A 72,089-nucleotide genomic window follows, 5' to 3' on the forward strand; every position below is an offset into this window, starting at 1 on the left:
GATGATGTCATGATTTCAAGATCAAATATATGTATTGTTGCTCTCGTGAGCCAGTGAAATCATTGCACTTAAACACCCAACGCTCAAATAGATCACTTAGCGTTAAATAATAAGGGGGAGCAACGTTGGTGCTCCAGATCATGTCATGAACAATAAACAGGGTGGAGACGTTGGTGTTCAGCACAAGACTCCCCAAGAACTCATTAAAGCCAAATCATGTCATGAACTCACATGCAAGCACGCATGATATGCAGTCGAGTAAATAATACAAGAAACATTTCAAAAGTACTTGGGAAATAGTTGAGGGTCACTCACCTCCACGGCTCAGAAACCATCCATCATATATCATTACCTTGCCCGAGTCCAAGCCCTAAATCACAAACTCAAAGCAATAATACATTCTCAAAGTTCGGACAGCATTTCCCCATGAATGCTTTATTTCCAACCTACAATATATCACCAATCACACATACGGTTAATAAGCAATAAAATGCATCCAATTAGGCCACAATATCCCTCAATCAAAGCTAATTAGAAGCTTAAGAGCCACCATTAGAAAAACCCCCAATTAAACCCTAGAAACCGGAATTCATTCCCTCAAGCGTAAATTTCGCAACGATCGCAATTAACGTATAAAAGTTCCGTTTAACACCTTTCGGTACAATATCCATAACTGAAGCTACCCTTATCGGATTGAAACGAATCTTATGGAGTTTCGAAGCCAAGACATAAACCTACATTTATTATGAAGACCTCCAAATCCAAATCATGCAATTTCATGGTCAACAATGGGAAACTCCACGAAAATAGAAATCTAGGCGCGAAACAGGGTTCATGGACAGTCAAGGGTATATCGGTCATTTCACATGATACAGTACTCGGATTAAGCTAAAATTTTGTAGGCTACTAGTTAACACCATTTAATAGAACTTTCATGTTTTAACCTAAGCCTGATTCGGCCTCTAACATGCCCAAATAAATCCGGCCAGAACAGGGCAAATGTAAACCCTAAACCTGGAATTTCCGCACAAAACTGAAATTTTCCGCAAATAACCGCAATTAACGCACAAGAGAGCTATTTAACACCATTTAGAACCATCAATTCAAGGCTAACCATATCCATCGTAGGAAAACAAAAAAATCCCAAAAAAAATAGAAATTTAACTAACTTCACTTTCATCCAAGAAATCTTCCATAAAATCACCTCTTAAACCAACACAAGTCACTAATAAACCATTGTTAAGAACAAAGAATTGATTGCTAGACATGATACCTTGAAATCTCAAGAAAGGTGATGGCTTAGAGTTCTTCTTCCCAAATTAGCTCCACAAACACCTTGGAATCTCCTTAGTAAACAATTTTTATGGAGTAATTTGCAATTCTATCGGTTAGAACTCAAGATTGGAGTAAGAAATTGGAGTGAAAGATGAAGATTTTTCTCTCTCTATTGCTCTCAAAGTTTCTGCCATAAGAAGGAGAAAATGGCTTGATTTTTGGTCAAATTTTGGTTTTAGTAAAGTTGAGGTAAGGTGGTCAAAAGTCCAACTTGAATCACAAAGTGACACTTGTCACCTTTTAGCTTAAAGCTTATCTCTTTGTCTCTCTAATACTAATCCATGCCGGTAACTTCTAATTATCTCTTAGCACCTTGTAAAATAATATCACTTAATACAAAACTCCAACAAGTTGTCAAAAATATATTGCATTTACCGCACTAGCGGGTCCCACGTCCATAATACACTTCAAACTCAACGTGGACTAACTTGAATCAAGGAAATGATTTGAAAACTATATTCCCTTATAAAAATGTATAGGAAATTAATATCTTGAAGAAAGGTACAAAATTATAAACAAGGAAACAAAATAATGTCTAGAAAATATATAAAAATTTTCGGGTTCTCACACTCATTCTTTCGGGGCGTCACAAACTCCCCTCCTTAAAAGAATGTCGTCCTCGACATTCCATCTTGTACCAATCAAGTCAAGACATCCCGCAAGAATCACTCAAGCATTCCAAGCAAACACTAAGAGTCAAATAACACCTACTTGTCCGCCTTTCAGTCCTACAAGAATCACTGATATTTCAAATCAAACCCACAGTCCGGCATCCTAAACTTCAAGCCTAGGATACACTACAGAGATCTGAAGCCTAAGCTCTGATACCAACTGTGACAGCCCCGCTTCTCCCAAGGGCGAACCCTAGGGTATCGGCGGCACGCCTGCCCAGCTCTCGCCGGGACTCAGTCGTTCACTACAGTCCTCAATTCAATTACAAGATATATCTCAAATTTACATCAAATTCTCCAAGAATTACATATCACAAACGCAGCGGAAGCTAATTCTAGGCGTGGAATGTACACGTACATCCATTCAAGTCCAAACATTCATACAAACCCAACTATTACACAAGAGAAATCTAAAACTCAAACAATACAGGAGATAATCCATCCAGCCACATGAATAAGTACTACAAGCCTTCTTTCGCCACGAGCCCTGTGGAGGGGAATAAAATATTTTTGGGGTGAGCTAGAAGCTCAGTGAGTAACCAATAAAATCAGTAATCAAATATATTTCACAATAATGCATTTCGATGATGTCATGATTTCAAGATCAAATATATGTATTGTTGCTCTCGTGAGCCAGTGAAATCATTGCACTTAAACACCCAACGCTCAAATAGATCACTTAGAGTTAAATAATAAGGGGGTGCAACGTTGGTGCTCCAGATCATGTCATGAACAATAAACAGGGTGGAGACGTTGGTGTTCAGCACAAGACTCCCCAAGAATTCATTAAAGCCAAATCATGTCATGAACTCACATGCAAGCACGCATGATATGCAGTCGAGTAAATAATACAAGAAACATTTCAAAAGTACTTGGGAAATAGTTGAGGGTCACTCACCTCCACGGCTCAGAAACCATCCATCATATATCATTACCTTGCCCGAGTCCAAGCCCTAAATCACAAACTCAAAGCAATAATACATTCTCAAAGTTCGGACAGCATTTCCCCATGAATGCTTTATTTCCAACCTACAATATATCACCAATCACACATACGGTTAATAAGCAATAAAATGCATCCAATTAGGCCACAATATCCCTCAATCAAAGCTAATTAGAAGCTTAAGAGCCACCATTAGAAAAACCCCCAATTAAACCCTAGAAACCGGAATTCATTCCCTCAAGCGTAAATTTCGCAACGATCGCAATTAACGTATAAAAGTTCCGTTTAACACCTTTCGGTACAATATCCATAACTGAAGCTACCCTTATCGGATTGAAACGAATCTTATGGAGTTTCGAAGCCAAGACATAAACCTACATTTATTATGAAGACCTCCAAATCCAAATCATGCAATTTCATGGTCAACAATGGGAAACTCCACGAAAATAGAAATCTAGGCGCGAAACAGGGTTCATGGACAGTCAAGGGTATATCGGTCATTTCACATGATACAGTACTCGGATTAAGCTAAAATTTTGTAGGCTACTAGTTAACACCATTTAATAGAACTTTCATGTTTTAACCTAAGCCTGATTCGGCCTCTAACATGCCCAAATAAATCCGGCCAGAACAGGGCAAATGTAAACCCTAAACCTGGAATTTCCGCACAAAACTGAAATTTTCCGCAAATAACCGCAATTAACGCACAAGAGAGCTATTTAACACCATTTAGAACCATCAATTCAAGGCTAACCATATCCATCGTAGGAAAACAAAAAAATCCCAAAAAAAATAGAAATTTAACTAACTTCACTTTCATCCAAGAAATCTTCCATAAAATCACCTCTTAAACCAACACAAGTCACTAATAAACCATTGTTAAGAACAAAGAATTGATTGCTAGACATGATACCTTGAAATCTCAAGAAAGGTGATGGCTTAGAGTTCTTCTTCCCAAATTAGCTCCACAAACACCTTGGAATCTCCTTAGTAAACAATTTTTATGGAGTAATTTGCAATTCTATCGGTTAGAACTCAAGATTGGAGTAAGAAATTGGAGTGAAAGATGAAGATTTTTCTCTCTCTATTGCTCTCAAAGTTTCTGCCATAAGAAGGAGAAAATGGCTTGATTTTTGGTCAAATTTTGGTTTTAGTAAAGTTGAGGTAAGGTGGTCAAAAGTCCAACTTGAATCACAAAGTGACACTTGTCACCTTTTAGCTTAAAGCTTATCTCTTTGTCTCTCTAATACTAATCCATGCCGGTAACTTCTAATTATCTCTTAGCACCTTGTAAAATAATATCACTTAATACAAAACTCCAACAAGTTGTCAAAAATATATTGCATTTACCGCACTAGCGGGTCCCACGTCCATAATACACTTCAAACTCAACGTGGACTAACTTGAATCAAGGAAATGATTTGAAAACTATATTCCCTTATAAAAATGTGTAGGAAATTAATATCTTGAAGAAAGGTACAAAATTATAAACAAGGAAATAAAATAATGTCTAGAAAATATATAAAAATTTTCGGGTTCTCACACTCATTCTTTCGGGGCGTCACAAACTCCCCTCCTTAAAAGAATGTCGTCCTCGACATTCCATCTTGTACCAATCAAGTCAAGACATCCCGCAAGAATCACTCAAGCATTCCAAGCAAACACTAAGAGTCAAATAACACCTACTTGTCCGCCTTTCAGTCCTACAAGAATCACTGATATTTCAAATCAAACCCACAGTCCGGCATCCTAAACTTCAAGCCTAGGATACACTACAGAGATCTGAAGCCTAAGCTCTGATACCAACTGTGACAGCCCCGCTTCTCCCAAGGGCGAACCCTAGGGTATCGGCGGCACGCCTGCCCAGCTCTCGCCGGGACTCAGTCGTTCACTACAGTCCTCAATTCAATTACAAGATATATCTCAAATTTACATCAAATTCTCCAAGAATTACATATCACAAACGCAGCGGAAGCTAATTCTAGGCGTGGAATGTACACGTACATCCATTCAAGTCCAAACATTCATACAAACCCAACTATTACACAAGAGAAATCTAAAACTCAAACAATACAGGAGATAATCCATCCAGCCACATGAATAAGTACTACAAGCCTTCCTTCGCCACGAGCCCTGTGGAGGGGAATAAAATATTTTTGGGGTGAGCTAGAAGCTCAGTGAGTAACCAATAAAATCAGTAATCAAATATATTTCACAATAATGCATTTCGATGATGTCATGATTTCAAGATCAAATATATGTATTGTTGCTCTCGTGAGCCAGTGAAATCATTGCACTTAAACACCCAACGCTCAAATAGATCACTTAGCGTTAAATAATAAGGGGGAGCAACGTTGGTGCTCCAGATCATGTCATGAACAATAAACAGGGTGGAGACGTTGGTGTTCAGCACAAGACTCCCCAAGAACTCATTAAAGCCAAATCATGTCATGAACTCACATGCAAGCACGCATGATATGCAGTCGAGTAAATAATACAAGAAACATTTCAAAAGTACTTGGGAAATAGTTGAGGGTCACTCACCACCACGGCTCAGAAACCATCCATCATATATCATTACCTTGCCCGAGTCCAAGCCCTAAATCACAAACTCAAAGCAATAATACATTCTCAAAGTTCGGACAGCATTTCCCCATAAATGCTTTATTTCCAACCTACAATATATCACCAATCACACATACGGTTAATAAGCAATAAAATGCATCCAATTAGGCCACAATATCCCTCAATCAAAGCTAATTAGAAGCTTAAGAGCCACCATTAGAAAAACCCCCAATTAAACCCTAGAAACCGGAATTCATTCCCTCAAGCGTAAATTTCGCAACGATCGCAATTAACGTATAAAAGTTCCGTTTAACACCTTTCGGTACAATATCCATAACTGAAACTACCCTTATCGGATTGAAACGAATCTTATGGAGTTTCGAAGCCAAGACATAAACCTACATTTATTATGAAGACCTCCAAATCCAAATCATGCAATTTCATGGTCAACAATGGGAAACTCCACGAAAATAGAAATCTAGGCGCGAAACAGGGTTCATGGACAGTCAAGGGTATATCGGTCATTTCACATGATACAGTACTCGGATTAAGCTAAAATTTTGTAGGCTACTAGTTAACACCATTTAATAGAACTTTCATGTTTTAACCTAAGCCTGATTCGGCCTCTAACATGCCCAAATAAATCCGGCCAGAACAGGGCAAATGTAAACCCTAAACCTGGAATTTCCGCACAAAACTGAAATTTTCCGCAAATAACCGCAATTAACGCACAAGAGAGCTATTTAACACCATTTAGAACCATCAATTCAAGGCTAACCATATCCATCGTAGGAAAACAAAAAAATCCCAAAAAAAATAGAAATTTAACTAACTTCACTTCATCCAAGAAATCTTCCATAAAATCACCTCTTAAACCAACACAAGTCACTAATAAACCATTGTTAAGAACAAAGAATTGATTGCTAGACATGATACCTTGAAATCTCAAGAAAGGTGATGGCTTAGAGTTCTTCTTCCCAAATTAGCTCCACAAACACCTTGGAATCTCCTTAGTAAACAATTTTTATGGAGTAATTTGCAATTCTATCGGTTAGAACTCAAGATTGGAGTAAGAAATTGGAGTGAAAGATGAAGATTTTTCTCTCTCTATTGCTCTCAAAGTTTCTGCCATAAGAAGGAGAAAATGGCTTGATTTTTGGTCAAATTTTGGTTTTAGTAAAGTTGAGGTAAGGTGGTCAAAAGTCCAACTTGAATCACAAAGTGACACTTGTCACCTTTTAGCTTAAAGCTTATCTCTTTGTCTCTCTAATACTAATCCATGCCGGTAACTTCTAATTATCTCTTAGCACCTTGTAAAATAATATCACTTAATACAAAACTCCAACAAGTTGTCAAAAATATATTGCATTTACCGCACTAGCGGGTCCCACGTCCATAATACACTTCAAACTCAACGTGGACTAACTTGAATCAAGGAAATGATTTGAAAACTATATTCCCTTATAAAAATGTATAGGAAATTAATATCTTGAAGAAAGGTACAAAATTATAAACAAGGAAACAAAATAATGTCTAGAAAATATATAAAAATTTTCGGGTTCTCACACTCATTCTTTCGGGGCGTCACAAACTCCCCTCCTTAAAAGAATGTCGTCCTCGACATTCCATCTTGTACCAATCAAGTCAAGACATCCCGCAAGAATCACTCAAGCATTCCAAGCAAACACTAAGAGTCAAATAACACCTACTTGTCCGCCTTTCAGTCCTACAAGAATCACTGATATTTCAAATCAAACCCACAGTCCGGCATCCTAAACTTCAAGCCTAGGATACACTACAGAGATCTGAAGCCTAAGCTCTGATACCAACTGTGACAGCCCCGCTTCTCCCAAGGGCGAACCCTAGGGTATCGGCGGCACGCCTGCCCAGCTCTCGCCGGGACTCAGTCGTTCACTACAGTCCTCAATTCAATTACAAGATATATCTCAAATTTACATCAAATTCTCCAAGAATTACATATCACAAACGCAGCGGAAGCTAATTCTAGGCGTGGAATGTACACGTACATCCATTCAAGTCCAAACATTCATACAAACCCAACTATTACACAAGAGAAATCTAAAACTCAAACAATACAGGAGATAATCCATCCAGCCACATGAATAAGTACTACAAGCCTTCTTTCGCCACGAGCCCTGTGGAGGGGAATAAAATATTTTTGGGGTGAGCTAGAAGCTCAGTGAGTAACCAATAAAATCAGTAATCAAATATATTTCACAATAATGCATTTCGATGATGTCATGATTTCAAGATCAAATATATGTATTGTTGCTCTCGTGAGCCAGTGAAATCATTGCACTTAAACACCCAACGCTCAAATAGATCACTTAGAGTTAAATAATAAGGGGGTGCAACGTTGGTGCTCCAGATCATGTCATGAACAATAAACAGGGTGGAGACGTTGGTGTTCAGCACAAGACTCCCCAAGAATTCATTAAAGCCAAATCATGTCATGAACTCACATGCAAGCACGCATGATATGCAGTCGAGTAAATAATACAAGAAACATTTCAAAAGTACTTGGGAAATAGTTGAGGGTCACTCACCTCCACGGCTCAGAAACCATCCATCATATATCATTACCTTGCCCGAGTCCAAGCCCTAAATCACAAACTCAAAGCAATAATACATTCTCAAAGTTCGGACAGCATTTCCCCATGAATGCTTTATTTCCAACCTACAATATATCACCAATCACACATACGGTTAATAAGCAATAAAATGCATCCAATTAGGCCACAATATCCCTCAATCAAAGCTAATTAGAAGCTTAAGAGCCACCATTAGAAAAACCCCCAATTAAACCCTAGAAACCGGAATTCATTCCCTCAAGCGTAAATTTCGCAACGATCGCAATTAACGTATAAAAGTTCCGTTTAACACCTTTCGGTACAATATCCATAACTGAAGCTACCCTTATCGGATTGAAACGAATCTTATGGAGTTTCGAAGCCAAGACATAAACCTACATTTATTATGAAGACCTCCAAATCCAAATCATGCAATTTCATGGTCAACAATGGGAAACTCCACGAAAATAGAAATCTAGGCGCGAAACAGGGTTCATGGACAGTCAAGGGTATATCGGTCATTTCACATGATACAGTACTCGGATTAAGCTAAAATTTTGTAGGCTACTAGTTAACACCATTTAATAGAACTTTCATGTTTTAACCTAAGCCTGATTCGGCCTCTAACATGCCCAAATAAATCCGGCCAGAACAGGGCAAATGTAAACCCTAAACCTGGAATTTCCGCACAAAACTGAAATTTTCCGCAAATAACCGCAATTAACGCACAAGAGAGCTATTTAACACCATTTAGAACCATCAATTCAAGGCTAACCATATCCATCGTAGGAAAACAAAAAAATCCCAAAAAAAATAGAAATTTAACTAACTTCACTTTCATCCAAGAAATCTTCCATAAAATCACCTCTTAAACCAACACAAGTCACTAATAAACCATTGTTAAGAACAAAGAATTGATTGCTAGACATGATACCTTGAAATCTCAAGAAAGGTGATGGCTTAGAGTTCTTCTTCCCAAATTAGCTCCACAAACACCTTGGAATCTCCTTAGTAAACAATTTTTATGGAGTAATTTGCAATTCTATCGGTTAGAACTCAAGATTGGAGTAAGAAATTGGAGTGAAAGATGAAGATTTTTCTCTCTCTATTGCTCTCAAAGTTTCTGCCATAAGAAGGAGAAAATGGCTTGATTTTTGGTCAAATTTTGGTTTTAGTAAAGTTGAGGTAAGGTGGTCAAAAGTCCAACTTGAATCACAAAGTGACACTTGTCACCTTTTAGCTTAAAGCTTATCTCTTTGTCTCTCTAATACTAATCCATGCCGGTAACTTCTAATTATCTCTTAGCACCTTGTAAAATAATATCACTTAATACAAAACTCCAACAAGTTGTCAAAAATATATTGCATTTACCGCACTAGCGGGTCCCACGTCCATAATACACTTCAAACTCAACGTGGACTAACTTGAATCAAGGAAATGATTTGAAAACTATATTCCCTTATAAAAATGTGTAGGAAATTAATATCTTGAAGAAAGGTACAAAATTATAAACAAGGAAATAAAATAATGTCTAGAAAATATATAAAAATTTTCGGGTTCTCACACTCATTCTTTCGGGGCGTCACAAACTCCCCTCCTTAAAAGAATGTCGTCCTCGACATTCCATCTTGTACCAATCAAGTCAAGACATCCCGCAAGAATCACTCAAGCATTCCAAGCAAACACTAAGAGTCAAATAACACCTACTTGTCCGCCTTTCAGTCCTACAAGAATCACTGATATTTCAAATCAAACCCACAGTCCGGCATCCTAAACTTCAAGCCTAGGATACACTACAGAGATCTGAAGCCTAAGCTCTGATACCAACTGTGACAGCCCCGCTTCTCCCAAGGGCGAACCCTAGGGTATCGGCGGCACGCCTGCCCAGCTCTCGCCGGGACTCAGTCGTTCACTACAGTCCTCAATTCAATTACAAGATATATCTCAAATTTACATCAAATTCTCCAAGAATTACATATCACAAACGCAGCGGAAGCTAATTCTAGGCGTGGAATGTACACGTACATCCATTCAAGTCCAAACATTCATACAAACCCAACTATTACACAAGAGAAATCTAAAACTCAAACAATACAGGAGATAATCCATCCAGCCACATGAATAAGTACTACAAGCCTTCCTTCGCCACGAGCCCTGTGGAGGGGAATAAAATATTTTTGGGGTGAGCTAGAAGCTCAGTGAGTAACCAATAAAATCAGTAATCAAATATATTTCACAATAATGCATTTCGATGATGTCATGATTTCAAGATCAAATATATGTATTGTTGCTCTCGTGAGCCAGTGAAATCATTGCACTTAAACACCCAACGCTCAAATAGATCACTTAGCGTTAAATAATAAGGGGGAGCAACGTTGGTGCTCCAGATCATGTCATGAACAATAAACAGGGTGGAGACGTTGGTGTTCAGCACAAGACTCCCCAAGAACTCATTAAAGCCAAATCATGTCATGAACTCACATGCAAGCACGCATGATATGCAGTCGAGTAAATAATACAAGAAACATTTCAAAAGTACTTGGGAAATAGTTGAGGGTCACTCACCACCACGGCTCAGAAACCATCCATCATATATCATTACCTTGCCCGAGTCCAAGCCCTAAATCACAAACTCAAAGCAATAATACATTCTCAAAGTTCGGACAGCATTTCCCCATAAATGCTTTATTTCCAACCTACAATATATCACCAATCACACATACGGTTAATAAGCAATAAAATGCATCCAATTAGGCCACAATATCCCTCAATCAAAGCTAATTAGAAGCTTAAGAGCCACCATTAGAAAAACCCCCAATTAAACCCTAGAAACCGGAATTCATTCCCTCAAGCGTAAATTTCGCAACGATCGCAATTAACGTATAAAAGTTCCGTTTAACACCTTTCGGTACAATATCCATAACTGAAACTACCCTTATCGGATTGAAACGAATCTTATGGAGTTTCGAAGCCAAGACATAAACCTACATTTATTATGAAGACCTCCAAATCCAAATCATGCAATTTCATGGTCAACAATGGGAAACTCCACGAAAATAGAAATCTAGGCGCGAAACAGGGTTCATGGACAGTCAAGGGTATATCGGTCATTTCACATGATACAGTACTCGGATTAAGCTAAAATTTTGTAGGCTACTAGTTAACACCATTTAATAGAACTTTCATGTTTTAACCTAAGCCTGATTCGGCCTCTAACATGCCCAAATAAATCCGGCCAGAACAGGGCAAATGTAAACCCTAAACCTGGAATTTCCGCACAAAACTGAAATTTTCCGCAAATAACCGCAATTAACGCACAAGAGAGCTATTTAACACCATTTAGAACCATCAATTCAAGGCTAACCATATCCATCGTAGGAAAACAAAAAAATCCCAAAAAAAATAGAAATTTAACTAACTTCACTTCATCCAAGAAATCTTCCATAAAATCACCTCTTAAACCAACACAAGTCACTAATAAACCATTGTTAAGAACAAAGAATTGATTGCTAGACATGATACCTTGAAATCTCAAGAAAGGTGATGGCTTAGAGTTCTTCTTCCCAAATTAGCTCCACAAACACCTTGGAATCTCCTTAGTAAACAATTTTTATGGAGTAATTTGCAATTCTATCGGTTAGAACTCAAGATTGGAGTAAGAAATTGGAGTGAAAGATGAAGATTTTTCTCTCTCTATTGCTCTCAAAGTTTCTGCCATAAGAAGGAGAAAATGGCTTGATTTTTGGTCAAATTTTGGTTTTAGTAAAGTTGAGGTAAGGTGGTCAAAAGTCCAACTTGAATCACAAAGTGACACTTGTCACCTTTTAGCTTAAAGCTTATCTCTTTGTCTCTCTAATACTAATCCATGCCGGTAACTTCTAATTATCTCTTAGCACCTTGTAAAATAATATCACTTAATACAAAACTCCAACAAGTTGTCAAAAATATATTGCATTTACCGCACTAGCGGGTCCCACGTCCATAATACACTTCAAACTCAACGTGGACTAACTTGAATCAAGGAAATGATTTGAAAACTATATTCCCTTATAAAAATGTATAGGAAATTAATATCTTGAAGAAAGGTACAAAATTATAAACAAGGAAACAAAATAATGTCTAGAAAATATATAAAAATTTTCGGGTTCTCACACTCATTCTTTCGGGGCGTCACAAACTCCCCTCCTTAAAAGAATGTCGTCCTCGACATTCCATCTTGTACCAATCAAGTCAAGACATCCCGCAAGAATCACTCAAGCATTCCAAGCAAACACTAAGAGTCAAATAACACCTACTTGTCCGCCTTTCAGTCCTACAAGAATCACTGATATTTCAAATCAAACCCACAGTCCGGCATCCTAAACTTCAAGCCTAGGATACACTACAGAGATCTGAAGCCTAAGCTCTGATACCAACTGTGACAGCCCCGCTTCTCCCAAGGGCGAACCCTAGGGTATCGGCGGCACGCCTGCCCAGCTCTCGCCGGGACTCAGTCGTTCACTACAGTCCTCAATTCAATTACAAGATATATCTCAAATTTACATCAAATTCTCCAAGAATTACATATCACAAACGCAGCGGAAGCTAATTCTAGGCGTGGAATGTACACGTACATCCATTCAAGTCCAAACATTCATACAAACCCAACTATTACACAAGAGAAATCTAAAACTCAAACAATACAGGAGATAATCCATCCAGCCACATGAATAAGTACTACAAGCCTTCTTTCGCCACGAGCCCTGTGGAGGGGAATAAAATATTTTTGGGGTGAGCTAGAAGCTCAGTGAGTAACCAATAAAATCAGTAATCAAATATATTTCACAATAATGCATTTCGATGATGTCATGATTTCAAGATCAAATATATGTATTGTTGCTCTCGTGAGCCAGTGAAATCATTGCACTTAAACACCCAACGCTCAAATAGATCACTTAGAGTTAAATAATAAGGGGGTGCAACGTTGGTGCTCCAGATCATGTCATGAACAATAAACAGGGTGGAGACGTTGGTGTTCAGCACAAGACTCCCCAAGAATTCATTAAAGCCAAATCATGTCATGAACTCACATGCAAGCACGCATGATATGCAGTCGAGTAAATAATACAAGAAACATTTCAAAAGTACTTGGGAAATAGTTGAGGGTCACTCACCTCCACGGCTCAGAAACCATCCATCATATATCATTACCTTGCCCGAGTCCAAGCCCTAAATCACAAACTCAAAGCAATAATACATTCTCAAAGTTCGGACAGCATTTCCCCATGAATGCTTTATTTCCAACCTACAATATATCACCAATCACACATACGGTTAATAAGCAATAAAATGCATCCAATTAGGCCACAATATCCCTCAATCAAAGCTAATTAGAAGCTTAAGAGCCACCATTAGAAAAACCCCCAATTAAACCCTAGAAACCGGAATTCATTCCCTCAAGCGTAAATTTCGCAACGATCGCAATTAACGTATAAAAGTTCCGTTTAACACCTTTCGGTACAATATCCATAACTGAAGCTACCCTTATCGGATTGAAACGAATCTTATGGAGTTTCGAAGCCAAGACATAAACCTACATTTATTATGAAGACCTCCAAATCCAAATCATGCAATTTCATGGTCAACAATGGGAAACTCCACGAAAATAGAAATCTAGGCGCGAAACAGGGTTCATGGACAGTCAAGGGTATATCGGTCATTTCACATGATACAGTACTCGGATTAAGCTAAAATTTTGTAGGCTACTAGTTAACACCATTTAATAGAACTTTCATGTTTTAACCTAAGCCTGATTCGGCCTCTAACATGCCCAAATAAATCCGGCCAGAACAGGGCAAATGTAAACCCTAAACCTGGAATTTCCGCACAAAACTGAAATTTTCCGCAAATAACCGCAATTAACGCACAAGAGAGCTATTTAACACCATTTAGAACCATCAATTCAAGGCTAACCATATCCATCGTAGGAAAACAAAAAAATCCCAAAAAAAATAGAAATTTAACTAACTTCACTTTCATCCAAGAAATCTTCCATAAAATCACCTCTTAAACCAACACAAGTCACTAATAAACCATTGTTAAGAACAAAGAATTGATTGCTAGACATGATACCTTGAAATCTCAAGAAAGGTGATGGCTTAGAGTTCTTCTTCCCAAATTAGCTCCACAAACACCTTGGAATCTCCTTAGTAAACAATTTTTATGGAGTAATTTGCAATTCTATCGGTTAGAACTCAAGATTGGAGTAAGAAATTGGAGTGAAAGATGAAGATTTTTCTCTCTCTATTGCTCTCAAAGTTTCTGCCATAAGAAGGAGAAAATGGCTTGATTTTTGGTCAAATTTTGGTTTTAGTAAAGTTGAGGTAAGGTGGTCAAAAGTCCAACTTGAATCACAAAGTGACACTTGTCACCTTTTAGCTTAAAGCTTATCTCTTTGTCTCTCTAATACTAATCCATGCCGGTAACTTCTAATTATCTCTTAGCACCTTGTAAAATAATATCACTTAATACAAAACTCCAACAAGTTGTCAAAAATATATTGCATTTACCGCACTAGCGGGTCCCACGTCCATAATACACTTCAAACTCAACGTGGACTAACTTGAATCAAGGAAATGATTTGAAAACTATATTCCCTTATAAAAATGTGTAGGAAATTAATATCTTGAAGAAAGGTACAAAATTATAAACAAGGAAATAAAATAATGTCTAGAAAATATATAAAAATTTTCGGGTTCTCACACTCATTCTTTCGGGGCGTCACAAACTCCCCTCCTTAAAAGAATGTCGTCCTCGACATTCCATCTTGTACCAATCAAGTCAAGACATCCCGCAAGAATCACTCAAGCATTCCAAGCAAACACTAAGAGTCAAATAACACCTACTTGTCCGCCTTTCAGTCCTACAAGAATCACTGATATTTCAAATCAAACCCACAGTCCGGCATCCTAAACTTCAAGCCTAGGATACACTACAGAGATCTGAAGCCTAAGCTCTGATACCAACTGTGACAGCCCCGCTTCTCCCAAGGGCGAACCCTAGGGTATCGGCGGCACGCCTGCCCAGCTCTCGCCGGGACTCAGTCGTTCACTACAGTCCTCAATTCAATTACAAGATATATCTCAAATTTACATCAAATTCTCCAAGAATTACATATCACAAACGCAGCGGAAGCTAATTCTAGGCGTGGAATGTACACGTACATCCATTCAAGTCCAAACATTCATACAAACCCAACTATTACACAAGAGAAATCTAAAACTCAAACAATACAGGAGATAATCCATCCAGCCACATGAATAAGTACTACAAGCCTTCCTTCGCCACGAGCCCTGTGGAGGGGAATAAAATATTTTTGGGGTGAGCTAGAAGCTCAGTGAGTAACCAATAAAATCAGTAATCAAATATATTTCACAATAATGCATTTCGATGATGTCATGATTTCAAGATCAAATATATGTATTGTTGCTCTCGTGAGCCAGTGAAATCATTGCACTTAAACACCCAACGCTCAAATAGATCACTTAGCGTTAAATAATAAGGGGGAGCAACGTTGGTGCTCCAGATCATGTCATGAACAATAAACAGGGTGGAGACGTTGGTGTTCAGCACAAGACTCCCCAAGAACTCATTAAAGCCAAATCATGTCATGAACTCACATGCAAGCACGCATGATATGCAGTCGAGTAAATAATACAAGAAACATTTCAAAAGTACTTGGGAAATAGTTGAGGGTCACTCACCTCCACGGCTCAGAAACCATCCATCATATATCATTACCTTGCCCGAGTCCAAGCCCTAAATCACAAACTCAAAGCAATAATACATTCTCAAAGTTCGGACAGCATTTCCCCATGAATGCTTTATTTCCAACCTACAATATATCACCAATCACACATACGGTTAATAAGCAATAAAATGCATCCAATTAGGCCACAATATCCCTCAATCAAAGCTAATTAGAAGCTTAAGAGCCACCATTAGAAAAACCCCCAATTAAACCCTAGAAACCGGAATTCATTCCCTCAAGCGTAAATTTCGCAACGATCGCAATTAACGTATAAAAGTTCCGTTTAACACCTTTCGGTACAATATCCATAACTGAAGCTACCCTTATCGGATTGAAACGAATCTTATGGAGTTTCGAAGCCAAGACATAAACCTACATTTATTATGAAGACCTCCAAATCCAAATCATGCAATTTCATGGTCAACAATGGGAAACTCCACGAAAATAGAAATCTAGGCGCGAAACAGGGTTCATGGACAGTCAAGGGTATATCGGTCATTTCACATGATACAGTACTCGGATTAAGCTAAAATTTTGTAGGCTACTAGTTAACACCATTTAATAGAACTTTCATGTTTTAACCTAAGCCTGATTCGGCCTCTAACATGCCCAAATAAATCCGGCCAGAACAGGGCAAATGTAAACCCTAAACCTGGAATTTCCGCACAAAACTGAAATTTTCCGCAAATAACCGCAATTAACGCACAAGAGAGCTATTTAACACCATTTAGAACCATCAATTCAAGGCTAACCATATCCATCGTAGGAAAACAAAAAAATCCCAAAAAAAATAGAAATTTAACTAACTTCACTTTCATCCAAGAAATCTTCCATAAAATCACCTCTTAAACCAACACAAGTCACTAATAAACCATTGTTAAGAACAAAGAATTGATTGCTAGACATGATACCTTGAAATCTCAAGAAAGGTGATGGCTTAGAGTTCTTCTTCCCAAATTAGCTCCACAAACACCTTGGAATCTCCTTAGTAAACAATTTTTATGGAGTAATTTGCAATTCTATCGGTTAGAACTCAAGATTGGAGTAAGAAATTGGAGTGAAAGATGAAGATTTTTCTCTCTCTATTGCTCTCAAAGTTTCTGCCATAAGAAGGAGAAAATGGCTTGATTTTTGGTCAAATTTTGGTTTTAGTAAAGTTGAGGTAAGGTGGTCAAAAGTCCAACTTGAATCACAAAGTGACACTTGTCACCTTTTAGCTTAAAGCTTATCTCTTTGTCTCTCTAATACTAATCCATGCCGGTAACTTCTAATTATCTCTTAGCACCTTGTAAAATAATATCACTTAATACAAAACTCCAACAAGTTGTCAAAAATATATTGCATTTACCGCACTAGCGGGTCCCACGTCCATAATACACTTCAAACTCAACGTGGACTAACTTGAATCAAGGAAATGATTTGAAAACTATATTCCCTTATAAAAATGTGTAGGAAATTAATATCTTGAAGAAAGGTACAAAATTATAAACAAGGAAATAAAATAATGTCTAGAAAATATATAAAAATTTTCGGGTTCTCACACTCATTCTTTCGGGGCGTCACAAACTCCCCTCCTTAAAAGAATGTCGTCCTCGACATTCCATCTTGTACCAATCAAGTCAAGACATCCCGCAAGAATCACTCAAGCATTCCAAGCAAACACTAAGAGTCAAATAACACCTACTTGTCCGCCTTTCAGTCCTACAAGAATCACTGATATTTCAAATCAAACCCACAGTCCGGCATCCTAAACTTCAAGCCTAGGATACACTACAGAGATCTGAAGCCTAAGCTCTGATACCAACTGTGACAGCCCCGCTTCTCCCAAGGGCGAACCCTAGGGTATCGGCGGCACGCCTGCCCAGCTCTCGCCGGGACTCAGTCGTTCACTACAGTCCTCAATTCAATTACAAGATATATCTCAAATTTACATCAAATTCTCCAAGAATTACATATCACAAACGCAGCGGAAGCTAATTCTAGGCGTGGAATGTACACGTACATCCATTCAAGTCCAAACATTCATACAAACCCAACTATTACACAAGAGAAATCTAAAACTCAAACAATACAGGAGATAATCCATCCAGCCACATGAATAAGTACTACAAGCCTTCCTTCGCCACGAGCCCTGTGGAGGGGAATAAAATATTTTTGGGGTGAGCTAGAAGCTCAGTGAGTAACCAATAAAATCAGTAATCAAATATATTTCACAATAATGCATTTCGATGATGTCATGATTTCAAGATCAAATATATGTATTGTTGCTCTCGTGAGCCAGTGAAATCATTGCACTTAAACACCCAACGCTCAAATAGATCACTTAGCGTTAAATAATAAGGGGGAGCAACGTTGGTGCTCCAGATCATGTCATGAACAATAAACAGGGTGGAGACGTTGGTGTTCAGCACAAGACTCCCCAAGAACTCATTAAAGCCAAATCATGTCATGAACTCACATGCAAGCACGCATGATATGCAGTCGAGTAAATAATACAAGAAACATTTCAAAAGTACTTGGGAAATAGTTGAGGGTCACTCACCACCACGGCTCAGAAACCATCCATCATATATCATTACCTTGCCCGAGTCCAAGCCCTAAATCACAAACTCAAAGCAATAATACATTCTCAAAGTTCGGACAGCATTTCCCCATAAATGCTTTATTTCCAACCTACAATATATCACCAATCACACATACGGTTAATAAGCAATAAAATGCATCCAATTAGGCCACAATATCCCTCAATCAAAGCTAATTAGAAGCTTAAGAGCCACCATTAGAAAAACCCCCAATTAAACCCTAGAAACCGGAATTCATTCCCTCAAGCGTAAATTTCGCAACGATCGCAATTAACGTATAAAAGTTCCGTTTAACACCTTTCGGTACAATATCCATAACTGAAACTACCCTTATCGGATTGAAACGAATCTTATGGAGTTTCGAAGCCAAGACATAAACCTACATTTATTATGAAGACCTCCAAATCCAAATCATGCAATTTCATGGTCAACAATGGGAAACTCCACGAAAATAGAAATCTAGGCGCGAAACAGGGTTCATGGACAGTCAAGGGTATATCGGTCATTTCACATGATACAGTACTCGGATTAAGCTAAAATTTTGTAGGCTACTAGTTAACACCATTTAATAGAACTTTCATGTTTTAACCTAAGCCTGATTCGGCCTCTAACATGCCCAAATAAATCCGGCCAGAACAGGGCAAATGTAAACCCTAAACCTGGAATTTCCGCACAAAACTGAAATTTTCCGCAAATAACCGCAATTAACGCACAAGAGAGCTATTTAACACCATTTAGAACCATCAATTCAAGGCTAACCATATCCATCGTAGGAAAACAAAAAAATCCCAAAAAAAATAGAAATTTAACTAACTTCACTTCATCCAAGAAATCTTCCATAAAATCACCTCTTAAACCAACACAAGTCACTAATAAACCATTGTTAAGAACAAAGAATTGATTGCTAGACATGATACCTTGAAATCTCAAGAAAGGTGATGGCTTAGAGTTCTTCTTCCCAAATTAGCTCCACAAACACCTTGGAATCTCCTTAGTAAACAATTTTTATGGAGTAATTTGCAATTCTATCGGTTAGAACTCAAGATTGGAGTAAGAAATTGGAGTGAAAGATGAAGATTTTTCTCTCTCTATTGCTCTCAAAGTTTCTGCCATAAGAAGGAGAAAATGGCTTGATTTTTGGTCAAATTTTGGTTTTAGTAAAGTTGAGGTAAGGTGGTCAAAAGTCCAACTTGAATCACAAAGTGACACTTGTCACCTTTTGGCTTAAAGCTTATCTCTTTGTCTCTCTAATACTAATCCATGCCGGTAACTTCTAATTATCTCTTAGCACCTTGTAAAATAATATCACTTAATACAAAACTCCAACAAGTTGTCAAAAATATATTGCATTTACCGCACTAGCGGGTCCCACGTCCATAATACACTTCAAACTCAACGTGGACTAACTTGAATCAAGGAAATGATTTGAAAACTATATTCCCTTATAAAAATGTATAGGAAATTAATATCTTGAAGAAAGGTACAAAATTATAAACAAGGAAACAAAATAATGTCTAGAAAATATATAAAAATTTTCGGGTTCTCACACTCATTCTTTCGGGGCGTCACAAACTCCCCTCCTTAAAAGAATGTCGTCCTCGACATTCCATCTTGTACCAATCAAGTCAAGACATCCCGCAAGAATCACTCAAGCATTCCAAGCAAACACTAAGAGTCAAATAACACCTACTTGTCCGCCTTTCAGTCCTACAAGAATCACTGATATTTCAAATCAAACCCACAGTCCGGCATCCTAAACTTCAAGCCTAGGATACACTACAGAGATCTGAAGCCTAAGCTCTGATACCAACTGTGACAGCCCCGCTTCTCCCAAGGGCGAACCCTAGGGTATCGGCGGCACGCCTGCCCAGCTCTCGCCGGGACTCAGTCGTTCACTACAGTCCTCAATTCAATTACAAGATATATCTCAAATTTACATCAAATTCTCCAAGAATTACATATCACAAACGCAGCGGAAGCTAATTCTAGGCGTGGAATGTACACGTACATCCATTCAAGTCCAAACATTCATACAAACCCAACTATTACACAAGAGAAATCTAAAACTCAAACAATACAGGAGATAATCCATCCAGCCACATGAATAAGTACTACAAGCCTTCTTTCGCCACGAGCCCTGTGGAGGGGAATAAAATATTTTTGGGGTGAGCTAGAAGCTCAGTGAGTAACCAATAAAATCAGTAATCAAATATATTTCACAATAATGCATTTCGATGATGTCATGATTTCAAGATCAAATATATGTATTGTTGCTCTCGTGAGCCAGTGAAATCATTGCACTTAAACACCCAACGCTCAAATAGATCACTTAGAGTTAAATAATAAGGGGGAGCAACGTTGGTGCTCCAGATCATGTCATGAACAATAAACAGGGTGGAGACGTTGGTGTTCAGCACAAGACTCCCCAAGAATTCATTAAAGCCAAATCATGTCATGAACTCACATGCAAGCACGCATGATATGCAGTCGAGTAAATAATACAAGAAACATTTCAAAAGTACTTGGGAAATAGTTGAGGGTCACTCACCTCCACGGCTCAGAAACCATCCATCATATATCATTACCTTGCCCGAGTCCAAGCCCTAAATCACAAACTCAAAGCAATAATACATTCTCAAAGTTCGGACAGCATTTCCCCATAAATGCTTTATTTCCAACCTACAATATATCACCAATCACACATACGGTTAATAAGCAATAAAATGCATCCAATTAGGCCACAATATCCCTCAATCAAAGCTAATTAGAAGCTTAAGAGCCACCATTAGAAAAACCCCCAATTAAACCCTAGAAACCGGAATTCATTCCCTCAAGCGTAAATTTCGCAACGATCGCAATTAACGTATAAAAGTTCCGTTTAACACCTTTCGGTACAATATCCATAACTGAAGCTACCCTTATCGGATTGAAATGAATCTTATGGAGTTTCGAAGCCAAGACATAAACCTACATTTATTATGAAGACCTCCAAATCCAAATCATGCAATTTCATGGTCAACAATGGGAAACTCCACGAAAATAGAAATCTAGGCGCGAAACAGGGTTCATGGACAGTCAAGGGTATATCGGTCATTTCACATGATACAGTACTCGGATTAAGCTAAACTTTTGTAGGCTACTAGTTAACACCATTTAGTAGAACTTTCATGTTTTAACCTAAGCCTGATTCGGCCTCTAACATGCCCAAATAAATCCGGCCAGAACAGGGCAAATGTAAACCGTAAACCTGGAATTTCCGCACAAAACTGAAATTTTCCGCAAATAACCGCAATTAACGCACAAGAGAGCTATTTAACACCATTTAGAACCATAAATTCAAGGCTAACCATATCCATCATAGGAAAACAAAAAAATCCCAAAAAAAATAGAAATTTAACTAACTTCACTTTCATCCAAGAAATCTTCCATAAAATCACCTCTTAAACCAACACAAGTCACTAATAAACCATTGTTAAGAACAAAGAATTGATTGCTAGACATGATACCTTGAAATCTCAAGAAAGGTGATGGCTTAGAGTTCTTCTTCCCAAATTAGCTCCACAAACACCTTGGAATCTCCTTAGTAAACAATTTTTATGGAGTAATTTGCAATTCTATCGGTTAGAACTCAAGATTGGAGTAAGAAATTGGAGTGAAAGATGAAGATTTTTCTCTCTCTATTGCTCTCAAAGTTTCTGCCATAAGAAGGAGAAAATGGCTTGATTTTTGGTCAAATTTTGGTTTTAGTAAAGTTGAGGTAAGATGGTCAAAAGTCCAACTTGAATCACAAAGTGACACTTGTCACCTTTTAGCTTAAAGCTTATCTCCTTGTCTCTCTAATACTAATCCATGTCGGTAACTTCTAATTATCTCTTAGCACCTTATAAAATAATATCACTTAATACAAAACTCCAACAAGTTGTCAAAAATATATTGCATTTACCGCACTAGCAGGTCCCACGTGCATAATACACTTCAAACTCAACGTGGACTAACTTGGATCATGGAAATGATTTGAAAACTATATTCCCTTATTAAAATGTATAGGAAATTAATATCTTGAAGAAAGGTACAAAATTATAAACAAGGAAACAAAATAATGTCTAGAAATATATAAAAATTTTCGGGTTCTCACACTCATTCTTTCGGGGCGTCACAATCTAGTTGGGCATTATACTTAGCTAACCAGTCCATGCCTAGAATCACATCATACCCCTTGATGGACAGGCTAATCAAGTCTCCTAACAACTTCCTCTCTCCTACCCAAGCCTCGCAATCCCTATAAACCAGACTAGTAACCAAACGATGATCCCCCGTAGGCGTACTAACTTCTAGGTCGTAAGGTAAACTAGTAGGTTTCATGTCAATGCCACACATAAAATCAGGATTAACAAAGGAATGGGTGGCACCAGGATCTACTAAAACTTTGGCAAAGCGGTGGAATACAGGGATCGTACCTTCTACGACCTCAGAGGAATCTGGGACCTGCTGGGGCTCTAACGAGTACACGCGAGCCGCGACCTTAGGTTTCGTCCCATCTCCCTTAGCTGGTCCCGCATTGGTCTTTGGCGTTGGTTGGGCTCCCTTTCCGTCTTGCTTTAGGACTGGGCAGGTGACAAGCCGGTGGTCCGCACTTCCACAGCGCAGACATTTCCCTTCTTTCTTCCAACAATTATTCTCGGAGTGGTTCGGCTTTCCGCAGTACCCACAAGGCCCACGGGACTCCGAACTTGAACCCTTCTGGAAGTTTCCACTTTGGCCTCTCCCAGTTGGGCCACCCCTGGACTGAGCCCCTCTGCCGAGCCCCGTCTGTCGTCCACCTCCAGCTCCTCGTCCGAACTTGGAGGGTGTACCTTTATCCCCTTGCCCCGAACTGCTTCCAGGAAAGCCTTGCTTCTTTGCCTGGAAGTTCCGGACTTGTACCCTAGCACTCTCTACCCGTTGAGCCTTCTCCATGGCCTCGCTAAAAGCGTTAATCTGGGCCACCGCGAGATCCTTCTGAATTTCCACGTTCAGGCCCTGGATAAAACGCCTTATCCGTCGTTGCTCGGTCATGATCAGCTCAGGAGCAAATTTGGAGAGGGGGGTGAACTGACTCTCGTACTCCGCTACCGACTGGGCCCCTTGACGAAGTCGGATAAACTCATAAAATTCGCGTTGAACTCTCTCATAAAATTCACCCAAGTTCTGGGCGTTTGTTCCCGCTCCCATTTTTGCCGAATGACGTTCCACCAGGAACGGGCCATCCCTTCTAGTTGAAAGACGGCGAAAGACACCTGCCGTTCCTCGGTATAGTGCAAGGCGGCAAAAATATCTACCATTTTCTCGAGCCACCTTTCGACGACATCCGGGTCGGGCCCCCCAATAAACTTCGGTGGGGTGAACTTCTGGAATCTCTCAAGAGCCCTATCATCGCCCTCGACGTGATTGCCAGGGTTCCCAGGATTAGGGTTCGGATTTTGGCCCTGTTGCTGCACCACTTGTGCTAGCAGGTTGGTCATTTGCTGCATGGCGGCAGCTATTTAAATGTTGGGGTCAACCCTCGGTTCAGGATTTGGTCCAGATGAGGTTTCACCAGCACCCCTGTCCGGCGTGGGTTGCCTATTCCCGCGCGCATGTCCCCATCCACTACGCGTACCTTCCATGAAAAGAGTTACGCGGATAATCGAAGAAAAGACTTGGAGTTTGAAGTTGGAGACCACGTATTTCTCAAAATCACACCCTTACGAAGTCTTACAACGGGTAAAGGAAAGAAACTTCAACCGCGGTACGTCGGAGCCTACAAGATCCTTCAGAGGGTTGGAGCGGTCGCGTATCGATTGGAACTGCCATCCAGTCTATCTCGAATCCATGATGTATTTCACGTCTCGATGCTAAAGAAGTATCATTCAGACCCATCCCATATATTGCAACCGGAGGAGATTGAAGTGGACGAATCACTGGCCTATGAAGAGAAACCGGTTCAAGTACTCGATCGAAAAGTCAAAGAGCTCCGAAACAAGAAGATTCCGCTAGTGAAAGTGCTATGGAGAAACCACGGAGTTGAGGAAGCTACCTGGGAAGTGGAAGATGAAATGCGAAAGAAATACCCAAACCTTTTCGGGAGTTAAGGTGAGAAATTTCGAGGACGAAATTCTTTTAAGGGGGAGAGAGTGTGAGAACCCGTAAAACCCTAATTATTTTCCTAGGGTTTATTTTCCCTTAAATGCATGTTTTCTGCATTTTCTGGCTTAGACATATTTTCTTAGTGGATTTTATGAGCAATTATAGTTTTTAGATGATTTTTCTAGTATTGGCGAGTTTTTAGAAAATTAAGAGTAAATAGTAGACGTGGGACCCACTAGTGTGAAAAGTTCGGAAAAATTCGGCCAATAAGGTTAAGTTTCGGATACTGTGAAAAATTTATCGGGTGTTAAGAGATAAGTAGTGTGTGTGAAGTGATTGATGTGAGAGAGAAAAGAAAGATAAGAATGCCTTTAATGAGGTGACAAGTGTCATCTTCTCATTTGTTGGACTTTAAGAAACACTATTCACTTTCTTGACTTTTTTGACCAAAGGATTAAATATCAAAAAAATTGCACAAAATTCACCATTTTTCTCTCCTTGTGGCCGGTTCTCCTTGAGCTAAGAAGAAAGGAATTTCCACCAACTTTCAAGCTTCCATATGCTTCAATCTTCTACAAACAAAAGCCTAGATTAGATTCTACTCCATAAAAACCTTTCTTCTAGTGATAGTAAGTGGATTAGTGAAGTTTGTTTGAAGGTCTAAGGTGGTCAACCTCTCTACATCTCTTGATATCTGGGTAAGTGATGCTTGAACACCCTACTACACCTAATGATGGTTATATTATGCTTAGAAGTGGCTTGAGTGTTGGAATATGTGTTTTATCTCTTGATTTGACTTGATTTGGTGAAGTTTTCAATTTTATGAGGAATTTTCTGGTTTCATATGATCTTGATGGTGTGGTTGTTTTTGATGGTTGGTAATAAGGGGCTTTGACTCTAGTAGGTGTGAATTGATGATAAATGCAATCAATTTTGGATTTGGAATGAAATGTGAAAAGTTAGGGTTCATGAACCCCTAATCTGTCCGAAATTTTAGGTCATAGATAGAGGCCGAATTGGACTTTTCTCAAAACATGAAAGTTGTAGGTATTGATGAGTATGAAGTGCCTGTAAAATTTCAGGGCATTTGGAGTAGTATAGAGTGAGTTATGCCGTTTTTACTGTTGCTGTTTTTGGTGAACAGAATGTCCGAACTGCGATAGGAATTGTCTGTTTTGACTGGAATTGGTTTGGATTCTGTTGTTGGTGTCTTCTGATGAAATGTATCTGGATAGCTTAGCTATCATATACCTTTGGAATTTCGACATTTGGACCTGTATAGACTGAGTTGTGTTCATTACAGTTTTGTGTGTTTTGCAAACCTGTTTTGGTAATGCTGGCTTAGTTTTTGTCACATTTGACCTAGTTGTACTAGGAACTGGACTGAGTGGCCTTCTACATTGTTGTAGCCCTGTTTCATAGCTTCGAAATGGTGGGTCTTACACCCCCATCCTATAACCGTAGTGAATTTGACGCCATTACCGCATAATAAGGGCAAAACAGTTTTTCTATTTGGGGCCAAGACTAATGCTACTTCTAATTTCTGGTTTGCTATCATGCTTAGTTATGTATATGAAACTCTATTGGGTTGTGATTGGCGTTGTTTTATGACTCGTTATCGAGTCTCATTGTATGTGTTACATGTTTTAGGACGTGACGGTAGCTCACGACGTCTTGGTGACCACGGTGTATGAAACACCACTTTCTTGCTTGGTGAGTATACTACTCACTTACTTGTTATAATGTGGCTTTGTGCTATGTGTATTTGATGCCTTGAAGGCTTAATTGGTTGTTGGAAGTGGTTGAGGTGAGGGTGTACTTGACCGCCCTCACCCCTTGTGATTTCCTTCATAGCTATTTACCGTTTTACTGAAATACTGCACTTGTTATATGAGATACTGAATTCCATTCATGGAAACTGATTTGGTGTCATTGGGGTGCATGTCCAATGGCTTTACTGTATCACTGAGCTCAACCCCGTTTGGCAGTCAATTGGATCGAGCCGGCGAGGGCTTGGTCGTGAAAATTGTCATGCCACGGGGACTGTACTGTGGAATCTTATGGTAATGAGACCTTTGGTTCCGGTATACTCGAGTATTACCAAAATGACTGAATGGAGTGCGGGCCCGGTTGGGGTATGATAGTTGGACGGTTGGATGTAAGTGATGTCTACGGATGGTTACTCTTAGCATTGACGGAGGGTCAATGAGGTTGGATCAAGAAATAAGCGTGGAAATGGGCTCTTGAGAGCCGTCCGTATCTTTTCACTGATTTGATTTACTTCTTATTGGCATACTTGCATTGAACGGTTGTTCTTATGTGATTTTAGATGCTTTGGTGGTGGTAACTCACTGAGCTTTAGCTCACTCTGTTCCATTTGTTTTCCTTACAGGAAAATGAACCCTTTTGGAAGTTGGTTGCCAAATTGAGCCATGTATATGCCATTTTGAATCGCTCTTGCATGAAACCCTAATGTATAGTGGGTTTATCTGTTGAATGGCAAACCAAACATGTATATCCATGATACATAGCTTTTGACATGCCAAGGTGGTTGTAAATATTGAATTTCAATGTATATATGCTTGGTTGATGTTTGGTTGACTTTCGGAATGATTTGGCTATCAAACGGCAAAAGGAAATTTTGAACGAAAAGGCTCTGGACTGAATCCGGATTCTGACGTGTCCTGCACTATTCATTTTGGCTTCAATTTTCGTTTTTTTTATTTTGTGTTTTTGACTTGTTTGCGCGCAATGGGATGTTCCGGAACGTTATAGAACGACGTAAACTGTACCGTAGTCCTGGCGAGAGCTGGGCAGGCAGTCCGCTAACCCCTTTGGTTCGCCTTAGGGGTAGGTGGGGCTGTCACATAGACCACCTTAGCTCTTCCAACAAGCTTCACTAAACCACTCACTAGCATCAAAGGGATAGAGTTTATGGAGTAGAAACTTGATCAAGCACTTGGTTGGATGATTTGAGCTAGGTAGTTACCAAGATTTTGAAGAGTTTTCTCTTCCTTTTTAGCTCAAGAGGGCCGGCCATGGAGAAGTAAAAATGAGTGAATTTTGAGCAATTTTTTAAGATATTTAACCTTTTGGTCAAAAAAGTCAAAAATTGGAATAGTAACTCTTAAATCCTATCCAATGATACCATGACACTTGGCACCTCATTAATGCATTCCTATCCTTTCTTTTCTCTCTCACATCAATCATTTCACACACTCTACTTATCTCTTAACACCCGATAAATTTTACGCAGTATCCGGAATTTAACCTAATTGACCGAATTTTGCCGAACTTTTCGCACTAGTGGGTCCCACGTCCAATATATATTCGTAATTTTTCAAAAAACTACCCAATGCTAGAAAAATCATCTAAAAACTATAATTACTCATAAAAATTCATCAGGAAAATTTCCTAAGCCAGAAAACGCAGAAAACATGCCATTAAAAGAAATAAAACCCTCGGAAAAGATTAGGGTTTTTTTTATGGGTTCTCACACTTACTTTTCGGGGCGTCACAACTTCGATTTTATCATGTGTCGTTTTATAAACAAAATTGGTACCAACACTAGAAGAAAGCTTTCTTATGCAAAGTTTCTTATCCCCATATTCAAGTATTTCAACATTCCTTTTCTTGGTGAACCTTCAAAGAAGAATTTCACTCGTTTTTTCACCAAGAGTTATTTTAAATGTAAAAATGTCAAATTCTTGGATGGAGTTTGGGTCCAAAAGAGGTTGTCTCGTAGAAATTCATTCCAAACATGACCCTGATTTCTAGTAAACATCGTAGAATTGAGTCTCAACCTTCCTTCTCACAAACCATTTCTCATCTTTCCTTATTCGACCAAGTGGTGAATCTTTAGTGGAGCATGGTCTTGAACATGGTCTATAGATGGTGATGAGCCCAGAGCAACAAACAAATTACTTGAATATGAAGAAACTTGCTTCTTAGTACTCCTTAACAAGAAGGTTCTTGTATGCCCATCCTAACTCAAGAAGAGCAGTAGAAACTAAAAATGGTCAATCTACTTCTATTCAAATTAGGCCCCAAGAAACTGTGACTACTCGGACTCCTACTCAAGAAGTAATCAAAACATCTCAACAAGCGACTCAATCAAAATTTCAAAAGGCTACCGATACTTCTCGTCAAGTTGAAGAGGTTCAGGAGGATTCCGAGGCAACTGAAGATGAAGGAACATTCTAGCTAGTTTGTAAGAGGCTTGGCTTATCTCACATGGAATTTTAGGAACATTTAGATTCTCTTAGGTTCAATGTAGGATGCATTGCCTCATAGTATTGACAGTCATTTCTTTTGTTGTTTCTGTTTTAATGTGCGTATTCGGACTCAATGATAGGTTGTTGTGGCTCTTGTTGTGCATTTGGACTTATCTTTCTGTTTTTATGTTATGGTTCTTGCCCTTAATGTGAGGCCCCCACTTCTCCCAAGGGCGAATGTGACAGCCCCACCTCCCCCTAAGGTGAACCAAAAGGTTCGGCGGACCGCCTGCCCAACTCTCGCCAGGACTCACTCACTCACTACAGTCCTCAAATATAATACAATGTAAATCTCAAATATACATCAATTCCTCCATGAATATACATATCAAAATGAAGCAAATACTAGTTCCCAAGCGTGGAATGTACACATACATTCGTTCAATTCCAAACATTCAAACAATCCCAACTATTACACAAGATGAATCTAAAACAAACCGTACATGAGATAATCCATCCAGTCACACGAAGAACTTAATACAAGTGCTTCCTTTGCCTCAAGCCCTGTGGGGAGAAAATATGTTTTGGGGTGAGTTAGAATCTCAGCGAGTGTCTAGTAAAAATCAGAAATCAAATAAGCTTCACAATAGTGCATTTCGATGATGTCATGAATCAGTGATGAAATGTACGTTTATTGCTCTTGTGAGCCAGGGAAATCATTGTACTTAAGCATCCAACTCTCAAACAGATCCAGTAACAGTCAAACGGTAATAGGGAGCCATCGGTGCTCCAAATAAATAGTGATGGAGACGTTGAATTTAAGCACACGAATTCCAAATATTCATTTGATCCAAAACATTTCATGGCACACACACAAGCACACATGATATGCAATCGAGTAAGCAATGCAAGAAATAGTTCGAAAAGTAACTTTGCAAATAGTTGAGGAATCACTCACCAACCACAACTCAGGAACCATCCATCACAGACATTGCCTTGTTCAAGTCCAAGCTCTTCATTATACTAAGAATTAACCCAAACTCAAAGCAATCAAACGTCCTCAAAGAATAGACAACACTTCCCCTTAAATTTCCTTATTTCCATCCTACAACAACCACCAATATCCATTCAAAATAGCACACACAAATCTTAGACTATAAAAGACACCTTTCGGCACAATAACAACAACTGAAGCTACACGTATCAGATTGAGACAATTCTTATGGCGTTTCGAAACCAAGGCATATACCTACAGTTTTTATGAAGACCTCCAAAGCCAAATCATGCATTTTCATAGTCAAAAATCGAAATCTCAGAGAGGACAGAAAATTGTCCGTGAAACAAGGCTTGTAGGCAGTCAAGGGTATTTCGGTCATTTCACATGCTACAGTACTCCAGTCGATCTAAAATTTTGCAGGTAGATAACTAACTCATATATCTACAACTTTTATGTTTTGTTCAAAAACTGGTTGGGTCTAAACCATGGATAAATTTGCAGTCCAAGTTGAGTCCAGAAACAAGGTAAAACTGAAATTACACTTCTAAACTAACCTTTGTATATAACCACAAGTACGCATACGAATCATAAGATATACCACATATCTAATTAGGCCACAATGCCCTTTCAATATGAGCCAATTGATAGCTCCAATTCGAAACCCTAAAACTGAGATTTCCGCACAAATTCTGAAATTTTTCGCAAATAACCACAACTAACACACAAAGGCCCCATTTCACACCATATCAAGCTATTATTCCATGGCCAACCAACAATTATCATATAAAATCAGAAAATTCACTAATAAATCAGAACTTTATCAAACTCTACGTAAAATCATGAAATCTTCCACAAAATAGCATATTTTGCCAATAAAACCACTAATCTACCCTTATTAAGAACAAAGAGGAAATTTCTTAGCAACTCACCTTATAACTCAAGAAAGATAACAACTTAAAGCTTCCTCTTTCAAAACCACTCCACCACCTTCTTCAATCCTACCTAGCAAGCAAAGGATTTTTTATGGAGTAATTTAAGGTTCTAGTGGTTGGATCACAAGATGTGAGCAAGAATGGAAGAAACAAGTTGAAGGTTTTCTTTCTTTTTCTCTCCATGAAGCTCGGCCAAGAAGGAGCAAGAATGAAGATGATTTTCAGCCAAGAAACAAGATAAGAACGTAGGAAAATCAGCCCGTCAAACTTGGTTGCTGAAGTACCACGTCACAATCCGGCCAAGATCTGGCCGAATTTTCGGCCGGATTCGTGGCAGTGGCGAAATCAAAATTTTTCAAAATCCCAAGCCAATCCGGCCAGGTATCCGGCCAAGAACTGGCTTGATTTCCGACCGGATTCTCCAAAAACAAAGCTAACCACAAAATTTTCCTTTTCTTCTTCTTTCGGGCGTCACAGCAAACCCAAGGGTATCGGCGAGACGCCTGCCCAACTCTCGCCAGGACTCGATGCCATTCCAATCCAAACTTATGGTAAATAGCCAAAATAATACAAGTTGAAGATATGAAGAAAGTCGCTTCCATACACAAGTATTCAATCTTACATCACAGTTTTCAAAATACATCACTTTCCCAAAATATACATGTGACGCCCCGAAAAGAATGAGAGTGAGAACCCGGAAATTTTCTAATTTTCTAGTGTTTATTTTATTTAATCGCCCGTCTTTTCTACATTTTCTTTATTAGAAAAATTCCCCAGATAAAGTTTATGAGCAAAGATAGTTTTAAAATGATTTTTCTAGTATCGGTTAGTTTTTTTATAAATTAAGAGCGTATTATGAACGTGGGACCCGCAAGTGCGATAAATGCATTATATTTTTGACAACTTGTTGGAATTTTGTATTAAGTGATATTATTTTACAAAGTGTTAAGATATTTGTATTGGAGAGACAAAAAGATAAGTTTTAAACCTAAAGGTGACAAGTGTCACCATAAGATTTAGTCTTGAGTTTGACTACTATTCATAACTTTACCATTTAATTAAAATTGGCCAAAAATCTCTTCATTTTGCAAGCTTCTTGGCCGAATTCTCTTGCTCAAAAAAAGGAAGAAAAGCTCTCAATTTTCTAGTCTCCAATCTTGCCCAATCTTTCAATTAAACCAATTAATCTTCCAATTACTCCATAAAACCTCTTAGTTTGGTGGAGTTGAGCTTGGTTGTGAAGTTGTTTGGAAAGCTAAGGTGACTAGTTGCTCTCTTTCTTGTGTTGCTAAGGTGAGTTGTGAAGAACCACCCTCCTTCCTTAATTGATGTTCAATTCATGATTGGTGGTGGTATAAGATGCACTTTTATGGATTATATCTTGATTTTGGTTGAATTGGTGAAGTTTTATAATTTTTGGGGATTTTTCTGTTTTCATATGGATATGATTATGGGGTCATGTATGATGATTGGAAATGATGTTTAATGACTCTAGGAGGTGGAAAAAGTGATTAATTACAATCAATTTCTGTTTTGGAAGAAAATTGAAAAACCTAGGGTTCATGAAGCTACATTCTGTCCGAATTTTTAGGTCCTAGATATAGGACGAATTGGCCTTAGCTTAAAACATGAAAGTTGTATGGAATGACATTTTAGAGGTGCCTACAAAATTTCAGGTCAATCAGAGTAGTGTAGAATGAGAAAAGTCGAAATTACTATTGCTATTCTGGTTTTACCCGAATGTAAGAATTGCGCCTGTAATTGGTTGTTTTGGCTGGAATTGCTTTCGAATTGGTTGTTGAGGTCTTCTGATGAAATTTATACCTGTTTCTTATCTTTCAGCTGGTTTTGGAATTTCTGGATTTGGACTTGGATAGCCTGATTTATGATGTTTCCGCTAGAATGCGTTCTGTGAATCTATTTTTGTGATTCTGGTATGGTATCTTGCATTTTTGACCTGGTTACACTCGAAAATGGGTTGAGTGACCTGCTGCAATATTGTAGCCCTATCTCTTAGCTTCGAAACAGTGTATCTTACACCTTTATCCGACCATCGTAGTACCTTTGGTGCCATTACCGTAAAATGATGTCAAAACCTGTTTTTCTGGTTTTGAGCTTAACTTTCATTTCCGGATTTTTCCCTAGCTTGACTTGTACTTGTACTACTTGGAGCTTGCTGAATGGCTATTGAATGAAATTGTTGTTGTGTGTGTACCTTTGGGTTGGAATGAGGAAATAATGAAGCCATGATGGCTGGAAAAGTTAACAAATTCAGGGGAAGTGCTGTCCGAACTTTGAAGGGATTTGTTTGCATTGAGTTTGTGATTTAAGACTTGGATTTGAGCAAGGCAATGATATTTGATGGATGATTTCTGAGCCGTGGAGGTGAGTGACCCTAAACTATTTCCAAAGTACTTGTGAAATGTTTCTTGCATTATGTACTCGATTGCATATCATGCGTGCTTGCATGTGAGTTCATGACATGATTTGGCTTCAATGAGTTCTGGGAAAGTCTTGTGCTGGACACCAACGTCTCCACCATTTTCGTGAGTTCGTGACATGACGGAACAAATGGCTCCGGAGCTCAAAAAGGGGCTCCCTCCTAATGTTAATGTTAATGTTAAATGATCTATTTGAGCGTTGGGTGTTCAAGTGCTATGATTTCCCTGGCTCACGAGAGCACTAAACGAACATTTGATCTCTGAATCATGACATCATCGAAATGATCGAAATGCAACATTGTGAAATATATTTGTTTAAGGATTTTACTGGTTACTCGCTGAGCTTCTAGCTCACCCCAAAAATATTTTATTCCCCTCCACAGGGCTCAAGGCGAAGGAAGGACTTGTAGTACTTGTGCACGTGACTGGATGGCCTATGTTTTGTATAATTTGGATTTGGAAATCATTTTATGTATAGTTGGGAATTATTTCCGCTTTGCTTTTGACATGTAATTATTGGAGACTTGGATGTATATTTGTGGACCATGTGATGTATATTTGAGATTTATATTGTAATTCATTTGAGGATTGTAGTGAACGACTGAGTCCCGGCGAGAGTTGGGCAGACGGCCCGCCGAACCCTCTGGTTCGCCTTAGGGGGAGGTGGGGCTATCACAGTTGGTATCAGAGCCATATGCCGACGGTTGGGACTCTACGTCCTTTTACTGGAAAAGCCCCGAGCCTCTCGTTCGTGAAGAGTCACGAAGCGAAACTCTCCGTAGGGGATGCCCGCGTGCGGGTGGCAAGCTGATAGGTACCTTGTGATGTGACCCTGAGAACTGTCACAGTTGGTATCAGAGCTTAGGCTTCAGATCTCTGTAGTGTATCCTAGGCTTGAAGTTTAGGATGCCGGACTGTGGGTTTGATTTGACTCTTAGTGTTTACTTGGAATGCTTGAGTGATTCTTGCGGGATGTCTTGACTTGATTGATACAAGATGGAATGTCGAGGATGACATTCTTTTGAGGAGGGGAGATTGTGACGCCCCGAAAAGAATGAGAGTGAGAACCCGGAAATTTTCTAATTTTCTAGTGTTTATTTTATTTAATCGCCCGCCTTTTCTACATTTTCTTTATTAGAAAAATTCTCCAGATAAAGTTTATGAGCAAAGATAGTTTTAAAATGATTTTTCTAGTATCGGTTAGTTTTTTTATAAATTAAGAGCGTATTATGAACGTGGGACCCGCAAGTGCGATAAATGCATTATATCTTTGACAACTTGTTGGAATTTTGTATTAAGTGATATTATTTTACAAAGTGTTAAGATATTTGTATTGGAGAGACAAAAAGATAAGTTTTAAACCTAAAGGTGACTAGTGTCACCATAAGATTTAGTCTTGAGTTTGACTACTATTCATAACTTTACCATTTAATTAAAATTGGCCAAAAATCTCTTCATTTTGCAAGCTTCTTGGCCGAATTCTCTTGCTCAAAAAAAGGAAGAAAAGCACTCAATTTTCTAGTCTCCAATCTTGCCCAATCTTTCAATTAAACCGATTAATCTTCCAATTACTCCATAAAACCTCTTAGTTTGGTGGAGTTGAGCTTGGTTGTGAAGTTGTTTGGAAAGCTAAGGTGACTAGTTGCTCTCTTTCTTGTGTTGCTAAGGTGAGTTGTGAAGAACCACCCTCCTTCCTTAATTGATGTTCAATTCATGATTGGTGGTGGTATAAGATGCACTTTTATGGATTATATCTTGATTTTGGTTGAATTGGTGAAGTTTTATAATTTTTGGGGATTTTTCTGTTTTCATATGGATATGATTATGGGGTCATGTATGATGATTGGAAATGATGTTTAATGACTCTAGGAGGTGGAAAAAGTGATTAATTACAATCAATTTCTGTTTTGGAAGAAAATTGAAAAACCTAGGGTTCATGAAGCTACATTCTGTCCGAATTTTTAGGTCCTAGATATAGGACGAATTGGCCTTAGCTTAAAACATGAAAGTTGTATGGAATGACATTTTAGAGGTGCCTACAAAATTTCAGGTCAATCAGAGTAGTGTAGAATGAGAAAAGTCGAAATTACTATTGCTGTTCTGGTTTTACCCGAATGTAAGAATTGCGCCTGTAATTGGTTGTTTTGGCTGGAATTGCTTTCGAATTGGTTGTTGAGGTCTTCTGATGAAATTTATACCTGTTTCTTATCTTTCAGCTGGTTTTGGAATTTCTGGATTTGGACTTGGATAGCCTGATTTATGATGTTTCCGCTAGAATGCGTTCTGTGAATCTATTTTTGTGATTCTGGTATGGTATCTTGCATTTTTGACCTGGTTACACTCGAAAATGGGTTGAGTGACCTGCTGCAATATTGTAGCCCTATCTCTTAGCTTCGAAACAGTGTATCTTACACCTTTATCCGACCATCGTAGTACCTTTGGTGCCATTACCGCAAAATGATGTCAAAACCTGTTTTTCTGGTTTTGAGCTTAACTTTCATTTCCGGATTTTTCCCTAGCTTGACTTGTACTTGTACTACTTGGAGCTTGCTGAATGGCTATTGAATGAACTTGTTGTTGCGTGTGTACCTTTGGGTTGGAATGAGGAAATAATGAAGCCATGATGGCTGGAAAAGTTAACAAATTCAGGGGAAGTGCTGTCCGAACTTTGAAGGGATTTGTTTGCATTGAGTTTGTGATTTAAGACTTGGATTTGAGCAAGGCAATGATATTTGATGGATGATTTCTGAGCCGTGGAGGTGAGTGACCCTAAACTATTTCCAAAGTACTTGTGAAATGTTTCTTGCATTATGTACTCGATTGCATATCATGCGTGCTTGCATGTGAGTTCATGACATGATTTGGCTTCAATGAGTTCTGGGAAAGTCTTGTGCTGGACACCAACGTCTCCACCATTTTCGTGAGTTCGTGACATGACGGAGCAAATGGCTCCGGAGCTCAAAAAGGGGCTCCCTCCTAATGTTAATGTTAATGTTAAATGATCTATTTGAGCGTTGGGTGTTCAAGTGCTATGATTTCCCTGGCTCACGAGAGCACTAAACGAACATTTGATCTCTGAATCATGACATCATCGAAATGATCGAAATGCAACATTGTGAAATATATTTGTTTAAGGATTTTACTGGTTACTCGCTGAGCTTCTAGCTCACCCCAAAAATATTTTATTCCCCTCCACAGGGCTCAAGGCGAAGGAAGGACTTGTAGTACTTGTGCACGTGACTGGATGGCCTATGTTTTGTATAATTTGGATTTGGAAATCATTTTATGTATAGTTGGGAATTATTTCCGCTTTGCTTTTGACATGTAATTATTGGAGACTTGGATGTATATTTGTGGACCATGTGATGTATATTTGAGATTTATATTGTAATTCATTTGAGGATTGTAGTGAACGACTGAGTCCCGGCGAGAGTTGGGCAGACGGCCCGCCGAACCCTCTGGTTCGCCTTAGGGGGAGGTGGGGCTATCACAGTTGGTATCAGAGCCATATGCCGACGGTTGGGACTCTACGTCCTTTTACTGGAAAAGCCCCGAGCCTCTCGTTCGTGAAGAGTCACGAAGCGAAACTCTCCGTAGGGGATGCCCGCGTGCGGGTGGCAAGCTGATAGGTACCTTGTGATGTGACCCTGAGAACTGTCACAGTTGGTATCAGAGCTTAGGCTTCAGATCTCTGTAGTGTATCCTAGGCTTGAAGTTTAGGATGCCGGACTGTGGGTTTGATTTGACTCTTAGTGTTTACTTGGAATGCTTGAGTGATTCTTGCGGGATGTCTTGACTTGATTGGTACAAGATGGAATGTCGAGGATGACATTCTTTTGAGGAGGGGAGATTGTGACGCCCCGAAAAGAATGAGAGTGAGAACCCGGAAATTTTCTAATTTTCTAGTGTTTATTTTATTTAATCGCCCGCCTTTTCTACATTTTCTTTATTAGAAAAATTCTCCAGATAAAGTTTATGAGCAAAGATAGTTTTAAAATGATTTTTCTAGTATCGGTTAGATTTTTTATAAATTAAGAGCGTATTATGAACGTGGGACCCGCAAGTGCGATAAATGCATTATATTTTTGACAACTTGTTGGAATTTTGTATTAAGTGATATTATTTTACAAAGTGTTAAGATATTTGTATTGGAGAGACAAAAAGATAAGTTTTAAACCTAAAGGTGACAAGTGTCACCATAAGATTTAGTCTTGAGTTTGACTACTATTCATAACTTTACCATTTAATTAAAATTGGCCAAAAATCTCTTCATTTTGCAAGCTTCTTGGCCGAATTCTCTTGCTCAAAAAAAGGAAGAAAAGCTCTCAATTTTCTAGTCTCCAATCATGCCCAATCTTTCAATTAAACCGATTAATCTTCCAATTACTCCATAAAACCTCTAAGTTTGGTGGAGTTGAGCTTGGTTGTGAAGTTGTTTGGAAAGCTAAGGTGACTAGTTGCTCTCTTTCTTGTGTTGCTAAGGTGAGTTGTGAAGAACCACCCTCCTTCCTTAATTGATGTTCAATTCATGATTGGTGGTGGTATAAGATGCACTTTTATGGATTATATCTTGATTTTGGTTGAATTGGTGAAGTTTTATAATTTTTGGGGATTTTTCTGTTTTCATATGGATATGATTATGGGGTCATGTATGATGATTGGAAATGATGTTTAATGACTCTAGGAGGTGGAAAAAGTGATTAATTACAATCAATTTCTGTTTTGGAAGAAAATTGAAAAACCTAGGGTTCATGAAGCTACATTCTGTCCGAATTTTTAGGTCCTAGATATAGGACGAATTGGCCTTAGCTTAAAACATGAAAGTTGTATGGAATGACATTTTAGAGGTGCCTACAAAATTTCAGGTCAATCAGAGTAGTGTAGAATGAGAAAAGTCGAAATTACTATTGCTGTTCTGGTTTTACCCGAATGTAAGAATTGCGCCTGTAATTGGTTGTTTTGGCTGGAATTGCTTTCGAATTGGTTGTTGAGGTCTTCTGATGAAATTTATACCTGTTTCTTATCTTTCAGCTGGTTTTGGAATTTCTGGATTTGGACTTGGATAGCCTGATTTATGATGTTTCCGCTAGAATGCGTTCTGTGAATCTATTTTTGTGATTCTGGTATGGTATCTTGCATTTTTGACCTGGTTACACTCGAAAATGGGTTGAGTGACCTGCTGCAATATTGTAGCCCTATCTCTTAGCTTCGAAACAGTGTATCTTACACCTTTATCCGACCATCGTAGTACCTTTGGTGCCATTACCGCAAAATGATGTCAAAACCTGTTTTTCTGGTTTTGAGCTTAACTTTCATTTCCGGATTTTTCCCTAGCTTGACTTGTACTTGTACTACTTGGAGCTTGCTGAATGGCTATTGAATGAACTTGTTGTTGCGTGTGTACCTTTGGGTTGGAATGAGGAAATAATGAAGCCATGATGGCTGGAAAAGTTAACAAATTCAGGGGAAGTGCTGTCCGAACTTTGAAGGGATTTGTTTGCATTGAGTTTGTGATTTAAGACTTGGATTTGAGCAAGGCAATGATATTTGATGGATGATTTCTGAGCCATGGAGGTGAGTGACCCTAAACTATTTCCAAAGTACTTGTGAAATGTTTCTTGCATTATGTACTCGATTGCATATCATGCGTGCTTGCATGTGAGTTCATGACATGATTTGGCTTCAATGAGTTCTGGGAAAGTCTTGTGCTGGACACCAACGTCTCCACCATTTTCGTGAGTTCGTGACATGACGGAGCAAATGGCTCCGGAGCTCAAAAAGGGGCTCCCTCCTAATGTTAATGTTAATGTTAAATGATCTATTTGAGCGTTGGGTGTTCAAGTGCTATGATTTCCCTGGCTCACGAGAGCACTAAACGAACATTTGATCTCTGAATCATGACATCATCGAAATGATCGAAATGCAACATTGTGAAATATATTTGTTTAAGGATTTTACTGGTTACTCGCTGAGCTTCTAGCTCACCCCAAAAATATTTTATTCCCCTCCACAGGGCTCAAGGCGAAGGAAGGACTTGTAGTACTTGTGCACGTGACTGGATGGCCTATGTTTTGTATAATTTGGATTTGGAAATCATTTTATGTATAGTTGGGAATTATTTCCGCTTTGCTTTTGACATGTAATTATTGGAGACTTGGATGTATATTTGTGGACCATGTGATGTATATTTGAGATTTATATTGTAATTCATTTGAGGATTGTAGTGAACGACTGAGTCCCGGCGAGAGTTGGGCAGACGGCCCGCCGAACCCTCTGGTTCGCCTTAGGGGGAGGTGGGGCTATCACAGTTGGTATCAGAGCCATATGCCGACGGTTGGGACTCTACGTCCTTTTACTGGAAAAGCCCCGAGCCTCTCGTTCGTGAAGAGTCACGAAGCGAAACTCTCCGTAGGGGATGCCCGCGTGCGGGTGGCAAGCTGATAGGTACCTTGTGATGTGACCCTGAGAACTGTCACAGTTGGTATCAGAGCTTAGGCTTCAGATCTCTGTAGTGTATCCTAGGCTTGAAGTTTAGGATGCCGGACTGTGGGTTTGATTTGACTCTTAGTGTTTACTTGGAATGCTTGAGTGATTCTTGCGGGATGTCTTGACTTGATTGGTACAAGATGGAATGTCGAGGATGACATTCTTTTGAGGAGGGGAGATTGTGACGCCCCGAAAAGAATGAGAGTGAGAACCCGGAAATTTTCTAATTTTCTAGTGTTTATTTTATTTAATCGCCCGCCTTTTCTACATTTTCTTTATTAGAAAAATTCTCCAGATAAAGTTTATGAGCAAAGATAGTTTTAAAATGATTTTTCTAGTATCGGTTAGATTTTTTATAAATTAAGAGCGTATTATGAACGTGGGACCCGCAAGTGCGATAAATGCATTATATTTTTGACAACTTGTTGGAATTTTGTATTAAGTGATATTATTTTACAAAGTGTTAAGATATTTGTATTGGAGAGACAAAAAGATAAGTTTTAAACCTAAAGGTGACAAGTGTCACCATAAGATTTAGTCTTGAGTTTGACTACTATTCATAACTTTACCATTTAATTAAAATTGGCCAAAAATCTCTTCATTTTGCAAGCTTCTTGGCCGAATTCTCTTGCTCAAAAAAAGGAAGAAAAGCTCTCAATTTTCTAGTCTCCAATCATGCCCAATCTTTCAATTAAACCGATTAATCTTCCAATTACTCCATAAAACCTCTAAGTTTGGTGGAGTTGAGCTTGGTTGTGAAGTTGTTTGGAAAGCTAAGGTGACTAGTTGCTCTCTTTCTTGTGTTGCTAAGGTGAGTTGTGAAGAACCACCCTCCTTCCTTAATTGATGTTCAATTCATGATTGGTGGTGGTATAAGATGCACTTTTATGGATTATATCTTGATTTTGGTTGAATTGGTGAAGTTTTATAATTTTTGGGGATTTTTCTGTTTTCATATGGATATGATTATGGGGTCATGTATGATGATTGAAAATGATGTTTAATGACTCTAGGAGGTGGAAAAAGTAATTAATTACAATCAATTTCTGTTTTGGAAGAAAATTGAAAAACCTAGGGTTCATGAAGCTACATTCTGTCCGAATTTTTAGGTCCTATATATGCCGAATTGGCCTTAGCTTTAAACATGAAAGTTGTAGGGAATGACATTTTAGAGGAGCCTACAAAATTTCAGGTCAATCAGAGTTGTGTAGAATGAGAAAAGTCGAAATTACTATTGCTGTTCTGGTTTTACCCGAATGTAAGAATTGCGCCTGTAATTGGTTGTTTTGGCTGGAATTGCTTCCGAATTGGTTGTTGAGGTCTTCTGATGAAATTTATCCCTGTTTCTTATCTTTCAGCTGGTTTTGGAATCTCTGGATTTGGACTTGGATAGCCTGATTTATGATGTTTCCGCTAGAATGCGTTCTGTGAATCTGTTTTTGTGATTCTGGTATAGTATCTTGCATTTTTAACCTGGTTAAACTCGAAAATGGGTTGAGTGACCTGCTGCAATATTGTAGCTCTATATCTTAGCTTCGAAATGGTGTATCTTACACCTTTATCCGACCATCGTAGTACCTTTGGTGCCATTACCGCAAAATGATGTCAAAACCTGTTTTTCTGGTTTTGAGCTTAACTTTAATTTCCGGACTTTTCCCTAGCTTGACTTGTACTTGTACTACTTGGAGCTTGCTGAATGGCTATTGAATGAACTTGTTGTTGCGTGTGTACCTTTGGGTTGGAATGAGGAAATAATGAAGCCATGATGGCTGGAAAAGTTAACAAATTCAGAGGAAGTGCTGTCCGAACTTTGAAGGGATTTGTTTGCATTGAGTTTGTGATTTAAGACTTGGATTTGAGCAAGGCAATGATATTTGATGGATGATTTCTGAGCCGTGGAGGTGAGTGACCCTAAACTATTTCCAAAGTACTTGTGAAATGTTTCTTGCATTATGTACTCGATTGCATATCATGCGTGCTTGCATGTGAGTTCATGACATGATTTGGCTTCAATGAGTTCTGGGAAAGTCTTGTGCTGGACACCAACGTCTCCACCATTTTCTTGAGTTCGTGACATGACGGAGCAAATGGCTCCGGAGCTCAAAAAGGGGCTCCCTCCTAATGTTAATGTTAATGTTAAATGATCTATTTGAGCGTTGGGTGTTCAAGTGCTATGATTTCCCTGGCTCACGAGAGCACTAAACGAACATTTGATCTCTGAATCATGACATCATCGAAATGATCGAAATGCAACATTGTGAAATATATTTGTTTAAGGATTTTACTGGTTACTCGCTGAGCTTCTAGCTCACCCCAAAAATATTTTATTCCCCTCCACAGGGCTCAAGGCGAAGGAAGGACTTGTAGTACTTGTGCACGTGACTGGATGGCCTATGTTTTGTATAATTTGGATTTGGAAATCATTTTATGTATAGTTGGGAATTATTTCCGCTTTGCTTTTGACATGTAATTATTGGAGACTTGGATGTATATTTGTGGACCATGTGATGTATATTTGAGATTTATATTGTAATTCATTTGAGGATTGTAGTGAACGACTGAGTCCCGGCGAGAGTTGGGCAGACGGCCCGTCGAACCCTCTGGTTCGCCTTAGGGGGAGGTGGGGCTATCACAGTTGGTATCAGAGCCATATGCCGACGGTTGGGACTCTACGTCCTTTTTCTGGAAAAGCCCCGAGCCTCTCGTTCGTGAAGAGTCACGAAGCGAAACTCTCCGTAGGGGATGCCCGCGTGCGGGTGGCAAGCTGATAGGTACCTTGTGATGTGACCCTGAGAACTATCACAGTTGGTATCAGAGCTTAGGCTTCAGATCTCTGTAGTGTATCCTAGGCTTGAAGTTTAGGATGCGGGACTGTGGGTTTGATTTGACTCTTAGTGTTTACTTGGAATGATTGAGTGATTCTTGCGGGATGTCTTGACTTGATTGGTACAAGATGGAATGTCGAGGACGACATTCTTTTGAGGAGGGGAGATTGTGACGCCCCGAAAAGAATGAGAGTGAGAACCCGGAAATTTTCTAATTTTCTAGTGTTTATTTTATTTAATCGCCCGCCTTTTCTACATTTTCTTTATTAGAAAAATTCCCCAGATAAAGTTTAGGAGCAAAGATAGTTTTAAAATGATTTTTCTAGTATCGGTTAGTTTTTTTATAAATTAAGAGCGTATTATGAACGTGGGACCCGCAAGTGCGATAAATGCATTATATTTTTGACAACTTGTTGGAATTTTGTATTAAGTGATATTATTTTACAAAGTGTTAAGATATTTGTATTGGAGAGACAAAAAGATAAGTTTTAAACCTAAAGGTGACAAGTGTCACCATAAGATTTAGTCTTGAGTTTGACTACTATTCATAACTTTACCATTTAATTAAAATTGGCCAAAAATCTCTTCATTTTGCAAGCTTCTTGGCCGAATTCTCTTGCTCAAAAAAAAGGAAGAAAAGCTCTCAATTTTCTAGTCTCCAATCTTGCCCAATCTTTCAATTAAACCGATTAATCTTCCAATTACTCCATAAAACCTCTTAGTTTGGTGGAGTTGAGCTTGGTTGTGAAGTTGTTTGGAAAGCTAAGGTGACTAGTTGCTCTCTTTCTTGTGTTGCTAAGGTGAGTTGTGAAGAACCACCCTCCTTCCTTAATTGATGTTCAATTCATGATTGGTGGTGGTATAAGATGCACTTTTATGGATTATATCTTGATTTTGGTTGAATTGGTGAAGTTTTATAATTTTTGGGGATTTTTCTGTTTTCATATGGATATGATTATGGGGTCATGTATGATGATTGGAAATGATGTTTAATGACTCTAAGAGGTGGAAAAAGTGATTAATTACAATCAATTTTTGTTTTGGAAGAAATTTAAAAACCTAGGGTTCATGAAGCTACATTCTGTCCGAATTTTTAGGTCCTAGATATAGGCCGAATTGGCCTTATCTTAAAACATGAAAGTTGTAGGGAATGACATTTTAGAGGAGCCTACAAAATTTCAGGTCAATCAGAGTAGTGTAGAATGAGAAAAGTCGAAATTACTATTGCTGTTCTGGTTTTACCCGAATGTAAGAATTGCGCCTGTAATTGGTTGTTTTGGCTGGAATTGCTTCCGAATTGGTTGTTGAGGTCTTCTTATGAAATTTATACCTGTTTCTTATCTTTCAGCTGGTTTTGGAATCTCTGGATTTGGACTTGGATAGCCTGATTTATGATGTTTCCGCTAGAATGCGTTCTGTGAATCTGTTTTTGTGATTCTGGTATGGTATCTTGCATTTTTGACCAGGTTACACTCGAAAATGGGTTGAGTGACCTGCTGTAATATTGTAGCCCTATCTCTTAGCTTCGAAACAGTGTATCTTACACCTTTATCCGACCATCGTAGTACCTTTGGTGCCATTACCGCAAAATGATGTCAAAACCTGTTTTTCTGGTTTTGAGCTTAACTTTCATTTCCGGACTTTTCCCTAGCTTGACTTGTACTTGTACTACTTGGAGCTTGCTGAATGGCTATTGAATGAACTTGTTGTTGTGTGTGTACCTTTGGGTTGGAATGAGGAAATAATGAAGCCATGATGGCTGGAAAAGTTAACAAATTCAGGGGAAGTGCTGTCCGAACTTTGAAGGGATTTGTTTGCATTGAGTTTGTGATTTAAGACTTGGATTTGAGCAAGGCAATGATATTTGATGGATGATTTCTGAGCCGTGGAGGTGAGTGACCCTAAACTATTTCCAAAGTACTTGTGAAATGTTTCTTGCATTATGTACTCGATTGCATATCATGCGTGCTTGCATGTGAGTTCATGACATGATTTGGCTTCAATGAGTTCTGGGAAAGTCTTGTGCTGGACACCAACGTCTCCACCATTTTCTTGAGTTCGTGACATGACGGAGCAAATGGCTCCGGAGCTCAAAAAGGGGCTCCCTCCTAATGTTAATGTTAATGTTAAATGATCTATTTGAGCGTTGGGTGTTCAAGTGCTATGATTTCCCTGGCTCACGAGAGCACTAAACGAACATTTGATCTCTGAATCATGACATCATCGAAATGATCGAAATGCAACATTGTGAAATATATTTGTTTAAGGATTTTACTGGTTACTCGCTGAGCTTCTAGCTCACCCCAAAAATATTTTATTCCCCTCCACAGGGCTCAAGGCGAAGGAAGGACTTGTAGTACTTGTGCACGTGACTGGATGGCCTATGTTTTGTATAATTTGGATTTGGAAATCATTTTATGTATAGTTGGGAATTATTTCCGCTTTGCTTTTGACATGTAATTATTGGAGACTTGGATGTATATTTGTGGACCATGTGATGTATATTTGAGATTTATATTGTAATTCATTTGAGGATTCTAGTGAACGACTGAGTCTCGGCGAGAGTTGGGCAGGCGGCCCGCCGAACCCTCTGGTTCGCCTTAGGGGGAGGTGGGGCTGTCACAATACAACCTCCAAAAGGTGTCTTAACAATTACATTCAAAACCCTAATCAAAAGTCCAACAAGTTGACTTCTCCTAATTCCTTCTAATTCAGCTCCTGTTAAGGAAAACAAATCTAACGGGGTGAGTTGATGCTCGTGAGGTCAAGAAAACATGCAAAACACGTAGTTCAAATAACAATAGCACTTAAGCAAGAATAAAAGCTATAACATTCAAGTAGTTCAATATTAACAATAAAACACACTTCATAAGGATACGGGAGCTCTCAGGAGCTATGTTCCATTTACTCGATCCAGTACCTCCACGAGTTGACACTCCGTCAATCGGGTAGGTTATAAATCCGTAGAACTTCACTTACACTTCCCCGTTCACAGTTACACCCCCTGCTCCGGGCCCGCACTTCTTTTATATAAGGTGATACTATTCGAGTATGCCAAGCTCTCTCAAATAGATCAAGCTTATACTTTTTTTTTTCTCATGGCTCACCAAGCTTCTCAACCATGCCTATGCCGGCTCGAGTCGCAAGGTCGGCCGATGAGTTTGGGCGTCCCCCACTATTATCAATTTAAGTCGAGGAGATTCACTCCAATCGACATATGCAACCATAGCATAATTCACTTTTGCAACACTTCACTTAATTCACTTCAAGCAATTCAAATACACTTCACTTAAACGAGAATGAGTGCGATAAAGTACACACTCGACTCGACACTTTCAAAATACTCAATCAATGAGAACAATTAAGCACGTAACAACATTTCATACACTTGACACTCACCAAGTCAAAACAAAAGTGAGTAAGCGAGCAATTAAGCCTTTAGGCGTCCACTTTGAGATTCTCTTGAAGATCTCTTTAGCGCCTTGACAAATAACAAGTACTTTCACTCACAATCACGGATTAACCAGGAAAGAAGGTACACTTATTTAGACTAGTCAATACCTCAAAAGAGAACTTTAATCACTCAAAAATCGAAGTTCAAAATTGAGGATTTAATAACACAAGAGAAACTGATTTTCTTCATGAAATCGAATTTAAAACGATCAATCAATATCAAAGAATAGGGAAAAGTTTCCAAAAACTCATTTCCCATCAAGTTGGAAAATTTCAGTTTTGCGCGTCAAATTTAGAAAAATCAGAACTTGCACTCAGTAGGTCTAAAATTAGAAAAATTTATACCGTTGGAATCGTGGTTTGGAGTACTAAAAGTTCTCAGAAGACACTTTTCCAAGATTCTAAATAGAAAGTACTCATTTTTCAACTCAAAGTTTCAGTTCCAATAGGATAGGTTTAAACCAGTGTTGGTTTTGCAGTCATCTTTGGAAATTCGGCATAATTCACACAAAATGAATAAACCCTTGAAATTCTTAGCACAATAAGAGTTCCAAACAAGGTTTCAAACTCGACAAACGGAACTAAATTCGGAGTCTTGAGTATCAAGATATAGCAGTTCAAAGTCAGTAAATTTTCACTACTAAAACAGTGAATTTCCAGATTTTAAAAGCCATCTTTGTAGCATCATTTGGATATCGAAAGGTTATTGAAATAACACCAAATTTAGTACACTTAAACCCCTATATGTGAATCCGGCCAGATATCTGGCCGGATTGTGACGGGGACCACTTTTCGTTTCGTTTTCGGTTCCGTCTTCCTTTTCATTGAAGTGTTTAAGTGATGTCCCATTTCACCACATGATTTGGTAAGTTATATTTTGGCCTAGTGATCTCCGATTGTATGTTTTCTTTTGGTTTTATCGTGCGTTATGCGGTGTTTGTGTGATTTGTTTCCGTAGTCCCGACAAGAGTTGGGTAGGTGGTCCGGCGAACCCTTTGATTCACCTTAGGGGAAGGTGGGGCTATCACAGGTGGTATCAGAGACGCTTCGCGTGATCTCTGCGCGGAGGAGTGAGCTTGGGCCAAGTGGTGTTATGGTCTTGATTTCATGAATATGTCTAAGTGCTCGTTTGAGCATAAGCTATGAACCGTGCATGTTATAAGTGTAAAAATCTTTATCATGGAACTTGAGGAAGATAGATATGTATATCGGGTAGGAATCTACAATATAGATGATTTACTCTTGGGACCGGCCGGCTCGAGTTGTGAATTATCTTATTGTGGATTCTTGTACTTGAGTACCAAATAGTGGAGAGCGCGAGAATAAGGGTCTATATCTTGATTGAACTTGAGGTAAGTCTGGATGGCAAAGGCCAAGGCACGGAAGATTTTACATTGGACCTAGTAATTAGACTGATCGAGGGGGTTTGATATGGAAGTGTTATCATGGACTACTCTTGTACTAGTCTGGCTCGGGTTTTCTAGAGGGTGGCTAGATTGTAAGGGAATTCGCACCTAAGACCTGTTCCCTTTTGCTATGACCGTGAGGACTTGATAAGTGTTTACTTCACTTTGAGTTAGTCTAGCTATAACCATAGAGGTATTTTCTACCCCTCTTGTGAGATTCGATACCCGTAGTTTGGCTCTCGATAAACTATCCTTGCCTATACTTTCTTGATATTTATCCCTTGATGTCAAAGTATGGACCTGACTTGATTATTATTGTGTCGAGATCGAGAGTTTGGAATTAGGTATGGAAATTTGAGAGAAAGGATTTGGCTTCTATACCTGTATGCTTCTAAGTTTAATTTTTCGTAGTTGGATTGGGAGTGAGGGAACTTAACAGTTATATGGTTAAAGTCCCAAGTGTACTTAGTTACTTATTTTGATTCTCTAATTTGCCTGGCAGGCTATCACTTGAGTTCGAGCAAATCGGTAAGATGGCACATTTGGCTGATATGTATAAGGAGATAGAGATTCTTCGAAAGGAAGTAGAGTTCCAAAAGAGATTAGCTAAGCATTGGGAAGGGCGATGGAAACAGGAGTATTCGGAGAAAATTGAGCTACTGCACAAGAACATAGAGCTGAAAAAGAAATACGAAGGGATTCCAGAAGAGGTACGAAGTAAGTTTGAGTTAGTGCCTTCGTCTAGTCAAATGGCCTCTCAGAACATTCCTAGTAATAAAGATGAAAGAGGTGAAGGAACTGCTCGCGACAACAAAGAGAAACATAAAGAGATGGATGGAAATGGAGTTGCTATGAGGGATAAGGGGAGGAAGAAGAAAAAGACTGGACACTTCAAGAAAAAATGTGTGGCTGCTAAGTGTGAAACATGTAACAAAACTCATACGGGAATATGTTATGTGAAAATTGGTGCATGCTTTAGATGCGGCCAACTGGGACACCAAGTGAGAAACTGCCCAGAACAAATGAATTTTGGGATGGTGAAGCTGCTATAATAGTTAAAGTCGGCAAGTAGTGATGTGTTAGCTGAAATAATTGTATTTATGGAACTATGTGTATGCAACCCCTATATAATGAGTGTATTCTCCCTATGTCTTCACTGATTTTCTTAGCATGGCATTTTAGTCATAGCATTATTATGATTTCTCTCTAGATAAATTGTGGTATGAGGGGAATTTCGAGGACGAAATTCTTTTAAGGGGGAGAGAGTGTGAGAACCCGAAAATTTTTATATTTTCTAGACATTATTTTATTTCCTTGTCTACAATTTTATACTTTCCTTCAATATATTAACTTTATATACATTTTTATAAGTGAAAATAGTTTTTCAAATCATTTTCCTGGTATGAGTTGGTTCATATTAAGTTTGAAGTGTATTATAGACGTGGGACCCGTTAGTGCGGTAAGTACGATAAAATTTTTTGTGATTAGGTGATTTTTGTGTAAAGGAATATTATTTTACAAGGTGTTAGGAGATAATTAGAGGTTAGCTAGATAGATTAACCATTGGGAGAAGGAAGATAAGCTTAAAACATTCAAGGTGCCAAGTGTCGCGACCCGATTGGAAGTTGGACTTTTGACCAAGGTTTTTAACTTTCCTAAGACTCAAATTTTAACCAAAATCATCTTCATTTCTTCCTCAAGTTGGCCGAACCATAGAGAGGAGAGAAGAGAGAAAAACCTTCATCTTCTTCTTCAATTTCTTGTCCAAATCTTGAGTTCCAACCGATTAAATTGCAAACCACTCTATAAAAGTGCTAGTTAAGGTAGTTTCCAAGGTGTTTGTGGAGTTAATTTGGGAGGAAGAAGCCTAAGCTACTATCTTTCTTGTGATATAAGGTAAATTTGCTAAGAAATCCCTCTTTACATCTAAAACTAGGATATTTGTGGTTTAGGGTTACAATATTTGTGATTTTATGAGAAATATTGTGGTTTGAGGTGATGATATAGAATTTTCAGTTTTTATGATGTAATTTCTGCTCACATGTAATGATTGAGGATTGGCCATGTTTTGCTAGTTTGCTATATGAAAGATTGAAGGATTGTGGAGTAGATTAACTTGCCTAAAAAAATTTCCAGCTTATGTACTTAAATTTCAGATTTAGGGTTTCGAATTTGGCCTTGAAGATGGTCGATGTTGGAGCTATTAATTGGCTTTATATTAAGGGTGTTATGGCCCTATAAGAGTGTGTTTAATGACTTGTAATTTGTTTGTGCAATTGAGATGAAATTGGTGGTTGTTTGTAGGAGGGAAAAATAGAGATTTTAGAGGGAGGTGCTGTTGTAATTTTTCCGCAGGAACCCTTGAGCAGTCTTGGGAAATTTGCTATATCTTCTTGTAGAAAAATCAGAATTTAGTTCCATTGTTGCATTTTAAACTAGATTTCTAGAGCTATATACCGTGAAAACTTCAGACCCTGTTTCTGTCCGAACGATTTATGGTGATTTTTCAAAGTTGACTGAAATTGCATACCTGTCCTGTCGTTTGCTGGATGAAGCGACAACTTGAGGCTCGGATATGACTGACTTGTATTCTGAATCTTACCATAGTGTCTTCTGGAAAGTTGTAAATCTTTGAATCTATTTTCCAATGGTATAAATTTTATCAATTTTGGACATAAGAAGCTTGAGATATGATTTTTCAAATAGTATTGCGCAAAATTGGAAAATTCTGTTTTCCTAGAACTGGTCTTACTTTCATTTTCCACTTCAAAATTGGAAATGGTGAACCATTGTAGGTAGGGTTTTGGGGAGAAGTGAAGGGCTTTGAGGTCGTTCATGTCCCTAGAACCAACTATTACCTTTTCACTCAAAAGTCACATTTTAGCTCTTTGCATTTGTAGTTCATTTGAATAGGCATATGACTCGTAGTCGAGCCTCACTTGTACATTCCGTTTACTAGGTTTTGGATGTGGAAACCTCAATTGTTTTACCTTGGTTATTTTTAGGGTTTCACGGTGATCAAAATCCTACTTTGGGTGAAAACTTGTGAAATTATCTTTGCTTGAACTGGTGAGTGTACTATTCCCCTGAATTGTTGCTTAATTGGGTCATCTGTACTTAAAATCGGTGACATGAATGACTATGAACTCTGTTTAGTCTAAATGAGACGACAGTGTACTTTATCACACTCGTTCTCTGGCCTGTCTGACTGTTTACCGTATAAACTGGAATCTATTACTTGTACCTGTTATGAGCTTGAATCTGTTACCTGTGCCTGTTATAATGTCGTTTGGAAGTGTATCCAACGACCTTCCTGTTAAACCTGAGCTCAACCTCATGGGGAGTTAATTGAATCGAGCCAGCAAGGGCTTGGTCGAGGAAATTGACAATCCATGGGTGCCTGTTCCTGGGGAATCTATGGGTATTGGAGACTCTGGATTTCCGGTATACTCGAGTATTACCATTCCTGTTCCTGTTGAGGTGTTCGGGCCCGGTAAGGGGTATGTTTGGTGGACGGAATTTGGTGTTAAGTGGTGCGCTACTGAGCTAGTTACTTTACTTGAAAGTTGACGGAGTGTCAACTATTACTTGATCAAGATTGTAAGGATCGAAGACAACCTAAGAGGAGGGGTGAATTAGACTTTCAAAAAACCTGCTAAGATATAGTCCACTTTTTCACAGACTACCTTTCTTTTCTCTAATACCTCCCAATGAACGAGATAACACAAGAGCACAAGTATTCGTGAGATGAAGAGAAGAACAGTTTATGTAGAAAAGCAGTAAATGAAAGTAAAGAAACAAACCAGGCTTCAAACACAACTGAGGTTTGAACACCACTTTTATATACCAAATTACTTCAAGTTGAACAAACTTGCAACCAATCTTTTGTGTACAAGGAAGGGATCACTTCCTTCTTGCCCCAAACCACACTTGGTCAAGCAAGGAAGTTTTACAAACACTCGCAAACCCTCACTATGCTACACTATTGAAGAAGCTGTGTCACACTTGAAAAACTACACGAAGATTGCACAAACAAGAGTACAAATGTTCCTTTTGAGTATTCTAGTACTTGAATCACTCACAATCTGATGTAGGCTTGATGTGCAAAGTTCCCTTTAGGTGGTTGACTTTGTTCTATTTATAGGAGACCAGAAAATTATTCAATTAATGCTGTCAACGGGTAGAAGGCAACTGAAGAGTCAACTAGCCGTTGGTACTGTCGGACGTCCGATACACAGGTGTTGAGCGTCCGATCCTGATCAGTAATCAAGTAACTCCTGGCTTGTCTTCTTCGAACGTCCGAGTCTGAGTTCTTTACTCGTCCGAAGATACTCAAAGATTGTCGGACGTCTGATACTCTCCTTTTGTGCGTCCGACATCATCCTCAGCAGACTTCATTCTTTTTTATCTTCTTTTTCTGCTTTAAATCCACAGACTTGTTTGGTTCATTTCTGAAAAGGATCTCTACAAAAGGTATTAGAAACATCCAATTGTTTTGTAATCATCAAAAGATATGAGTTGAGATAAACAAAGATATGGTACTGCAACAGGAATCTGGCTCCTGAGAGCCACCTGTATCCTTCCTATTTGAATCTGTGTTTAACTGCTTTACTTTATATCTGGTATGTGTATCTGACTGATTAAAAGTGAAATGCCATGATTCTTGACTACTAGTATTTTGGTACCTCATTGAGTGTAAGCTGTGAGGCCCCAGTTCGTACTACGTTGATATATTCATTAATTTGGCGGTAACGTTTGGTTTTGGGAGTATTTCGAAAACCCTAAGTAGGAATTGCGATTTAAACCCTAAGTTCCGGTTAAGATTGAAAACCCGTTTTTCTACATTTTCTTTATTAGAAAATTCCCTAGATAATTTTTATTGAGTAAATAGAGTTTTTAGATGATTTTTCTAGTATTAGTTAGTTTTGAGAAATTAAGAACGTATATCGGACGTGGGACCCACTAGTGCGAAAAGTTCGGAAAAATTCGGCCAATTAGGTTAAATTCCGGATACTGTGTAAAATTTATCGGGTGTTAAGAGATAAGTAGAGAGTGAGATATGATTGATGTGAGAGAGAAAAGAAAGGATAGGAATGCATTAATGGTGGTGACAAGTGTCACCATTTCATTGGAGAAGACTTAAGAATTACTATTCACTTTCTTGACTTTTTTGACCAAAAGATTAAATATCCAAAAATTGCTCAAAAATCACCATTTTCTTCCTTGTGTTGGCCGGCCCTTTCTTTCTCAAAGAAGAAGGAAATTCTTCAACTTTCAAGCTTCCAATTGGACCAAAATCCACCAAATCAAGAGTTTAAGTTAGTTTTACTCCATACAATCTTTCCTTTTGGTGATATTGGTTGGTTTATTGAAGCTTTTTGGAAGAGCTAAGGTGTCCATCATCTTCCTCTCTCTTGTTATTAGGTGAGTGATGCTTCAACCTTTCCCCTACACCTAATGATGGTTATATTATGCTTAGAAGTGGCTTGAGTGTTGGAAAATGTGATTTATTTCTTGATTTGAAGAGTTTTGGTGAAGTTTTCCATTTTATGATGAATTTTCTGGTTTCATATGATTTTGATGTTTTGGACTAGTATGATGGTTGGTAATAAGGGGCTTTGGCTCTAGTAGGTGTGGATTGTTGTTAAATGCAACCAATTTTGGAATTGGATTGAAATGTGAAAAGTTAGGGTTCTTGAACCCCTATTCTGTCCGAAATTTTAGGTCATAGCTAGAGGCCGAATTGGACTTTGCTCAAAACATGAAAGTTGTAGGTATTGATGAGTTTAGTGTGCCTACAAAATTTCAGGGCAATTGGACTAGTGTAGAGTGAGTTATGCCGTTTTTACTGTTGCTGTTTTTGGTGCACAGAATGTCCGAACTGCGATAGTAATTGCCTGTTTTGACTGAAATTGGTTTGGATTTTGAAGTTGGTGTCTTCTGAGGAAATGTATCTGGATGTCTTAGCTAACTTATGCCTTTGGAATTTCGGCATTTGGACCTGTGTAGGCTGAGATTGACGTATTACAGTTTTGTGTGTCTTGCAAACCTGTTTTGGTAATTCTGGTTTCGTATTTTGCATATTTGACCTAGTTGTGCTAGGATTTGGACTGAGTGGCCTTCTACATTGTTGTAGCCCTGTTTCATAGCTTCGAAACGGTGGGTCTTACACCCCCATCCGATAACCGTAGTGAATTTGGTGCCATTACCGCATATTGAGGTCAAATACGGTTTGTGATTCTGGTACGTTTTTGGAAAGTTTATGGCTGGAACTTTGGCTTCACATTTGACTGAGTTACAAGCTGTTTGGGCTTCCGACCAAAACACCAAACTTATAGCCCTATATCAGAGCTTTCTAACGCCCTTGGAATTTCATGAATCAGATTTATAAAACCTGAGATATAGCCGAGCAAACAAGGCCTGCCCGTGAAAATGACCAGAAATCTGTTTTGGTCCTGATGACCAATTTCCGTTCCGAATTTGGATTGCCGACCTTCATGAAAGTTGTTCCATTTGGAATGAACTATCTAACTGCCAATTTTCAGCTCTTTTGACCATGTGTAGCATAGAAAACAGTTTGCACTCAAAACTGACCATTTGTGCATTGGCCAGATTTCGTAAGTGATTGTGTTTGGTTCATTTGGGACTAAAGCCTCCAGTTTCAGTTCTGGATGTCTTCATAACAGTTGTTGTTCATCCTTTAAGCTTCGATATGGCGTCTCATACGCCTTAATCCGATATTCGAAGCTCAACTTATGGGTAAACTAGAAATGAGTATCAAATCTGCCGTTTCCGTTTCCGTCCGTCATATTTACGTGCGCGCGTGTCATTTTGCCGTTTTGCTTGTTTTGGATCTGTTAGTAGTCGTTTGTGATATTATGTGATAAAATCTTCTATTTCAGACCGTGGTGAGCTAGGCGGAGTCGGTGGGGCCCACTACTAGCGAAAACGCGTGAAGCGATTTTGTTCTTGTACTGCTTTTGGTATTTTGAGTAAGTATTCAGGCCAGTTTGATGTTTTTTCTTTGCTATGTGTTTGAGATATGTGAAAAGGGTACTTAGGCGAGGGTGTACTTTATCGCACTCGACCTAAACCCTAATTTGAATGTATAATTGTACTTGGCATATGTATATGAACCTTTTGGAACCAAAACCCTTGAGCTTGTGGCTCGGGGCGACTTTCGAATAAAGTTTGTAAAGTTTGCAAAGTTTGTGATTTTGAATAATTTTGTGAAGTTTGTGAGTTTGGGGCGAACTCTTGACCTGGTTGGACTATTCGAGCCGGTAAGGGCTTGGTCGAAGGCAGTCCAACTTTGTCTGAGGTCACCAAGTTTGTAGGTTCATGTTATGAACCAATTTTGTGAATCCGGTTCACCGAGAAGGTGACCAAGTTTGTGACCCGAGCTTGTGACTCAAGCTCAAGTTTGTGATTTCGTTCGCCCGGGCAAGTTTGTGAGGTGACTGGCCAGTGAGGGTGATAAGGTGTCGGTGGGTGTACAAGTGAAGTTCTACGGACTATTATTTGCAGTCGACGGAGTGTCGGCAGGAGATCACGCATGGCATATGAGTTGGCTTTGGAGCCACCTGTATCCTTATTATGTGATGTTACTTTTCTGCTTTTGCTTTACTCTTATTGTGTAACTGTTATGTGAAATTTATGCTTTCGCCCCTGTTTACTTACTAAGCATATAGCTTACCCCATTCCTTTTGTTTTCCTTAGCAGGGGCCGACGCGGGGACTTTTGGCTCGTATACTAGTATAGTTAGATTGGCTTGTAATAGTTGAACAGTTAGGATGTTTGTTTTTGTTATGGTGGTTTGACTCGATACTTTTGGAGAATGTAATTATAACTCTTTTGGGATTGTATATATTGTATTTAGTGCTCTTTCGAACTTTAGGTTTTGAGTCCTGGCGCGAGCTAGGCAGGCGGCCCGCCGATACCCTTGGGTTCGCCCTTGGGAGAAGTGGGGTCGTCACATAAGCTCACCCCCTTCGCGTCATCTTTGTTTTCCTTACAGGGGTAAAATGTGAAATCATGATTTTTGGAAGAAAGGGTCAAGCTAGAGTAAACAATCGTTTGTTAAGCTCCTTTGTAATAGAAAAACCCTAATTGCATTTTGATCTAGTATCACACTTTGACTTGTAAAGTTCCAACGTGGGTTTAACAGTGTTCATTCATGTCTCTCTCGTGTATTTGTTGGTGAATATACGTTTGATGGGTTTATATGAACTTTACTTGTATTCGTTGGAGATTCGAACGAGTGTGGGATTTGATTGAGAAAAGAAAAAATTTTGACGGAAAACTGTTCACCGAATCCGGCCAGTTCTTGGCCGGATTGGCAGGGGAGGTTGAAAAAAAAATAAGGTTTTGCCACTGCCTTGAATCCGGCCGGATTGTGACGTGGACCACTTTCCGTTTCGTTTTCGGTTCCGTCTTCCTTTTCATTGAAGTGTTTAATTGATGTCCCATTTCACCATATGGTTTGGTAAGTTATATTTTGGCCTGGTGGTCTCCGATTGTTTGTTTTCTTTTGGTTTTATCGTGCATTATGCAAGGTTTGTGTGATTTGTTTCCGTAGTCCCGGCGAGAGCTGGGCAGGCTGTCCGGCGAACCTTTTGGTTCGCCTCAGGGGAAGGTGGGGCTGTCACAAATATAAACAAGTAAACACCGTATTATACTATAACAATTTAATCACAGTTCAATTCAAGGATACGGGTGGCTTCCAAAAGCCAAATCCACTTAAGCTTAATCATACGAGAACCCATTGACTCTCCGTCAACGTTTGCGTTTAAAGAATATACTGACCGTAGAACACCACTTTCTCCAAATCCCGTCCACCAGTCAATCCCTTAACCGGGCCCGAAAACCTCAAACAGTAATTAGGTAATACTCGAGTATACTAGTTTCCAAATTCAGTAAACAGTCCTCAGGGTTTATCGGCTTTCTCGACCAAACCCTTGCTGGTTCGATACAACCAACTCACCTATGAGGTTGGGTATCCAAACAGTCACAGTAGTTGATGGGACATCACCCAAACAACTCACATACAGTCAAATATAGAGAAATCATATCTTATAATAGCAGTATACAGAGTCTCAGTGAAATCGAAGGAAGTCAAGTGTGATAAAGTACACGCCAGCCTCAAATTTGTCAAAACAATTGTTTAGCTCAACCAGTCACAGATCAAGTATTCAGATATTTCACATAGACAGTTAACAGGCAATGGAACACTCACATGTCAAGAAATACATAGTTCAAATGTCAAGTTCCGTGGTTACATTCACCTCCGTTTCCCAATCCTAGGACAACGAGTGAATCGTTAATAATTTAGGTTCATTTCCAACCCAAATATAAGTTCATTAGGTGACCAAGTGAGTGGTTAAATCGACTCAATTCACCATGCAAGTTAAGCCTAAACTGCAATAAAAGGTCATAAGAAAACAAGTTTGACAAGTGAAAGAATGTTGAGCAAAAGAAAAATCTCATTCAAGTTCAAAGTAGTCTTCGCGGGTAAAACAGTCGGACCCGTGCAGTCTTAGGAAAATGGTCATATCTCACTGTAGAAAAGTCAGAACCACGTGCCGTTGGCAGCTTTAGAAACTAGACTCGAAGGGCTTTCCAACAGTATAAAATTCAGACTCTATTTCCTCTCCTCTCAATACCAGTAGTTCGGGGAAGTTGGCTGATTTTTCTATTCTGATCAGCTCAAAATCCTAACAAAGTTGTCCTATCTCTTCTTGCCAACTTCATTTCTTTTGGCTCAAATTCATCCAATTTACTCTCCTAGAGTTCATATACAGGGGATCAAGTTACCTAGCACCATTGGAGCTTAAAATGCAACACACAAAATGATTAAATGCACCAAAACAGTCTAGCCAACAAAAAGAACCAAAACAGTCCACTACTTACCCAAAAACAACCACTTTACTTGCTTCATTTCCATTTCAACTCACATCAAACCTTAAACCAATGTTTAGCCAAGTTTCTTAGGTTTAACTAAGGTGTAAATGAGTCACAAAATCAAGGAAAAACCTCCACTCCATGGCTGGACAGCAAAAGAGAAACCAAAACAGTTCACAAGTTCACATGCAACACCAACCTCCACCCTTTCATTATAGTTAACTTAGCAACATCCCAAGAGTTATCCCTAACTTTAAAAGTATCCAAAACATGTTAATACATCAAGAAAACCATAAACAAAGCTCAAATAATTAATCAAACACATAGCATGCTAAACAACCAACCCTACTTTCACTTGTTTAACTCAAGAAATTTCACCACAAACAACCTCAACTCAACCATTAGTTGCCATCAAAACCTCAAACACTTGATATAACTCAATAAAGCTGGGAGTTAAGGATCATATACCTCTCTTATGTGAAGCTTGAATCACCCAAGAAGCCACCAAAACCAAAACTCCAAGCTTGAATCACATACTAGACTTGAAGGTAGTTCACTCAACTAACCTAGGTTCCTTCACTTTTGATTTTTGCTCAAGATCAAGCTAGGGTTTAAAAAGTAAGAAAATGGAGTTTTCTTCTCTTCTCTTGGAAGCTAAGAGGGCCGGCCATATGAGAAGAAAAATGGAGCCAAAATTGGTTTAAATCTTCTAATTTCCTTGGTCAAAAAAAGTTGAATAGTTAGGGTTTTGCCACTTGTCTCAATCTTGGTCATTCTCCCTTTAAACTTTGCCAAAACATGTTTCTATCCTCCAAATGTTTCCAATGTCTAAAATAACACACCTAACTATCACATAAGGTCCCAACCACAATAAAAAGGATATTTGGTCATAGTGTATGTAGTGAAACAAAATAATACCAAGTCAAGGAAATGTTTCAATACATGTAAAAGCAATGAAATGCAATGCAAAGAAATGTCATAATTGGTTTAGTCTTAGGAAAATACAAGTGATTTAGGAAAATTTATATTTTTAAATAAGGGTTCTCACACTTTACACTTGGTCCTCACCTTAGTGTGCTCATTTTTTGCATATCCACATTGGTTTTCTCCTGATAATACCATACTCAACCACAGCTGATTTAGATTGCACACGTGACTCAAACTTCATGGCTACCTCAAACTGGGGATTGATTAGAAATTTCTCTAGCACAAAATCTTTATATCTCCGTCTGAAATTTGTATCTTCTTCCTTATCTAGTTCACCATTGTCACTTGATAAATGATTCGTTATGAAGTCTTCCTCAGGTGGGTCTATTTCATCTTCAATATGTGTGGATTGGCTTGGTACCTTAGATTTTCTTCCCCTTACTTTTTTTTCCGTGGCTCTGACTGTTGTGATTCAAGTGGCTTGTCAATCACCTCAGCCTGTTGTGATTGTTGCCTTAAGTCTGCTTGTTGTGTCCCCTTTCCTTGGCCATTAAAGTCTGAATCCTGCTGCTCTAGAGTCTAATTTGCATTTGCAATGGCATTTCCCAAGTTGGTAGTGAGCTCACCATCATCTAACATGCTGTCTAGTAGTTGCTTATCACCACAGTAGTCATCAGCACCACTAAATCTGTCCTCTTCATAGTCTAACTTTGAATCAAGTTCATTTTCAATGGTCTCCTCTTCATTCTCATCAAGACCAGTTGATTCTTTGTTACCAATACTAGGATCAGGCGCTTATGATCCATTTGCTTATTTTGTGGCCATGAAGTCATCATTGTAACGCCTTGTACTAGGGATCAATGGCACCAAAAGCTCTCTAAATATGCAACCCTTCTCATCTAAATCTTCTATGATAACTGCAGATTTCTTTTTCTCTATTGCTGGCTCTATATCTGATTGTCTTTTCAGTTCATCAATTTCATTTGCTGCAAAATGATGGCAATACATTTCCATCACCTTATACTTATATGTCCAAGCACAAAATTTGTTAACATGAGCATAGTATAGTATGGATGCCCTTCTATGTCTTAGCTTTTGAACCATACTCTTAATCTCATGAATGGACATTCGTTCAGCATCACAAATATCAACGTAGTTTACATTTCCACCATCATAACTTACATAAGTCCCCCAACTTATTCTTCCCCCATAGTGTATTCTTATAGTAAATAATTTTAAATTTGCATTTGTACATGAATATTCACTAATCAATTCGATACCCAACTCACAAAATGACAAATACATAATGAATATTTAATTAACTATTTCATTATTAACAATCAAATACTTCAATATAAAAAATTGGGATAATTTCAGAAACCTCCCTTGAGATTTCTGACTATTTAACTGGCCTCCATCCAGGTTTTTACAATTATACTAATCTCTCTTGAGATTAATTATCTTGTAACATTTAGACCTAATTGATAATTAAAAAGTGATATTAGGAGAGAGAAGATAATATGATTCCATTATTACCGTTCATCTACTATATTATTTAATTAATTTAATAGAAAATCATTCAAAGCATCCTTCATATTTTGTAAAATAATTTGTCGTCCCCCACTTTTAAAAGTATAATTTTACGTCCCTTATAAATTCACATTGGTCAAATTTGGTTCCTACTTAGGTTTTCGACTAGCTTTTGATCAAAATTCATCACGTGCCTTGCAGGTGATCATTTTTGTTGGCAAAATTGTCAAATCAAATTTTACATAATCCGATCTAGAGTCCCTTATATTTCACAAATGAATTGTTTCGTCCCTAACATTTCACAAAATAAATTTTTTCATCCCTCATATTTCACAAAATAAATTTTTTCATTTTTCATTGATCATGTGTACGAATAATTTTCTTTTAAAAAAATTCATGTATATATCTATTTAATTTCACATAAACAGTACGAATAACATATAATATATCTCTATTTGATTTCACTTGAACAAATTAATTGTAGTTATACACATGCTATTCAATAAATATATATATGGGTTTAAATCTAACAATTTTGTTTTAAACCCATATATAACTATTTGATTTCACCATGTGAATCTATTCAATATTTGTGGTATTTTCTCTTTTGGTAATAATTCATTTATTGAGTTGTGTAATACGGCCATTTAATTAATTGATCCTAATTCGAATTCTATAGTCATGCTAACAAATTATAGTTTAAATCTAAAATTTCTACTCAGCACCTTTAAGACCAACAATTGAATTTCTTGTCTTGTAATTGTCTTAAAATTTAAAAGTGTTAATCACTTATTTCTTTTTGTCATACTTTTCCTTTGTTTATATTTTTGTTCAAATTTAATTTAATATTAACACTTGATAATGCTTAGGATTAAATGCTTTCTTTGTTTTCAATTTTCAAATAAGAAGAAATGAACATTAGTAAAAAATTAATAATTTTTTAAACTCCTGTATATATCTATTTAATTTCACCTGAACAGCACCTTCAGAAGAAATCAAATAGAGATATATTACATGTTATTAGCATGTAATACATTTCTATTTGATTTCATCTGAACAATACGTTCAGAGAAATCAAATAGTACGTTCAGACAAAATCAAATAGAGATATATTACATGCTATTCATATTATTCAGGTGAAATAAAATAGATATATACATGAGTTAAAAAAAAATTATTCATACACATGATCAATGAGGGATGAAAAAATTATTTTATAAAATGTGAGGGATGAAACAATTCATTTTGTGAAATGTGAGGGTCAAAAAATTCATTTTTTGAAATATAAGGGACTATGGATCGGATTATGTAAATTTTGATTCGATAATGTTGCCCTTAAAAAATGATCACGTGTGAGGCATGTGGTGGATTCTGACAAAAAACTAGTCGGAAACTTAAGTAGGGATCAAATTTGACTAATGTGGATTTGTAAGGAATGAAAAAAGTCATTTGTAAAATGTGAGGGATATTTTGAACGTTTTTTCCTTAATTTAATAACAACTCATATATTAAAGAAAAGCACTAAAATTTGTTATTTATAATTAGGGATCAAATCATATATAATATCAAAAATAGTATGTTATTTTATATTTTCACTTAATACAAGTTCCAAATTACTCTTTTTGATTGCATACTCATTGTCAAACATGATCAACAACAAATAATCAAAAATTTGCAGCCAAAATATTATAGAGAACAAACTTTAACATCATAAGTATTCTTGTCAATATATTAAGATTTGTTGTTGAGATTTTTATGGTATTAAAGTTCGCTATTTGTAATAGTTCGGTTACGAATTTTTTTGATTGTTTGTTATTGATCATATTTGATAATGGGTTTGTAACTGAAAAGAGAAATTTAAATCTTACATTAAGTAAAATATATAGAATGATATACTATTTTTGATGTCATATGTAATTTAATTCCTAATGATAAATAGCAAATTCTAGTATTTTATTTATTATTTGTGTGGGTGTTAGATAATTAAACAATTTAGCAGATAAGGGGCAATAGTGGAGTCATATTATCTTCTCTCTCCTAATATCAATTTTTAATTATTAGTTGGATTTAGATGTTACAAGATAATAAAACTCAAAGGAGGTTAGTGTAATTTTTAAAACCTAGAGGGAGACCAGTGAAATAGTCAGAAATCTCAAGAGAGGTTTATCAAATTATCCCTAAAAAATCCTAATCCAACTCTACATTTTAAGTAACCTACTCAAAATGTCAACTATGAATTAAATAATAAATAAAACAATGCAACTTTTATCACTGTTAAGTGTTGTTTAAGTTTAGCACAAAAACCCACTTTACGTACCCCATCACCTCATCTGTAGGATCACTACCCCTAAACATATTTAACCCCACACCATCTAACCAACAAGGGATCAAAATATTCACTCTCTAGCCGAATTATCCACTCCATTTTGCTTGCTTACTGTCATTGGTTCATCAATTTAGGTGGTTGATTGTTTTCGATTGCATATTGTCTCCTTCTTCCTTCAGCCGTTGATCGATGAGATGATGGAATGAGAAAGGTAAAATGAGGGCCTAGATTTAGGTCTTGTAAGTTTTTGTTCACTTTTCTATTCCTGTGCAGATGGAAACACCCTTCAGATTTGGGGGGTTGCATCTCACGTGATGGGTTGACCGGTTGGATAATTGGCTAAACTGGCTAAAATGGTCAGAAGTATACACTTTACATGGGCTAAAAGTATCCACTTATTTGTTGAGGGACTAAAAGTCGGCCTGATAAAATGTTCGGGGGCCAATTTTTTGCCCTAGTTATTTTCATTGGTTTCATTACCAGATGCTTTTTCTTCCTCTTTTAGGTTTTGTTGCTTTCCTACATATCGTTGTGTGTGTGTGTGTAGCAAAATTAATTCTAATCTCCAAGGAAAAACAGCAATATTATAAATAAGGAAAGATAAGTAGTGAAGTATATAAATGATTCCCATAGAATTTTTCATATGTTCTGTGTGTTATTATTGGTACTTCCCACTTCCCCTCTCCCCTCTCTCCTCTCCCCTCTCCCTTATGATCCAACTAAGCCTCCCTTTAGTTATTACTAGTACTTGATTAGAATGATTGATGCATAATGTTTACTATAATTTCACACAAAGACTTTCAATGGCAAAAAACTCCTCCCACTTACCAAAACAAAAAAAAAAGAAAAGAAAAATGACTAAAGCTCAAGGCAAGTTTTCATTCCAAAACAAGGAAAGGAATGCTAGATTAGGGAAAATCATTCAAATCATTTTGCCAAATGCATTTTTTCATCATTCACTTTTAAAATAATAACTTTACATCTCTTACAAAATCAAGTCGGTAATATTTAGTAACCTAGGTTTTTTACTACTTTTTACCTTCAATGTATCATGTAACCCACACATCACTTTTTTGGGGGGCAAAAAGGTCAAATCTCATTTGTAGTTAAACAAATGACCCGATCCATAATCATTTTTATTCCCAAAAAGGTAGGATTTGACTTGAATTATACTTATTTTTCTTTAAAAAGTGGGATTTGATCTAATTCGTATTAATTTTTACTACCAAAAAAGTGTGATTTGACCTTTTTGTACATAAAAATGACTACATGTGGGTCACATGATGATTTTGACCTAAAAAGTGGTCAAAAACTTAGATTGGGACAAAATATTTTACTAAATTGAATTTGTAAGGGACATAAAATTAAAATTTTAAAAGTGAAGAACGAAAAAATTTTATTTAACAAAATATGAGAGATATTTCGAACAATTTTTTTCGTTAAATTATGGCCTCAAAGAATATTTTGTAAAGTACACACAATTTATCTAGTGCTATTAAATGCTTCCCCAAAAAGAAAATATTGAATGCTAATCCAGCTTATAGGCATGGATGTGTATTTATAAGGATTAATAACTGTGAAGGTCCGAAAATTATTTTATATTTTATCTTATTTGTTTGAATATTTTTTCCTTTACTTTACTTTATTTGCCTTAATTTCTTAGATACTATTATAAAAAAGTCAAGATTTTTATCATTTCTTTTCTATAATTAGTGCATGTTAAATTTGTAGTGCATTATGGAAGTGGATCCCACTAGTGAGGTGCGTAATAAATTTAGTGAACAAAAACGGGTATTTTTACAAGAGGGATTATGTGATTAGAAATGTTAAGGGTAAATTAGAGGAAAACAAGATAGATTAGTAATTAGAGACAAAGGAAAGTGATACGAAATATGGGCCGCTTATGGGCCATGTTTCGGGCTGCAAGAGAATGAATCTTTTAGTAATAGTTTAGTAGTTTATTTTCCAGATTTCTATTTTATTTGGTAGGAATAAGTTCGGTCCAAGACCTCATGTTGAGTTGGATCCGATTTATAGAGTCTAGACTCACTATTACTTAAGTTGGTTAATTAGCTTTTATTGGGTTATGTTGGGCCAGCTTAAAGCCTTCATTGGGTCGATTACAAGCTGTCCATTAGTTAGCCTTAACTGTGATAAGTGAGTCATTAGTTTAGTTGTCAAGTCGAATAAGAAAACTTGCATTGTTTCCAACTTAGATTAGGTTTGCTTCTTTGTAAGGCTATAAATAGCCAGGCTTATGATAATTTCAGTAGTTAGACAATTATGAATGAAAATTGAGAATTTCATCTCTTTCTTGTTCCTTGGGAACGTCCCTTGATACAAAGTGAGTCGAATCTCCTTTGTTCAAGTCGTGGCTTATCAAACAAGAATCACACTTGTTTGTGGTGCCGTTCTACCAAATTCCATGGTTCGCTAATTCATTAAGCCACGAGTTGAGATCGTATCAAGAGTGTTCACAACTTAGAGGGTTAGATTGGGTCGAAAGGAATTTTTGCCAACCAAACCTGGAAATTATCCATCAAGATCTTAGGAATCATGAGGATGAATTTCACCAACGTGGAGGAATTCGCATCAGCTGGTATCAGAGCTGGTTGATGGTTTTCCAGGTTATATCTTTTTAGTTCCAGCCTTTGTGTCGTATTTTCCATTCATAGTTGTGTCTTCGCCTTGTTTCTTATTCGGTTTAATCCAGTAAACAAAAAAAGAAAAAAAAACGCTAGTGATCTTAGTTGTCACGTCCTTATTGCTGTTTCTATTGAATCTTGTGCAATCTGTCCGTGTCTTGTTATTGCCGAATTTCTATTGAGTCTTGTGTGTAAAATCTGCTTGTGTCTTGCTGTCATTGTTTCCACCGCTTGGGTCCAGCAATTTAAAGAGTCAATCGGTGTTGATTGTTGTGTCCCAAGTGCACACAAAACATTGAGTCACTCAGGTTTCCTGTGTTGCCGCACTTGACATCGTTTCTTGCAATTGATACAATCTGTCCGAGTTGTTTCTTTAATTGTTTGTGCTTGTTTCTTGTTCAGCATCTTGTTATCTTATTGTCATCGCCTTTGAGTCCCGAACCTGAGTCAAAAAAAAGAAAAGAAACAAAACAGAATCTGTTTGTGTCGCTAGGAGAAGGTTAGCCGCCACTTGATTCTTGTTGTTGCATTCGAAAAAAAAAAATGGAGGGAAGACAGCGCCTGATTTCATTAAAATCCTTGGATACCAATATCAAGACTTGAATTTCTTGGAATTCTTGGTTGTACAACAACAATCTTGCAATTCTTGAAACTTTGGTTGCGATTCTTGAAACCCTTGAAACCCCAAACTGTCTTTACAAAACCCGTGGTACTTGGGTTGTTGAGGGAGCGAAATCATCATCAAGTTGTGTTTCTTGAATTCTTGAACGAAGCTTGAGGATTGTTGGGGGTTGGGAACCAAATCTCCAACCAACCAGGCTGCCCAAAACAATAAAAACAATTTTCCAGCCGCACCCTAGTTGCTTCAAGTTCTTGGCTGTCTAAAAAAAAAAAAAAAAAAAAGAAAGGGAAACATTCAGCCACGAAATTGACCTTGAAGACCTCCCGAAATTGATTGTTGGGGGTGTCAAAAGCATCCCAAACGGCTGAACATCATCAGCCCCCAAAACAACCACTAAACCCTACTCCAAGTCCAAGTTGGATTAGGTTAGTTTAATCCTAATTGAACCAGCTGTCCAAGTTGTTTTGAATTTCATTTTTGATAGCCAATCAAATCCTTATTGGGATAGGAAAATGGGGAATATATCCAGGATTAATCCAAGAGCTTTCGCTTGTCAATACTTCCTAAATCTGGTGCAAACAATAACAAGCGGCAACAACATCCATCGGCTAGTGTCTTGAGTCCCATCATTGTAGTATTCTTGAGTCGTTTGTCCAGATTATTTTTCCAGCCATAAAAATTCATTTTAAAAGTCTCGGCTTAGTGCTTCAAATTCCAGTTTTAAGCATCGGTCACTTGGTCATTGTTGTGTCATACAACTAGTACTCTTCCCGCAAAAAAATATTTCCAGCTTTGTTTATTCCATTTTCCAGTCTCCATTACTTCACTTCAAACCTGACCACGCCCACACTTTTAGTTCCAGCCTCGTTTACTTCACTCCAAATCTGATCGAGCCACATTTGAGTGGGTCTTGTGCGATGCTAGTTGACTTTTTGGGAAAATTCTTCTAATTTCTTCAAGGGAAGCAAGCGGGGCCTTGAGGACAAATTTGTGAGGACTACTTGAGGGAAAAATTAGAGTGAAAACACCAGTGACGAGCACATACACGTGAGCTTGTGTGTTGTGAGGAATTTCTTTTCTTTGCTAACCAATTTTGCAGGCCACTTAACCATGCCTCGTGGAGTTGCATCTCATTCATATCATCAAGAATTCTTAGAGAACGAGCCTCTTAAGAGGAGGGGTTCCAAGCGAACTACTTCCAAGTACTCTAGTTCCACGCATTCAATCTCCGAGCATTCACAACATGATTTTCATTCACTTCGGGAGGAAATGGATCATTTTCGCGCTTTGTGTGTATATGAAAGACATAAGCGTACTTGTAATGAGTATGAGGAGGAGCAAAGGAGTTTGCGTCGAGCATCTAAGCCGAGGTCTTCATCAAGCAACTTAATCATGTGTCAACCAATGGTAGTAAAAGAGATGTTCCTTCTAGTCCACCATTGATTGATGAAGTATCTATGAATGCTAGTAACCTTGAAGTCCCACCTACACAAGTTAGTTGTCATGAGCAAGTTGAGAAGGAAGAAAAGGGAAAAAGTGTGCTGACCTTGGGCAAAAATGCGAGGACTTACCTTTCTAACGAACTTACCTTTGCTTTGTTTAGCTTTTCTTCTTTTATGCAGGTAAAGCATGGAGAGATTGAGTTGATCATGGCATGTTCTATCCCTAAATCCATTGGTGAATATCAGAATTTTCATGGAGTTTGCATCTTATGTGTAGTATCCCTTTACTATCCATTGATATTCAACTTCACCCATGAGCCTGCTTTGCTTGTTGGGAGGAGTAATAAATTTCCAAAGGGAGTTCTTGCACTTGAATCTTATCCTATGCCTTCTTACCATTTTGCAACAAATGTTCCAAGTGATGATCAATCTAATGAAGTTGATCACGTTCAAAGTGTTCTTCATTTTGTCAGTTGCATTATGGAGGATCCAAGAAGATGTGACCTTGCTGCCAATGAACTATACATTTTACCTTGCATCATGGAACCAAAGCTATATGCGTTATCTTTGAGGAGTCGTTGGAGTAAAACCATGAGTTTTCCATGGCTAATTGTGAGCATTTTCAAGCTGACCAAGAGACATGTGCACCGAATTATAATAATCATGACCTATGCAAGTATCATTCATTCTAAGAGAGCCAATATGTGGAGATTTAAGGTTTCATACTGCCAACTCTTGTTAATACCATTCATTTCCAACCACGATTTGAGGACAAATCTTTTTCAAGAGGAGGGGAATGATACGAAATATGGGCCGCTTATGGGCCATGTTTCGGGCTGCAAGAGAATGAATCTTTTAGTAATAGTTTAGTAGTTTATTTTTCAGATTTCTATTTTATTTGGTAGGAATGAGTTCGGTCCAAGACCTCATGTTGAGTTGGATCCGATTTATAGAGTCTATGCTCATTATTACTTAAGTTGGTTAATTAGCTTTTATTGGGTTATGTTGGGCCAGCTTAAAGCCTTCATTGGGTCGATTATAAGCTGTCCATTAGTTAGCCTTATCTGTGACAAGTGAGTCATTAGTTTAGTTGTCAAGTCGCATAAGGAAACTTGCATTGTTTCCAACTTAGATTCGGTTTGCTTCTTTGTAAGGCTATAAATAGCCAGGCTTATGATAATTTCAGTAGTTAGACAATTATGAATGAAAATTGAGAGTTTCATCTCTTTCTTGTTCCTTGGGAACGTCCCTTGATACAAAGTGAGTCGAATCTCCTTTGTTCAAGTCTTGGCTTATCAAACAAGAATCACACTTGTTTGTGGCACCATTCTACCAAATTCCTTGGTTCGCTAATTCGTTAAGCCGTGGGTTGAGATCGTATCAAGAGTGTTCGCAACTTAGAGGGTTAGATTGGGTCGAAAGGAATTTCCGCCAACCAAACCTGGAAATTATCCATCAAGGTCTTGGGAATCATGAGGATGAATTTCACCAATGTGGAGCCCATGTTTCGTATCAGAAAGACAAAGAGATAAGCTTAAACCCTAAGCCGCCACTTGTCAACAATCCAACAACTATTTGACCAAGACTAGTCTTTGGCTTTATTTTGAAAACTTGAAGCAAAACTCTTCACTTTCTTTCTCCTCTTGGCCGAACCTCTAAGCAAGAAAAAAGAGGGGAAAAACTCCAAATTCCAACTTGATTCCTTGCTTGAATCCTTGAGAAATTCATCCTAAAATCCTAATCCAATCCATAGAAAGTTGTATCAAGGAAGGAAGGAAAGCTTGTGTGGAGAAATTTGGGAAAAAAGAAAGCTCTTGGTTGCATTTCCTCATAGGGTTTGAAGGTATTTATGTCTAGAAACTATCTTTTCTCTTTTATCTTGCACTTGAGTAGATTTATGACTTGATTATGGTAGATTCCATGGAAAATTTCATAGTTTGTGTAGTGGTTCAAAATTTTCAGCTTTGATTGAGAAATTCCAGCCTTGAAATGCTAATTCTAGCTTTACTATGTCCTTTTAGTCTTGCCATGAAGATTTTGCAGCTTTTGTATGCACTATTGGCTTCGCTATAGGAATTTTCAGCTTTTGGTTATAAATTTCAGCTTTGGGTTCAATTTTCCAGCTTTGGTATGGTTGTATATGAGTTAGGTAATGTACAATTTGATTAGCTTTGTGGCCTAGAACAAATACCCCTTATATCTTATAGCTCGTGGTCTTGATTAAGGTTGATATGCCATGAAAATGAACTTTGAATTTGGAGGAAAAACTTAAGGAAAACAAAGGAGATGCTGGTTGTGATGACTCGTAAAATTCCTTATATTTTTCTTAAAAATTCCCTTTTATTTGAACTTTATTACTTTAGACTAGCCTTACTACTCAATCACCCCACAATAAGTGCAAATGCACATAGAATTAAGGGTTTTCCCTTTCGTTTTCAAGTTATCGCAAGTTAGGGTTTTTTACGCCTTTTTGTAGTGTGACTATTTGGTACGGAGTGTGGATCAAATTTGGTGATTAAGAGTGAGTTTTAGATGATATTAAGTATATAATTAGAAGGGATAATAATAAGTTAGTGAATTATAAGCTAAAACCCTAGTATACGCGATTTAAGGAAAATCGGCTCGAACCGACGGGTATCGTTCACTACCGATTGAATACACCACTTGACCACCACTTCATTAACTTAATCTCATTGTTATTAGAGCCAAAAGATCAGCCATAATCAGCATGTGATGGCCGAAATTCTTGACTAAGAAAGCCAAGGAAAAGAAAAAAAAATTTGAGGAAGATCTTGGAGTGACACTTGGAGAACATCTAGCCATCTTTGACCAAATTCAAGTCCAAGTTTCTTATCTCTCTTGGACTTCACTTTCTCTTCATTTTGCAGCTATGGTGGCCAAAAATTGAGAGAGAGAAAAGGGAGAAAAGAACTTCAATTCCATCTTAGGTTTACTTGATTGAGTGAGAAAACAAGAAAACTAAACCGATTAACTTGCAAATTGAGAGTTTGGGAAGCTTAGGGAGCTAAATTTCACAACCAAAGGTGAAGGATAACTCTTGCAAGCCCTTTTATTAAGGTATATTGGCTGTCCATCATCTTTAGTTCCTTTATTCTTGCTTAAGCTGCTATACAACTCATATTTTTGGTTGATTGATAGCTATGCAAGTAGTTGTGATGATTTTTGGAGAATTGAAAAGTTAGGGTTTTGTATTGTTCAACTGTTGGCCTAATCAGCAACATCCATCAGATCCCGGCTCGAAGGGACTAACCGCCCAGCCCGTGGCACCCAGAGGTGCAGCCCCTCATGCTGGCCGAGCGTGGTACGGTGCTTTGCGCTGCCATTGTGGTTAAGGAAATAAAGTTACGCCTTCGCTAAAAGCTATAGCTTTTGGTGTAATGGTAAGCGCTTGATCCTGGCAAGTGGTATCAGAGCGAGGTCGCGGGTTCGAGTCTCCCTGGCTGTTGCTGGGGGAGGGATTGTTGGCCTAATCAGCAACATCCCTCAGATCCCGGCTCGAAGGGACTAACCGCCCAGCCCGTGGCACCCAGGGGTGCAGCCCCTCATGCTGGCCGAGCGTGGTACGGTGCTTTGCGCTGCCATTGTGGTTAAGGAAATAAAGTTGCGCCTTCGCTAAAAGCTATAGCTTTTGGTGTAATGGTAAGCGCTTGATCCTGACATCAACCATATTTCTTCTTGTTTAGATGGCACATGCTATGAATAAGTGTAGACAAGGAGGTGAAGTAGAGTTTCAAGCTAGAATTGTGAAGATTAGTACTTGTATTCATGAATTCCAGTTTTCGGTTTTGTAATTCCCCTGTTCTGTCCGGTTCTGTTTGACCCTAATGGAGGCCGAATTAGGCTTAGCACTAAACATAAAAGTTGTAGGGAATGATGTTTCATAGCTGCCTGTAAAATTTCAGTTCAATCCGAGGACTTAGCATGTGAAAAGACAAAAATACCCCTGACTGCCATAAGTAGAGCTCTGTGGACAGTGTTGACAGTTCACCAATCTGATCGCATCTGTTCACCCTGATTTGTACTGAATTAGCATTTGGTCGGAACACAGAAGTTGTAGTGCTATGTCTTAGCTATCCAACGGCCCTAAAAACGCCTCAATCGGACTTCGGTACCCTGAGTTATTGTCATTTATGCATAGTGCGGTTAACTAGTCTGATTGTGAGATTCTGATTCTATAATTTGAAATTTTGACCTGGATACATTACGAACTGGATTGAGTGGTCTTCATCAAAGTTGTAGCCCTTTATCTTAGCTTCGAAATGGTATAAATTACACCCCAATCCGATAAGCGTAACTTCGATTGTGTCCAATACGCTAAGTGACGTCAAATCTGTCTTTTGTTTTTTGACTTCAACTTTATTTCCGGACATTTTCCTAGCTTGATTTTGTACTTCTACGACATTGAGCCTATTGAACGGCCATTGAAATGAGATTATTTTGTGTGTGATTTTGGGACTGATTGAGGAAAAGAATGAAGCCATAAATGGCTGAAAAGTAGGTAAATACAAAGGGCGTGCTACCCAAATTTACGCTCGAGAGTTAGGTAGATATACTTGCGACTTGAGCAAGACTTGAGAGCGAATACCACTTGAACCATCTAGACTATTGCGTCTTCTTTTATCGAAATATATAAGTCAGAACTTGGCCGAACTTGTACCCTTGGGAAATGAAATAACAACTATTAGAAATACGTTTTCCTCGTTCTTTCGACTCCAATGGGAGTTCTAAAGTTTGAACCGCTTCCTTACCAAAACTAAACGAGCGAGCATAAATTTTTCGGGATTTGATAAGTATCTTGAATACTACTTAAACGAGTTGCATTTACTTGATTTTCTTGAAGCGAAACTCCGATGTTTCGAACTCTAGAGAGTTTTATATTCGTCAATGATATTTTATCGCAGATTTGAACTCCGACCAAGGAGTTGGACCTGAACGTGATTTTTGAAAAGCACTACATTTTGGTGAGTGCTTCCAAATACCTGATTGAACTTGACACTTGTTTTCAATACTTGACTAATGTGATCGAATGATATTTGATTGGTATGGTTAGGTAAGGGTGTACTTTATTGCACTTTCCCTAATTTGATATGTACGTGTTTATTGGTACAATTGACTTGATATACTTATGCTTGATTTGTAAGTGCTGGAGCGGCAGCATGTACCACACTCAATTCGAGTGGGAGGTGCCTCTCATTCCTGTCTCCGTACTTTTATCTTGATTCAGTCGATTTGAGATGTTATCTCATCAAAATCTTGGGAACCCAAACCCCACTGGCTAGTTAATCGAGTCGAGCCGACAAGGGCTTGGTCGATTAGATAACGAACCATGGGTAGTTAGTGA

Source organism: Coffea arabica, chromosome 2e (genome assembly GCF_036785885.1).
Source record: "Coffea arabica cultivar ET-39 chromosome 2e, Coffea Arabica ET-39 HiFi, whole genome shotgun sequence".
Classification (NCBI taxonomy): domain Eukaryota; kingdom Viridiplantae; phylum Streptophyta; class Magnoliopsida; order Gentianales; family Rubiaceae; genus Coffea; species Coffea arabica.